The sequence below is a fragment of the Falco peregrinus genome, chromosome 6 (genome assembly GCF_023634155.1).
Source record: "Falco peregrinus isolate bFalPer1 chromosome 6, bFalPer1.pri, whole genome shotgun sequence".
Lineage (NCBI taxonomy): Eukaryota > Metazoa > Chordata > Aves > Falconiformes > Falconidae > Falco > Falco peregrinus.
The window spans coordinates 83,660,443-83,732,531 of NC_073726.1; the positions used below are offsets into that span (position 1 = coordinate 83,660,443).

Here is a 72,089-nt window from a genome sequence, read left to right on the forward strand (position 1 = left end):
TTTGCTCTGCCTGTCCTCATCATTGCAATGCCTACTCCCTCCACCCCAAGCTTCACGGCTGCTGAGATGCAGTATGCCTTTTTTGTCTTGGTCTTCACCAACAAGGTCTTCTAGGCCTCTGTGCCCGGAGAGACAGGTCAGTGAGATACAAATCATGGATCTCCTGAGAAATCTCAACCCATGCAAGTCCATGGGACCAGACTGGGTGCATTTGAAGGAGCTGAGAAAGCTGAATGATGTCATGGTGGGGTCAGTCTTATCATGTCTGAAAGGCAGATTGGGGTTTTTTTCTGGTGACAGGAGGAAGGCAAATAGTGGACTTAACTTCAGAAACGATGAGAAGAACTATACAGTGCACTACAGGTCAGTCAGTCTCATTCTAGTCCCCAGGAAAATCAAGGAGCAGGAACCCACTTCTGGGCTTACAAAGGAGAAGGTGGTAACTAGAAACAGCATGGATTTACCAAGGAGAAATCAAACTTGAATGATCTGAATATGTTCTGTTACAAAAAGACTAAATATACAGCAAGGGGAAGGCCATGGATGTCATTTATCTTGACTTTAGCAAAGCTTTCAAGGTATTCTTCCACAACATCCTTGTATCCAAGTTGGGAAGTTACAGTCTACGTGGGCAAACAATTAGCTAGGTGAAAAACTGGCTCTATTGTTGGGATCAAAAGGGATCTACCTGGAGGTGGTTACAAGTGGGGCGTTGCAGGAACCTATTCCAGTCCTGTCCTGCTGTGTTCAATGGTATCTTCATCAAATATGCACAAGGGAAGACTGCACTCTCATATAGTTTACAAATTACAACAAACCAGGGTACACTTGCGACACTCAAGGGCACAGCCACTGCTCAAAGGGGCTGAGACAGGCTGGGAGAAGGACCTACAGGAGTCTCAAAAAAATTAACTTAAATGAAAAAAGTCTTGCACCTGCTGCAGTTTGACTGGCTTTGAAAATGAACTGGAGGTCCTAGTGAGCAATGGACTAAGCAGGAGTCAGCAGGGCAGCACAACACGGTGAAGGCTAACTGCATACTGTGCTATATTAACAGGAGCACAGCCAGTAGATAAAAGGAGTATCATTATTTCCTTTACTAAGTGCTCAGGAGACCTCATCTGGAATACTGTTTCCAAGTTGGGATCCTTCAGTGCAAGAAAGATATTGACAAACTGAGTTCAGAGGTGGGGCACCAAGATTGTCCAGGGGCTAGATAATTTGCCCTGTGAGGACAGGCTGAGGAAATGGAGCTTGATTAGACTGAAGAAAAAGCTTAAGATACCTTAAAGCCACCTTCCAGTTCCTGACAGGCTGTTACTGAGTATAAGGAGCCAGGGTCTTAGGTGCCCAGCTACAGAGCAATAGATAATGGTCATAAATTGAAGCAAGAGAGGTTCTTACTAGACGTAAAGGTGGGAAAAAATGCACAGCAATATAACAAAGAGCAGGAACAGCCTGCCCAGATCTGTTGTACAGTCTATGTTCTTAAAGTTTTTCAAGACCCAACTTGACAGAGTTCTGTGCCACCAGGTCTGCCTTTAGAGACGATTCTGCTTTAAGCAGCAGGTCAGACTGCTGACATCCAGAAATCCCTCCCAAACTGACTGATTCTGTGATTCTAAGCTATGGCCCTGGGTCATGCCATAACATGGTAGCTGCTTAGAGGCCTGTGCAGCACTGAACTGTTTTGTGCAAATGTATGGAAACTGATCAAGAACAGTATTTGGCTCCCTGGCTTCTGAGGCTTCCCAAAACCATCACCTGGAAATACAGAGGGCACAATGGCAGACCAAGGCTATGAGGCTTTTTCTTGAAACAGTGGATCCATAGCAGGACATTCACATTTTCAGGCAAAACAATTAGGTTTTAAAGCTTTCAAAAGACAGGAAAAAATCTGAGCCACTCAGTTGCTAAACAATAATTAACTCCGCTGACCCATTCCACGTGTCCTGATCTCCGATTTGAGGCCTGTTTATCCTAAGCATCTGTGGAACAAAAGCCTTTTAATCTTTTCTGGAAGTATAGGTGCCACATATACATCTGGTTCAAACTATTAAAGTATAATAAGACAATTAATTTTAAAAGCAACAAACCAATTAATCTTAATTTTTGGCAGTTGTAGACACATTCTCTTTAGTCATGGATTCCTGCAAAACTACTTCATGCTACCTATTATGGGATGATGACAGGGTATAATTTTCAAGGGCTCCTGTGTCACAGAAACTCCATCTTCAGAGGTCCTCAAGATTCCGAGAGGCAAAGCCATGACTGATGTGACCTGCTGTTGGATGGCAGTTTGCCCTTGCAGGAGGATGGACTGGAGATTTCCAGAAGCACCCTCCAGCCAGCACTTCTATGATTTTTCAAAATCTCTTCAACATAACTCTGATAAATCACTGCTCATATAGAAATGTATATAGTAGCCATATAGAATGGACCTTTTAAATTCTGCAGCCACTCCACTTACCATCCTAATAAAAAAAATTCTTTTCAGCACATGCATTTTCCAACAGTAAGGTGAGGAATCAAATCTGCATGGACAAGAGTAAATTCTGGAATCAAGGGACTGGTATTTCCTCTTTGTTAAAGAGTCAGATAGAAAAACTGCTGTGCATGTCAGCTTGAAAAAAAAGGTCTTTTTTTGCTAAGTTTCCTTGCCTTCAATGAAAAAAAAATACAAGTTAAAAAAAAAAAAAAAAGAGTTATATTTCAAAATTCTCCTGGGTACATCTGTATAAAATAGATTATGCTTCTTTTTCATTAATTTCAGATCAAAGCTCTTCATCTTTAAAGTAAGGAACCAAAGGGATCGAGTAGAGTAAATATACTCTTCTCTTCAATTTCATGTGCAAACAACTGAGTTTTCAGGCTGGGAAGACATGATTTAGTAGTTTTACTGCAAAAGAAAAATCTGCATTTCTATTCTATTCTTCACATGGATGACTTTGCTCTTTCTCAATTTTTTTTAGTGTGATGACTATATCTAACTAGAGATGGCCTGGCTGACATTGTCACGGTCCTGGAGACCACTGCCAGAGACAGACTGAATAGGAGAAGGGAACAGGCTCGTACCATTGGAGCAGGTCTCATGCGATGTGTTGTACTGGTCACTGCTAACAAGGGCATAAAGTCCCACCCTTACATGTAGGACATACCTACACCTCCCCCTCCACGTAGTCACATGAATAATGCCTCATTAATTACAAAAGCATTCCTGGTTCTACTTTTCTATCTATATTTCAATATCTTTTTTTCTATTTTCTGTTCTGTCTGCTCCATCAGTCCATCCTGTAGAAGGCCGCCTGCCTGCACATAAGACTTCATGTGGTTGATCAAATCAAGTAATGTTAGAGAGGTTAGGAAATGCACAGCCATTTTGTGCTGATAAGGTGTTATGGCCAGCTCAAATGGGAATATATTGTGCTGTGTGGCAGTGTTGTTAACAACTATCTCCTCACGTCCTAGGAGACCGAGTCATAGCCTCTGCCAGAGCTCGGCTGGGACATTGTGATTCCACATCTGTTAAAACTCCGAGCTGTTTCTGTAAGACACCATCCTCTTGCAATCTCTTAGTAACTTGCTAAGTACTCAGATATCCTAGAAAGATTCAGGTTGGGAAGGACCTCTAGAGGTGTCTGTTCCACCCCACTGCTAACAGCAGGATCGATTTCAAAGCTAGAGCAGGATGCTCAGGGCTGCATCCAGCTGGATGTTGAGTGTTGCCCAGCACAGAGATCCCACAGCACCTCTGAGTACCTGTTCCAGTGCTGCACCACTCCTGGGGTAGGGGGACAGGTGGAAAGAGGCTCCTTCTATCTGTTGAGAATTTCCTTTATTGCAACTAGTGCTCGTTGCTTCTTCCCCTTTCACTGTGCGCCTCTGCAGAACCTGGCTCTGTCTTCTCCGTAACTCCCTTCCCTTTCTGTTTAGTAGAGGAGAACTGCAATTAGATCTCCCACAAACCTTCTGGAATTCATGCTGAACAAGCCCAGCACCCTCAGCCTCTCCTGGTACATCATGTGCTCCAGCCTCATTTTAATTGCTCTCCAATTGGACTCACTCCAGTCAGTTGATACCTCTCTTGCACAGGGATGCCCAGTACTGGGCACAGCTCTCCAGAGGTGACTGAGGGCTGAGTAGAGGGGAATGATGATATCCTCTGAGGTGCTGGACATGCTTTTGAGAACATATTTCAATGTTCACCTGGCCTTTCTCACTGCAACTGCTGACCCACGTTCAATTTGTTGTCCAGCAGGAATCCCAGGCTTTTCCCTGTAGAGCTGCTTGCTAGCCAGTCAGCGCCCAGCCTGTACAGGCACACGGGGTCATTCCATCCTAGAGCTTCCCATTTGTCTTTGTCGAACTTAATGCAGTTGTGGCTGACCCAATCCATCAGTTCGTGAAAGTCTAAATGATGTTCATGGTTCAGTAGGTTCCTAGGCTTAATACAGGAAGAATTAGATGAAGTGTCATACCCACCGTCATTAAACATGTTAGACTAGATGTACTATTCTATGACATCTAGGAAAATAGAGTGAGTAGGTACTTCAAAACCATATCAAAACATTGCCCAAATGTCCCAGGCCACATACAGGCTGCATTATGCTCCAAACACTGACAGAGAGTGTCCCTGTCCAAACCACTCCTTCAGATTTAAATTCCATGCAGCTGAGGTCTGTCATACCCCTGTTTTGAAATTTGTCTGCTGATGAGAAGTGCACAACCGGTCAAGTTTTGCTCCTATCAATTGTATCAAAAATTAAAGTTTGATTATGAGGTCAGACCAACATTTTTGTACCAGCTGCCAACCTTGAATGAGATTTCCTAACCAAGGCAGAAAACATTAAGACCAAAGATTTATAATAAGAACGCTGTTATGAAATTTTACTCCATAAAAGCCTGGAGCTCTTCCCACCTAGAAGAAAGAAACTATACAGGTGCATGATGTTTGCAGTCTCATAGCTTCAATCTGAGCACTGTCATTATGGACCTGGATTTGTTATCAGGGGCGGGACAGAAATCCATTTCAGACATGTTATCTGTTATCCAAGTGTCTATTCCTCAGCTGTTTACGATTTTGATAATAATCTGCTAATGCTACAATTTTTTATGTTGGCTTCCAAAGCTGTCAAAAACTATCATTTAATGCACAGATAAGATCATGGCCTTGTACACAAAGTAACATACTCCTCTGAGAGGCCCTCTGATTTATTTGGCAGCTGAAATGCGGTAAACCTGGAAGTTATGCAGCAAGATTAAAGTGAAGGTGATCCAAGAAGCCACAGGTTTTTCAGTTCATTCTAAACAGCATAGTTTTAGGAGAAGATACGTCCAGCTTTCAGTCTGGCATACTTTATGTTAGTATAAACTGTATTTTACAATAATTGAGCCTGTCTATGTTGACATTTATAGACCAGTTTCCCAAACTCAACAGGAGTATATGCAAAATTACCATTTGACCAAGAATCTCAAGGCACCAACCACTTAAACCCAAGCTCCAACAACTCTTCATATCTGTGAGATGAGAATGACTCCCCAGAAGCACTTATGCTCCCTCACGGGACACAAGGGGCTTCTGTAAGAGGTTGAACAGCATCTGAACAAAATCAGCCATAGGAACCCTCACTGGCTCAGTTCCTGGCAGCTCTCATGCCAGCATGTCTACAAACAGGTCATAAAACACGGCCTCAGAGCAGGACCTGTGCTAAAAATGTCCAAGAACTGCGTTACTCAAGTGCCACCTGACTCCTTTCTGACCAAATGGCAGCCCTTGTCTCTCTAGCAGCCATCACTGCCACCACAACAAAATCTAACAGAAAGGCATACATCTCTGATACAGCAAGTTTCCACTTTTTCCACAGAGGAGAGAAAACCTAGAAATTTCTCTTCTGAAGGAAAAAAACACACCACTTACTAACATACAGAATCCTTACACAATTCATCCTTGAATGCATGCATAGGAAATAAGATTTGGTTGATTCCAGTGCTCAGATTGCTCCTGATGTGTGTAACGTAGTGGGGTGTTTGTATACGTGTTCCTTAGAAAAACTTAAGGTTTGTAGTGGTTGGGTAAGTGGTTAGTGAGCATGGCAAGCAACACACAGAGCTTACGTTTTGATCTGTATTTAAGAAATTCAGCAAGGGGTTTTCCTGCTAGATGGCCACATTTTAAGTCTGCTGTGAGCTTGTATAAGTGCTTTGTTAACATTTTCCAAAGCCAGGGAGATGCATTTGGGGCTAAATTCCTCCCTGCCTATTTCACTGCATGTTCCTGGCTTTAGTCCGTGGGTGAATACAGACAGAACTGAGGGGGGAGGGGGGGGGAGTTACAACTCAGCTGTTTGGAAACCAGAACTCTTTTCGGATGAATTATGTAGCTTTCCTGTATCGTTTTCAAAAAGTACTTACAAGGAAGGAGTGGGAGTTGCATTTCTCAACCTGAAAAGACGTAAGGCTTTGGGAAGACCTTGTCCCAGAGGGGAAGGACAAGGTGAGATCCCCTCCAACGCACAGACAGACAGGCGTTGATTTCAAAGCTGTAGGAATGATTCCTGCAGCACAGGGCTATCACTTGGGTAATTTAATTTTTATGTGGTAGTAGGCTTATTTTCTCATCTAAAGGTTTGTTTCAGAGGGTGGGGTGCTGGTGGTGGTGGGTGTACAATGGGGATCAAACCACTTCATTTTAAAATTGTCTAAGTGGCATTTGGAAAAGTTTAAGAACAGCAAAACCCAACAAAACAAAAACCAGCAAAACTTCATGGAAAATGGAAAAAAGATTTCCGCACGGAAAAAGAAAACAACAAAAGCAACCCTCCCATCAATAAATTCTGAAGTTTGTCTAGATTTTGTGGAGCAAGCATGTCTCTTCAGTACCTACAGTAAGCCACAGTGCTGGAACTTAAGAAGTTTGCCAGCAAGTTCAGCCAGGTGCACTAAACCACAGGGATAAAAAAAAGCACTTCAACACCGAGCCCTTCTAATACTCAGCTGATCCCTCAGAAATCTGAAGATAAGCAGCAGCCGAGGCAGAGCAGTCCCAGGGTGGTTTAAAGTGATTAAACAGGAGCACAAACAGCAAGGGAGAAAAGAACATCTCTTAAATGAAAAGGATGGCTAGCAAGCTCCTGCTCTTCAGCAGGTCTGTGTTTTCCTGGAGGATGCTGGCGAGCCTGGGCAGTGTGGTGCCTGTCCCCACCTCGGGGTGGCACGGCAGGTTCGGCAACCCCATCCCCTGGGTGAAGTCCAGCTTCCAGAACTCAAAAGCCAGGCTGCTGGCACTGCGATTTCTATGAGTGGTTTGGTTTAGACTGTAAAACTTAAGTGGATAGTTGGCCTTATTACCTCTGCCCCACCAGAGGAAGCCTGGAGCTGGCTGTGACAGTGCCCTGCAGCCTGGGGGGGTGTGGGGGTGGGTGGGGGGGTTGGTGGGAGGTGGGCTGCTTCTGCCTGGTCTGGAGGGTGAAGAGCACCTCTAGTGCAAGCATGAACCTAGCCAGGTGCACAAGCAGGCTTCGTGAAAGCTTGCACAGCGAGAACTCACACCTGGCTGAGGAAGAGGAATTCACTGGGATGGGGGTGGTGGCTTTTACCTTTTTCCGTTTCAGTTCTTTAGGATGCTTCAGGTTTAACTCCATTGTGCTGCCTCTCATAAAGGAGGGTGTTGCATGTGGCAGAGGTTCTTTGTCATCCAGTACCAACCTCCACCTGGAGAGTCTAAGACCAAAAATGGGTTCAAGGAACCATTTCTTCTCTCAGGCAGCACCAGTGAAAGATTGTATTAGATCATCCTGCAATTTAAAGCTTGCAGAAGCTCCTGCCCTCACTTTTCAACTATCAAGCTGCTTTGTAACTGTACACTGAAAATATGCAAAATCTGCCTAAATTGTGGTCTAGAAATATCTTCAGGCTGTGTTTAGAGTGCCGAGAGCTCTGGGTGACTACTCTCCACTGCAAACACAGATGTAGATACTATCGTCTGGTACCTAACTCCTTGGTTTCCCATCAAGCACAGTAACCACATCATCACTCAATATATCACAGTGGTTTGATTCAAATTAAGCTTTTTCAAATGAAGAAAACAACTGAGGTGGTACCTTTCCTTCCTGTAAGAACATACCCCGTGGGGCAGATCAGTGTTGTCAAGGGAGAGGCCTGAGCAAAAGGCAGTGGCTATGCAATATCACTGAGTACTTCTGTGGGAATTCAGATGAGCAGGGGCTTCTGGAGGTCATCTAGGCCAATTCCCTAGGCCATAACTTCAAACTTGGATCAGGTTGCTCAAAACTTACCTAGTTTTGAAACTCCAAGGATAAAGATTTCACTGCCTCTTGGACCTTTGCCAACACTGAACCACTCTCATAGTGAAAATGTTTTCCATTACATCACATCAGAGAAGATGCAGGAGTTGTCATTACAAACCTGAAATTGCAGGCTCAGAACTTTTTACTTTCAACACAAGAAGATTGAGACTAGAGCTTTGCACAGCTGCATACCTGGACAGAAATCTAAAATAAGTAATATCTTCTCTAGTTTCACATCTATATTAAGACCCTCTCCTGCTGCAAATAAATACACTGGTTTCAGCCTGAAGACAGTATGCTAGGGTTTGCAGATAAAAAATTGTAAAAAACAAAGTAATCAAAACTTCCTGATCAAAACCCATAAGAAAGAAAGTGAACATCGACATGTAGTTTCCTTTGCTGCCTACCTCCTAGCATCCAATTCAGACCAAATAAAATCCCATCAGCTGTTCTTGGCCCTTAAGATAAACATGCTGTATTACTTCTACAGTTCCCTGTAACTTTAAAGTCCCCAGTGAGAAATATTATCAGAACTGATATGTTTTTGTTTAAACTCTGTATAATGTTAACAATACCCTCAGGAGAAAAGGCTTTGCCCATTTATAAGCAGGGAATGCAAGTATCCACACTGTAAAGCTAGACTACAAGAAACCAGCAGTTTCCTTGTTGAGCCTTCACTACCAGAAGGATAGATGTTCCTCTAGCAGAAAGAAGCAAATGGATATCTAATTTCAGCTGAGCATTAAGACAGCAACAAAGTTCCCCCAGTCACCTCTGCCTGGCGATGCATTAAATAACACTGGGGTGTGTGGTCAGTCACCAAGGCAAGTGGCTCCAGGCCCAGCAGGACCTGCAAGGGCACGTCGTGGTGGTTTGCATGGTGGGCACGCAGGAAGGGTGCAGCCAGCTCACCTGTGGAGCAATGGTACCCACCTGGCAGAAAGCCATGGCCTCTGCAGGCTCTGCACCCACCGCGATGGACACAGCTGCCTGGACAGAGCTCCAGTGGGAGCACAAAGCCACCCGTGTGCCAGGCTGCAGGCTGTGCCCTGCTCTTACGCCCGCACGGGACAGCAGCAGGGAGTGCAGTGGTGGGAGTGCACCCAGGGACAGCGACTCCTCCGCTTTGTGACAGAGCGCCGGGAGGAGGAGAGTAGGCTGAGCAGTATCAGGGAGCGTGAGAGAGAGACAGACTGCTGGAATCACACCCTACCTTCCCTGAGACAGGCCCGACGGGCAGACGGGACGCGTCATACGGAGGTTCCCTGTCCTCTCTCCACATGGCTGAACGTGGTGCCGTAGGGAACAGGGGGCAACGGCGACAAGTCACTGCCCGGCGCAGCAGGGTGCTCTACACCTGGCTCTCATACAGGTCTCTCCCTTGCACTGACTGCTTGACCCTCTTTAATCAGGGGGCAGCTACAGCAGAACTTCACCCAGCCTTGGGTCAAGGGCAGCTACCCAAGCTTGTTAGAAGCTGCTAGAACTTCTAACAAAACCAGTTTTCCTTATGTGCCTGCAGAATAGTCTGATGCAAAGAAATTTGTATTTTCTGCTGGAAAACTGTTCTGCTAACACACATCATCAGCCAAAGATACTGTGGGTCATTGATAAAACGTGTAACCTGAGAACTGCCTTTTGAGGTTTTTTTGTTTCATATGGCTGATAATACTAACTTCAAAGCTGTCAATAACATAGGGAACCATCCAGGGAAATAAAAGACAAACTCCCAGGTTACCCAATAATTTAGGCAATGTAAAACTGCCATAGATGCAAAGCAGCAGTGCCCCTGTTTCCTTAACTCTTGCAAATATTTAAGTGTTTTTCTTTGTGTTTACTAGAACCACACCGGGCCAACCTGTTTGAACTGTTGCTTTGCATTCACCTAAACTTACAGTGACCTTCAAACATTATGTCCCCTTTGGGACTCTACCAGTTAGCTGACGAGACTCCCCACTCTGACAATTCACCCTATACGTACTTGTGGCACCTGTTAATGCTAAGGAATGGAATTGCCTTCTTTTCCCATGGGATCTTTCACCACTGAGAGCTGGCTTGAGGGTGTTCATTCAGCCGTGCAGCACCCATTTGAGAGCACACAGCTTTTCACCGTCTCCCTCCAGTGGCAGTGGCAGCTGACAGAGCAAGGCAGAGTGGGTGGCAGCGGTACGGTACAGGGGACGGTTGTGTTAATAACAGAAATAAGGGAGAGCTTTTTAAAGGATAAGCTAAGTGAAGTCTCTAGGGAGCGGATTTCTTCATGGCAGTTTGTCACAACCCAAAATCCCCCAGCTGGAAAATGTTGCTCTTCTGTGCGGCATTTTTCATTTCAAAATTAAACATTTCAGTGACACAGGCGGAATCCTGAGCCTTACCCAGCTCTGAAGTGCCTCACATGCTCAAGCGTAGCACAGAGTTTCTGTACCATGAAGAACTGATCCAAAACCTCCTAGGGCTGCAGCTGTGGAGAGTTGCCAGTAAGAAATTAAGGAACCTTCTGCCTTTCCTCTTGAGACAGACCTCAAAGTTTGCCCTAGAGCCATGGGCTGCTGGAACCAGAGGGCTCCAAGCCTTGCGGCTGTGCGGAAGTGAAGCCAACTTCTGCTTATGTTTTTGCAGAAGTTTTCTGAAAGCAACATGCCATTGGACGCTGTATTTTTAAAGCCAATTTTTTTCTGTGAAAGCATGGTTCCTTGGAAAATACTAAGGCAGCTTTCTTCCTGCTATTTCTTCTACAGAGAAAGGTCAGCCTTCCACCCCTCAAGAAACTCTAGCCACCTGGCACAGGACTGACTGACAAGAATGCTGCAGGCTCAAGTGTTTACACGGGTACAAACTAATTTTGCAAAAATCAATAATTCCTTCTAAGGTTTCTCAACCCTATTGACAATCAATTGTAATGTCCTTGCTTGTGGACTCCATAGGCATTTCATTCAACCTAGCAGAAACAAGCTCTCCTTAGACTCCAAAACTGGCTCAGGTAGATGCAAATTTGTACATTCCCCAGCCTCCCTGCTCCTGTAATATTACTTTCAAAGCCGATGGCTACCCAAAATTCCCACTTTAAATGAAGCCAAACCTTTTCCTGCCCTTTTTCTTCTTAAGGACTTATGTACCTTTTCAGCTTTCTTACAGACAGTGTCTTGCGTAAAACTGTTTCTTCAGGTGAAGAGGGTAAGGCGATCCCATTTGGTTTTTTCTCATTGTCAGAAATATCTGGAGTTGAAACCAGAAACTGTCACTCCCAGAAGGACTGCTTATTTGGCTGTGATATAGAAGAGCGATATCAGTAGTTTGTTAAACAGGCTTTTTCAGAAAGACTGGGAAATCAATCTAAAAATTGGGTGAAGAACTAGAATTATAGAAATGAGATTAAATAAATAAAGTATAAGACTGTATATGTAGAGACCAACAAGAATATTTCCTCTCTACTTGTGTTCATGGACTGGAAAACAATGAAGTTGAGGACTCCATGTACTGCTTGAATACAGAATGATTACGAGATGTTAATAGGACAAGACTATGAAAGCAGTTAAGAAAAACTTAGAATGCATCAAGTATTTCCAGCAAACAATAAAATACAAGTTGCTTTGTACTAAGTACCGGTAAGTCTTCCTTTGCAATACTCTGTATATGAATCTAATTGCAGTGTTTGAAGGGGATGAATTATAACTCTAACATGAAGAGAGAGCACAAGTAGGATGATCCAGGAAGGACATCACATGAAAGAAAACAAAGCAACAACAAAAAAATATTGCTTTATTTAGCCTAACAAAATGCAGTGGAAAAGGGGTTATGATTGTTCCTTTATTTTTCCAGGAGGGAAAATACAAAGGAGGAGGAGTTTCTAAGCTAAAAGACAATGTTGGCAGAAGAACATATGGTCTGTTTATTTATACACCCCAAGGAAGGATGTGGGCTGAAAATTTGGGAGACTTTTCTAATGATCAGAAGTATGAAGTTCTGGAACAGCCTTCCAAGAGTAAGGGGCAAAGGAGCTATTTTTGATATAGCGCTTGACCAGTTCTTCGATTGCAGTATCTAAGAGATCTCTTGCAACAGTGGGAATGCAGATATGATGATTAGAGAAGTCATAGGAGGCCTTGTGTCCCTGCTCAGACTCCTGGTCCTCGACACTGCATTGGAGTTTTAAAAAGCGGGTGGATGGGGACAGGAGAGAAGAAAGAGGGGGAGAAAGAATAGTAAACGCTTTACCTTTCCAAAAATGATGCTCTGACCACCAACAGTGTTTCTTAGTGGCAAGTCCTTTGGTAAATAACTTTGTTCATTAAGGTAAAAGGAGTCAGAAAGCATAGATCAAGCTTTTTTATTACTGTTTATAATATGGGCCACATGTATATTTTTATAAGACTGCAGTTGGGAAAAAAATCAGGCTGGTAAAGAGCAAATAAAGCAACCCACTAAAACACTTGAGAAAAATTTGGGACAACCTACAAGAAAAAATCTCAAGTATAATCTGATGTGCCTTTTCTGCATACTTATGAGACTGCAGACACCACTCCACAATCTAGCAGTGGACAGAGAACAGCAAGAGTGGTGGACAGCCTTCAGTCAGGCCCTAGTACAGCTGCTGCCATCTTTCTCTTTCCACTTGGTCTCTCAGACTTTTCCATCTGCTTCTTTTTATCTCTTTCTTATGCATTTTTTCTTTATGGAGTTGGATATTTGGAGTTTTCCTCTTTCGGTCTTCTCTTGCTGCACAGTAATTTGGAACAGGGAAAGATGTCAAAACTCATATGGAGGAAAAGATGATCACAAGACTAGAGCAGATGATCATACGCCTGTAGGCTGGGTGGACTGTGTGTGCATGAGAAATTACTGTAAACGGCATTATTAGAAACTACGGTAAAGCAGAGCTGCCAAAGACTCACACAGGTTTTTCCACATTATATTTACCAGTCAAAGTTCACTGAACCTTCCCTGTTACTACTAATATTCTTAAAGTGATGAAATCACCACAACTAAAGAAAGGTAAACCATGCCTTTTGCCAGAATTGCTACATTTGATTAAAAACATAGTAGGAAGCAAGTGAAGTCTTTATTCAGTCTACAGTGTAGATTAACATGGTCCTCTCTAATGTGCAAATAGGTATTATGTGTGTGACATTTAGATAGCATTCTACGCAGTACAGCACTTTGAACATGAAAAGCAAGAAATTTTGTGAGCGCTGCCCCCCGTCTCAGCTGACCAACAATGCATACACATTGTGTAGACACATAGTAGTACCTGCAGACAGACACATCCTAGATCAGCATAATGCTGATATTATATTACTTGTACAAGTGTATTGTGGAATATCAGAGAGGAAGCACAAATATAATAGGACGTTGTTTCCAGAAGCAGGTTTTCTGTGAACTTGAACAATTATTTTTTTGACTAGAAAACACAAAGGCTAATTTTCACAGGAACATAAAGAACCCAAAGGACTGAGAAGAACATTCAAGAATCAATGGGGGTTCCCCAGGAGGAACTAAAACCCCACTTATTGTAGAGAGGCTGCCAAGGCTTGTCCAGTTCTCAGAACATTGCCTGCCCTGCTCTTCCCTGTGAGCACCAACAATAGTGCCGAGGGAGACCTGAAGCATATCAAGCGTGACCACATGGTCCAGGTGGTGTTCCCCTTGATCCTGCCAGTGAGATGGAAGGGCTTGAGGTGGAGTAGATGGATCCTGCAGGTCAGCAGTTTGTGCAGCTGGTGTTGGCAACAAGGTTTTGGTTTCCGTGACCATGGGACCATCTCTGAAGATCAACAATACCTTGTAAGGGACAAAACCCATGTGACCAGGTGGGGCAAAATGATCTTTGCCAACAGACCATTCAACTTGATAAGAGCAGCTGTAAAGAATGATGAAGGAGGTAGAAAGTGACAGCAATCAAGTAGCAGAAGGGGTTAGAAAAGAAAGAGTCTGGGATGATGAGAACAGAAGGGACCTTGTAACATCTCCATTAATGACCTGGATGGTGAGAAAGAGTGCACCCTCACCAAGTTTGTAGATAATACAGAACTGGGAGAGGATGATATATCAGATGGTTGCACTGCCATTCAAAGGGACATGTGAAGGCAGGAAAACTAGACAGAGAGGAACTTCATGAAGCTGAACAAAGGGAAATGCAAAATGCTGCTCCTGGGGAGGGTAACTCCATGCACCAACACACACTGTGGGTGGACTGGCTGGACAGTAGATTTGCAGAGGAGCATTCTGGAGTTCATGATGGACAGCGGGTTGACCATGAAGCCAGCAATGTGCCCTTGCAGCAGAGAAAGCCAACAACAACTTGTGCTACATTAGGAAGAATATTGCAGGCAATTTGAGGTAGGTCACATCCTTCCTCTCTGCTCACCACTGGTGTAAGGATCCTGACCAGAAGAACACTGTACATGAAGGAGTTAGTGATCCATGTACCAGTTAACCTGAGCAGATGAGTGTCTGTGCTGTGCCGCACGTGCAGTGTGGCCTTCAGGCCATGTCATGCTGCACAAACCCCTTGGCCTCAGGATGAGCTCAGCCAGCTCATGGTAACAGAGAAGCCTGAAGGCAGTTTCCACTTCGTACTGGTGATTGCCCACCTGCCTGGCCATGCCTTTATCTAAATGTATGGCAAGAAGTTCTTGAGCAAATGTCTCTTTTGTCTGGCAGTGGAAATGCGGAATAGAGTTGTCTTCTTTCAAGAAAATCCTACAGTGACTCAAAAGACCAAAACGGGCTAACCCTTTCCGTGGATGGGGTTTCCATGCCATACTGATTGGAAGCCCATTTGATGCTGTGTAACTGGTTCCCTGCATCTGAAGGGACCTAAGGTTGCCTATACTTTCTTTACAGCATTAGCTCTAACAAATAGTATTGTAAATGATACTTTTATGTAGAGTCTGACTGCCTTTCTTACTGGGATCACAAAAAAGCAGCACCTCCTGCTGCAGAACAACTGGTGAAGACATAGCTGCAGTGCTGTGCTCTGTGCTCCCCTGTACAAGAGAGGAATAGACATAGTAGAGCAAGTCGAGCACAGCGCCAGAAAGGTGGTTAAGGGACAGCCTGGAGAAATGAAGACTTGGGCTGTGTTGTCTCATTGCTGTGCACAAATACATGATGGGAGGGTGTAAAGAAGAAGGAGCCAGACTCTTCTGAGTAGTGGCATGTGACTGGACAAGAGGCAATGGGATCAAATTGAAATATGATTATATCAGAAGATAAGAAAAAACTTTTTTACTATGAGGGTGGAGAAACACTGGAATAGGTTGCCTAGAGAGTTTGTGGAGTCTCCATCCCCAGAAATATTCAAAACCCAACTGGACACAGTCCTGGCCAAACTGCTGTAGATGAAGCTGCTTTGAGAAAGAGACTTGGACTGGGCAATCTCCAAAGGTCACTTGCAACCGCAACCATTCTGTGATCCTGTGAACTCCCTGCTGGTGATGTGGCAGCATAAAGCAAGGCAAGAAAAAAAAGGGTGGGATCCTATCAAGGTCACAGAGCTTCTGGTGAAGTACAGAGCTCACCTCAACCACACTGTCCATGAAATATCTGCCAGTGAACTCAGGTCGTTCTGGGGATACAACCTGGAAACGGATGGAAAGGCCAAGCAGTCTCAATGTTTCCTTTCTGGAAAGGACTGTCACGGTTTAACCTTGGCCAGCAACCAAGCATCACGGGCACTTGCTCACTCCCCCTCGCCTAGGGGGATGGTGAGGAGAATCAGAAAGGAATGTAAAACTCCAGGGTTGAGATAAGAACAGTTTAACAGGTAAAGCAAAAGCCGTGCACGCAAGCAAAGCAAAGCAGGGAATTCACTCACCAATTCCCATGGGCAGGCAGGTTCAGCCATCCCCAGGAAAGCCGGGCTCTGTCATGCGTAACGGTTACTCGGGAAGATAAACACCATAATGCCAGATGTCCCCCCTCCCTTCCTTCTTCTTCCCCCAGTTTATATACTCAGCATGATGTCATGTGTATGGAATATCCCTTTGGCTAGTTTGGGTCACCTGTCCTGGCTGTGTCCCCTCCCAATTTCTCATGCCCCTCCAGCCTCTCACTGGCAGGACCCGAGAAACTGAATAGTCCTTGATTTAGTGTAAACATCACCCAGCAACAACTACAACCAACATTGTCCTGTCCACATTGTTCTCACACCAAATCCAAAACACAGCACTGCACCAGCTACTGAGAAGAAAATTAACTCTATCCCAGCCGAAACCAGGACAATAGGCCACACTTCAGATGCCCCTTAGTGCATCACAAGACCAGGATGGTTTGAACATTCAGGGAACGGAGGTCTTTAGAAAGCTGCTGGGGATACTGTCAGGGAACGATGCAGGAACAAGCCATGGCCCATTGCATGATGAGAGCAACATCAAAGCGCTTACAGAGATCAAGAACAGCAAAAGAAACCAGGTGCTTTTCTGTATCAGCAGGCACCCTAGAGCAGCATAGAGCATAACTTGGGACAGTGTCTGGGTAGACAAGTCAAAGACTGAAAGATGAAAGGAGCAGTTGCTGAAACAAACCTATAAAATAAATATCTACAAGGAGGTATTTAAAGCTCTGAAAGGATTTAAGGATTAAGTGGCTGCGCTTTTAATGAAAGCAGGTAAATCTCATTAAAACTAGTGGCACTGAAATAGAACAGGGAATATTAAACACTGTACTTAACCTCTTGGCAAGGTGAACCATGCCCTGGAATCCAGTGATTAAGAGCTACATTTTAACTAGCAACTACAGTGTAAAGTTTTACCTTGGTTTTCCTGGAATAATTTTAAAAGATCTCATTAAATAGTCCTATTTCTTCAGCTGTCTGAACTGAACGGTTTAACTACATCAGGAATAATTAATTGTATGAATCATGACAGCAGCTGCCCAAAGGTCCAACAAATGTCTAGCAAGTATTACAAACCAAAGGTGTGTAAAGTCATGGAAATACCTCCCACTTCTTCCTCTACAGAGCTACACAGAGCTACACTCATACTTCATACATAGTGAAGAGGTGTCACTGCCTCTTTCCCACGCCAGACAGGCACAATCAGCAGCTTTTGTGACCTGCAAACTAGCCGTGGTTGGCATACTGGCAGGAGGTGAAGGGTTGTGGCATTACACCACTGCCAGCTATAGCTTGAGTTCCCTGCATTGGTCAAAGCCCTGGCTCAAGCTTTCTTCCCATCCACCAAAAAACCAGCCCCTCACCCCATCAGAGGTCTCGACTTGCATGTTGGAGTCTCATGAGTCACGCCAGAAGAAAGAAGACCCACCAAAGGCAGACCATGGAAAGGGGATTTGTTACAGTATCCCAGTGCCTATCCAGTGCCTACAGTAACAGAACTACTGGCAGGGGGCAAAGTGTTGAGCAGCTGAAGGTTAAGCCCTGAGTTTCAAAAATTCAGGCCCCAAAGAGAGGCAAGCCTTGAGTCTAGCTTTGGCAAGTCAAGACTCTCTGAAGGTTATACGTATCTGAACTCATTTTCCTTCTGGTTTCTGAATGTTTAGTTCACAGTAGCATAATCCTTTCCAGCATTTCACCTCACTTCTTTACTTGAACAAAAGTTTGTAATTCTATTGCAAGGTCTGGTATTAGCCACAGAGCTGGGAAGAACAGCAACTATCGCAGGATTCCTAATACGATCAAGAGAGCTGGTCCAACACGCATTGACTTCCCTAAGTGTCTGCCCCCGTCTGTGGGCAGACTGAACTGAAAAGTCTGTTCAGAAAAATTTTAACTTTTTGTTCGGTTAAATCCACATGGCTGAAATATAAATGTAAGTTTGAAAAAAGCTGTCTAAAAGTGGAAGTGCTGGACACAAATTTGCATCAGAAATCAAATAAATATTGTGCAACAAAAGAAAGAAAATGCATCAAAGACGCAGCAAATGTTTCGGAGTAAATTCTTCAGGAAAGAAGACTTACAGATACATAGTCCACATGCAGGTTCGTGCAGGCATCTACATGCCCCATCACTCTTTTCAATTGCTTCTGGATCCATAGACAGCCCCAGCGTAGTCTGATACAAGTTTAAAGGTTTCCAGAATAATTAAGTTCATGCATCCTTCCTGAAAATATTCAAGAAGAAAAGGGCTTTGTCAGGATACTCAGTAAGAAAACAGATTCCATAATCTGTAAACATTAAAAAGAGAAAAGGACAGTTTCTGTTTCTTTCCTTAAGTTTATACCTCTAAACACGGTGGTTACTAATAGGCAGTGTGCTTACGTTGTCCTGACCCAGAGTCATAACTATAAATAACATTAGAAGTCAATGTCAAAATGCATAAAACCCCATATAAATATGTTCTTTAACGCACAAAATCCTAACTTGGAAGAAACAAGCAACGATTGATCAAATTGTCAGCTTGTGGAATCAACTTTCAATTTGAATACCCCCTTTATTAACATGTCATTTAATTGTCCTACCCCTCAACAAACTGTGTAGACTACATGTCGAGTATCTCCAGCTTGCGTTATATTCTTTTAATAATTCTGTTCATTCTGTATAACTTTGTACTTACATCACAATTATCATTTATGCTTACGCTTACTGTATTGCTCTAGCAAGTCAAAAGAATTTTCTTTCACAAAAGATGAGATGATGTCAAAAAATGTTAATAGTGTAATGTCATCCTGGTTAGAGTGAATAAGCATGTCAGAACCTTCACTACCTTGTTACTTGAGTAGCTATAAAAACACATGCTTTGTATGTCACTGGAATTTCATGCCATCTCATCCTAGTCTAATAAAAATTGTCAAAGTTTTCAAACTAAATAAATATCATCACATCCCTCTAAGCCCTATTTTCCCATTTTTATATAGCTAAATTTGTGTATATATTTTTCCCATTTATATATAAATTTTCCCATTTTTATTTAATAAACACAGAAAATTAAACCTCATGTCATCTTCAGCAACTAGAAAGAGCTGATTACGTTTCTCACAGAACAACTGCTTTTCCTTTTTAAAGCATCTAAGAGGTCTAGGAATAATTATGTGGAAAAAAGAATGGGGTAAAGGATGAAAGGATTAAGAGATAGATAACCAGTCCACTTGATAAAATTAATCTTAAAAGTATTTTTGTAGACATTGGTTGCTGAAGCCAGTAGCTAAAATATTTAGCAATTAGCTCAGTGCTACTATGGAATTTGATGTGAATAATGGTTTTAAAACCTCCTTAGGAAACATTTTTGTTAAAAACTCAAACATTATATACTTTTGTCTGTATAGCAAGATAAAATGCAATCATAGAGAGTATTGAACCAACTAGTAACTTATCACAGAAGATAATATTGTTTGTTGGATGAACCTTACCCAAGGCACCAGAAGTGGAATTCTAGCATGAGTTCAGGAGGGATGAATGATAATAAATACCTAGGAAATAGAGGCGTCATTGAAATTATAGTCTGCCATTTATTGTACCACACTTAAGCAAACTTCAATTATATTCCGCAAGGTAATACCGTATTTTGCACTTGGGCTGGTTGGAAAATCTTTGTCAAAGGTGTTGGTTTTCTTGGGGTTTTTTGTTGTTGTTTGTTGTTCTTTTTTAAAAAAAAAACACCTGCTGATCTGAATTTATACTGAAATAAGTAGACTTCTTGCAGTCAGCCATTTTTGTCTTGGTTTTTGGAATAAAAACAGAAGAAAATTCCAGCAAATTGAAAATGCCTGACTTGATATATTAGCACAAAATGTTTCAGTTTTATTTTGAACTTGTTTTAATAGTTTAATTTTGATTTATGTTAAATTTAGAGTGAACTATTTTGAATGAATGACACAATCTTTTTCAAAACTCTTTTGCAGAAAATCTTTAAATGCCAAGCTTGTAACAATTCTTTTTGTCATTTTTACCTTCCAGTTCTCCTCTCAAGTTGAAAAAATACCTAAAGTTTCTAAGTGAAGAATAACCGTTTTCTGCCCACTACCAATTGTGTCTAAGGCAGCTATAACTAATTAGAAGCAGCCTAGGTATGGCAGAAAGGACAGCCAATCTTCTCTAGTTTGTCCACTACTTCTGTCTGGCAGTATTTCTTGTTTTCACTCTTGCTGCATATTATTTTCTATTTTTTTTTCCTCCCTCAATATTCTTAATGGTTTCTAAAAAAAAAATGGTGTTATCCCAGATTTAATTAAAGCATAAAAACAGAGAGGACCCTCAAGTGAAAGTAGACCATTATTGAGTAATGAAGTACCACAATTAAAGCACAAAAAGCCTGAGAAAGCTTAGCACAGATATGCATTTCTATGTATTCCAGCATACTGATGTATAAATAAATAAAAAACAGGCAGCTCTACCCTGGAACTCACACAATGAAATTTCCTCTTTGCTTATAGCACAGCAGTATGTGTGTGCCACCATCACCTTGTTCTCAAGGCTTTTTCCTTGAAAGCCCAAAGGCATGCTTTTAATTGGGGGTGTTAACCACAGATATTTAATAAACAGTGATTACTTGAGCTTTGATCTGTTCTACAGGTTTTTCTAAAAGTAACTTACACCTTCAGGGAGAAAATCAACCCTCATGTTGATTTTCTAAGTTATAACTAGAAGAATTTTTTTCCCTCCTCAAGAGCCACAAGCCCTGTCACAGTGTGACATAGGTAACAAACTGTGAATCTAATTAAGTGTGTAATTATACAGCGGATTGCAGCACAGTATGCTATTACTTATATCAACTGACTCGCATGCCAGAAGCATAGCAGTCCCAGAAATATGGCACTTGATGCAGACTGAGCTGAACACATTAAGGACCATTTCCAGTGGGGGTGAAGAATGAGCCAGGCTCACTTCATCCAGGCAATGGCACGTGCACACATCCCACAAAAAAGACAGCAGACACACAGAAATTCGAAGGCTAAAGGAGATGCAGAAGCAGACTTGGGCAACCCTGTGATGTGGAAGCTACCACGCAGTTTTCTTGCGTCATAGGTTTGTATATATTTGTCTCAGTGGTTTTTGGATGTGGCTGTCAGTGTAGAGCCTTCTATGTTCTATGCATGCTGCATCTCTTTTCCCTGAAATATGGCGAATTGACTAATACCTTTCCAAAGTTGTCTAAGACAGGTATTTCCCCTTTATCAAACTCCTTTTTCTCAAAAAAGTAGTGTTTTTGTGATGTGTGCTATTTATTACACCATGCTGTTCCTAGATTTGAATACTAACGCTTGCATAAATAACAACTACAGTGAGAATTTCTGTTAAATAATCCACAAAAAACTGACCTACATTTGCCAATCTCCTTTGAACCACTGTAACAGAAGTACACGTGGTATTAAAAGCAAACGGCTGTCATGATACTGAAATCAGAGCCGTGTGTTTCTACCACAGTAGGGCTCAAGTAATCGTGGTTTTGCTTCAAAGCTGCTGCCGTTGTCATTGTTGCTTGGGGCACTTAGCAGCAGATGGCACATTTCTGGGGAATTCTGCAGGCAAACAGACACGCTGTAAGGTACCAATTTGCCTTGTCTGGGAGGAGAGTTTGGGAGTACTAGGGACTGCAAGTAAATTCACAGGGAACAGATGGAAAACCATGCTTGGAAGTACCAGCGAGTCTCCCAAAAATCAGAAAAGACTAGCTTGAAATCTAATCTGAGATTACAAACATGACTGATAGCTACCATAGCTGAGTAGACAGAATTTACCAGTATTGGGGAGTTACAAACCAGTTGCTGAAATCCCATTTGCTTCAGGGAGTTAAGCTGAAGGCTGAAGCACTGTCAGTACATGGTTCCAAGCTTGAAGCTCCATGCAAAGCCCCAGTGCCACGCTTCCCAGGCGTGAGGGGCAGGACACGGCCCTGATCGACCCTGTGTGATTGATGGACCCTCTACTGGCTGGGAGTCTTCAGGCTTGCGTAGTTCACTAGGTGGCTGACTGAGCAGCTCTGCCTTCTAGTCCTCAGTGCTGGCAATTAACTGTCAAACTGGTGAGTGTCCTCACCTCTCCTGGATCTCTCAGCAGAAGGGAAAAAGGCTCCCAGTCTGCTGAATATTTCAAATAACATGCATTTATAGGTTATGTAGCAGAAAAAAAAAAAAAACCAAACCCAAAACCCACACTGTGCTGGAAGATGTGTGCAGGAAAACAGGTACATTGTTGCTTAAATAAGATTAATAAAGCTCACGAATATCAAATCAAACCAGAGAACAAAGTGAGTTACTTGTGTCTGGTGTGGGAATGGAAAAATTGTGCTGTTACGGGGACAGACGTAATGGCAAACAGGTGAAACCAGTAGTAAATCATCTAACTTCATGAAAATAATTATTTTTCTGCCAAATTTTCCTGTCCCTAATAAGCTGCTCTTGCTTTCAACACAGGACAGATAAATTTTAAATGATCATTTGGTTAAAGGTTCCCACTGGTCCTGACTGGATTGCTCTCAATGCAAGTGGAGTGCGATACCCCACTTGAATACATATGGTTAAAGCTTCAGAAGGGTTAGTTTCACAAAGAGGGAGGAGAATGAGGCAGTAAATTTACATTTAGAGAAGTCAGGCAAGAAAATGTGAATGAAAGCAGATGGGGAGGATATTATCTTAATAATTATCACGGTTCAATCAGACATGATTTTATCGGAACTAAACAAATCCCCCTCTGACAGATTAAATGATTCTGTCTCTTCTCAGATTTAGTTTCCCCTTAAAGAGATTGACAATTAATAGTGCCTTAAATAGTTTTTCTCTCCGAACTGGCTATTTTACCCCATTTCAATAGACACCAAAGAAAAAAAAAATCTTTTTTCCTCTCCTAATTCTTCCTCTCAAGGTGGATTCCTGTTGCACACGCAGCAAAGCCAAGCTTGCTTGAGCACAGAACCAAGGAGTTAGGGCAAAAGCCCTAACTTTTCTGCAGAGGCCCCTAGGGCCTTTCTACACCATAGCATGTACCTTGGTCCTTTGGTTTTGTATTAGCTCCAAATTAAGGTCCCATTCCTTTGCAGTTTTTTATGCAGCTCCATTAAAACTCCTGCCCATTATGTTGTTCACTACCTGTCTTCAGCGCATGATGTTGTGGTACTCTCATCATTTTGCAGAAGCTGAGGTGATTTTCTGCATTTCTGAAAGTTTGGCTAGTTATTAGTTTTCACGTCAAGAAGAGATCCCTTTTTATGCTGTGCTGCAGCCACAGCTGCCTTCTCATGACACACCATGGCAGCAGAGTCCTACCTCTACTGCTGACTTGCTGAGGAATCACCCATCAGTGGCTTCATCATGCAGTGAATTTCCAAGTCCAAAAGGATTACTAGTGAGAGCAATATATTACTACTGTAGCACCAAAAACATTGAGTTGTTATTTATATCTCATCAAGCATCACCAAAAAGCGCTAGCTTGAAAATTGAGTTTTTCTGTTACGGCTACTATCTTTCCTCATTACAGAATTAGCCCAAAAGTCATATTTGTGGAGGGGTTTCAGGAAATTTTAAAAATTCATACTTGAGATGAATCAAAACATTTTTTTGACCCCTGTCTATAACTAGAGGTCACTCTGGAATATTTTGATGTTTTTCAAACTCTAAATTCAAAACAAAATTGTTCAAATGTCCATTATGTTCTATTGAAGTGGCATATTAAGATGGAAAAATTATTACATAAACACTTTTTATTCATCGTCACCAGTAGGCCAGATTATAATTTCATTTGTACTGGCAAAATTCTCACTGTCTTCATTGTGCTTGCCAAAATGTTAGTCCTTTGACTGTTGTAAGACATACTGTTGAAGACAGAAAAAAACCAGAGCACATATTCCCCTTTCTTCAATGTTTTTGGCTTTGACCCAGGAGATGGGAATAAAAATCAACTTTAGAAATTTAAATCCAACCTGCTTAAAATGTGGCATTTATAAGATACAGTTTCCAGAAAAGAAAAATTCAGACCCCAAGGACTGTCTTTAGTCAGTCCAATTCGAATAGTCCAATTCAGCCTGAGATAAACTCTGTGTACAAGAGAAAGTCTGACCCCCTTTCATTTCTTGTGAATTTTCATATCTAACAAGGACTGTCTTTCAGAAGAGCTTGTCCAATTCCAGTCCTGAATATCAGGGCCAGATTGTTCACATCAAGTTTACAGAGAAATTACAAAGGAAACCACAAATCACATTGGATTATGTTCAAACAAATATTCAGACAAACCCTGAATACACTTTCTATTCAGATAAAATGCTTGGCACCCTTTTGATAACAAAATGACTTTGGGCTGGAAGTCTATATAGTTTCAATGAGTTTATTTTAAAGGAGTTCTCTTTAACAAATAAGCATATATCCTAGGAGTGGTTTCTCTAAGTAGGACAGCCAGTTCCACCTAACCATAATTCTGCAATAATTCGTATTGCATCTGCCTGGAAGTTGCCTCCCATTAACAACTCATGCTGTATTTTACCGTTTCTTTGACAGACATATGCTACTGCATTGGCCTCGTATTGGTTTGTGGAAACTGTTGAGTTGAATCCCTTTGTTTCCAAGGGCTTGACTGCATCCTATCCATGCTGGCAGCTGGCTGGCACAAATGAACTTCACATAGGTAAACATAAAATAGCCTTAGTGTGGCACACTGCTGAATCTAATAAACTTTACTGAGAAACTGAATCATGTCCAGGCAAATTATAGGGGCAGAAGAACAAGGATGTATTTCATTTCACCCACTAGCATAAGTGCATCTTGGCAAGAAGTTTTGCATTATCCATATGACACAAGGCAAATAGTCAAATTCAGCCTGAGATAAAGTCTGTGTACAAGAGAAAGTCAGACCCACTTTCATTTGTTGTGAATTTCCATATCTAACCAACATGCCAAAGTTAGAAAGTTAGAGACCTTACACCGGTCTTTCATTAATGAGCAGAGAAAGGCACTTCAAAAGGAAGTTCATAAGGAACTCCGGTGGGCTGAGACACTCTTAGATGTAACTGCTTCTCTCTGGTGATACTAAAAGACAGCAAAGACAATTCCTCTCCTAACTGAGGAAACTCAGTGGGGGTGATGCCCCTAAGAATGCAAGTTTGTGTGAGTTGGTCATAACTCTTGCAATAACTACTACATTGTAAAATCCCATGTAAACAAACTCCTGAGATAACCGCTTTCAGGGCTGCATTATGAATGTAGCAATTTTCAAGGAAAAATCTCCTCTAGTCAATGCTTTGAGTGCTATGTCTTCTGTTCCCAGTCTTCCGTCCTTCCCCAGTCCTTAACTGTGTGTTGGATATTCCACCTTTGTCCTGTGCAGGTCCGCATTACGAGTCTGTATGAAACTGGATTGTCTGCTGTGATTTCAAGGCATCTTTTAGTGCCCCTGTTGATTACAGCTGATCCCTACAAAAGGAAAAGCAATATGAGAGAAGCTGAGGGCTTATAAACTTAGTGCTCAGTCAGGAAGAAATCTTCTTGGCCTCTATGGATGTGTCTGAGAAACACTAGTAGGTCAATGACCTGAAAGAAAAACCTTGCATTTTCCTCAGGCTAATGACACACGACAGCTTATGGAACTCTCCAAGGCATATAAAATATATTTCGGGGTTTAGTTTGTGTCTGTTTTTTGGAGTTTGGGGCATGAGGGGTGGATGCTTTTTGTGGGTTTGAGTTTTCTTGAAGTTCAAAAAATCATTTTAGTAAATTTTAATACCGTATCCTGTTTTGAAAGAAGAGAGCTAATAACAGGTAGGAGTATTCATGTCTTATCTCCAAGTCAATATTTCAGTACCAGCTATTGTGAATGAGGTGGGGTGTGTTTAAGTCAATTTATCATGCTGGAAATGAGGATTTTCCTAAAGGGTTGGGCTCCAGAACAAACAGAATCTTACTCAGCTGCTTCAGACAGCTAGTTGTTTCACTATGATAATGCTTGATGTGAATAAGGAACTGAAGGTTTACTTTTAAGGTGGGTCTAAACCTTCCAGAAACATACCTGCACCTTTTTCTAAGGTTTGTGGTTACAGACCAGACTAAAGATAAAGGAAAGCCTGTGTCAGCAGGATTTCTGGAGGCCATGCATGTTTATACTATTTGGTGCTTGTCACAGAAGCCCTTTTACTAGTTCAACTCCTCTATTCTCTGCCACTCTCTCACAAGGTTTGTCTCCTGCTTCGTTTTTCACTGAGAGAAGGATACAGTAAACAGGCCCATACGTTACATGTAAAAATAATTAGTTATTAATTACAGAAAGCTAATAAGGTTTGAACTGCTGTACAGAGAGGAGAGAAGCTGCACGGCTTCCTTTCCCACCTCTCCCTCCATCATTATCACTGCTGCCTGTTTAATCTGCCCCAGCAACATGGCAGTTATCTGTCTTAGACTATCCGACTAAGCTAGCATTACCATATTCTGTATTCAGAGGTGCTGAACAGAGAATAGGAAAGTATCACTTGAGATCTTAAGCATGTCAGCATCAGCTGGCATAAATTCTGCACAAATGGAGATGAGTGAACATGGCACAAAGCTCTAATCGCCAGCTGTGACCTGAGCTTTGAAAGGATGGACCTAACCTGATCTCCAACAAGGTTTTCCGTGCTCAGATGCTTTACCAAACAGTGAGCAGCATGAGGCATCAACCAGCTTTCTCCCTAAGAACAACAAGTCCCATGAGAAGGCTGGGGAGACAGGTAGTAGAGAGAGTTCACAATATATAGTCAGATCCTCAAAAGTAACAGAGGCACCTAGGCTTGCACATTCCCTGCCTGTGAGCTAAACCGTGGTAACTGAGTGTTTTCAGTCAGCCCAGGTGAAAATTAAAAGGCTTAAGCCTTTAAGTAAAAGGCTTAAACCAGCTGATTCCACCCAGACAGACAGTGAGAACTGGTTAAATTCTGGTAACTCAGCTTCAGTTGTGTGGCCATCCCCTCATTCTTAACATCACACATCCCTGAAGACTCAATCACCTTCACTATCACTCTTGCAGTGGCACCTGCAAGTCTTGAAATTGAGGCAACATTATTCAGAAGCACACTGCTTTGCAAGGGAAGTGTCTAAGGATTCATTATAATGGGAAAGCTTATTGAAACGTGGGGGTACAGAAATCTACCTACCTGCGTAAAATCCCAGTGCAAGTTCAGACTTTTATTCACAGCTGTGTCACATTGCTCTAAAACTGGCAGGTCCCCATTCCCAGGGTCTATTAGGCATCTATCAGCTGTATTCCGTCTGGCACGTAAACCTCCTACATACATTTCTCCAGTGCTGTGATAAAAGATGTGCTAAAAGAGAAGGTGACACCACTGTCAGTGAATTGAGATATCAGGGAAATATCATCGGCAGATGATGGCATACAGTTCCAAAACTGTTACAGAGAGATATCAGCATCCACTGACCTCTCAGTAATTAAACCAGGATGAATTTGACCCTATACAACATCTTTCTGCTTTCAAATGATAAAAAGCAAGATTGAATGATAACCCTTAGCTTCCCTCCTACTGGAAGAACAGGCAGTGAGGTGTGAGGAAGAGCTCCACCTCTCTCCCGTTCATCCCAGTGATCTTCTGTTAATCATCAAGATTAGTCAGTATCAACATGAGGTCTCACAATTTTTTGCAAGGCTAAACCAAAAGCCTTAGTTTAATGCACTTAGATCTCCATGGGAACCTGCTCATTGGGGAGTAGAATTTAATTAAATAAAGATTAATATTCCCCTTTAGATAGTACGGAGATAATAGTTTTGAAGTGCCTAATTCGTGGCCCTGTGGAGGCTTGAAAGGAACAGTTAGAAACAGCTCACATGTGAAGATCCGATCACTTTTCATTACCTGTGATGAGTATGCATGACAAGGATACATAATTGGCGTGTTTCCAGGGACGGGGCCTTGATCAATACAGATGTCTTCTTTCAATGTGTTTTTCATCTGCAGAATAAACCAGGAAATTTACCGTGAGGAACAGCAATCCTGTTTTCAGCTTCTCACCACTAATTTTAGAAACTGTCCTGAGAGCAAGGCTACTTTACTCTGAGCTCTGCATTAAATCATGAAGTGGAAGATACAATGTAGGTTTAGAAAATAAATCTCTAGCTTACTTTTGTAGAAATGATTCAACACTGCAAAAGTCAAAAGCAAATCTAAGGTCCTTCAAAGACTCATCAACATCGTGCCATGTAGCAACCATGTCAGACATCACCACACAACTCCAAACAGGTGAGTACTACTGTCCAGCTCCAGCAAGGTACACAAGCTTAGGTCTAGAAAATGTCTACCTATATTAAGAAGCCACTGCAGCCTGATGATTTCTCTCTTTTGCAAATAGTGGCCTGACTTCCAATGTATTACATGCTATCTTGATTCTTGTCTGCATGCTTTCCAAATTATCCTGATAATCTCTACAGAAAAAAAATCCATGCTATTCCATTGAAAAATTCAGGCCCTTACAAGAAGATATCGATCCATTCTTGTTGGTCAATAGATGAGTTTTGCATGCAGTAAAGAAATGCGTGTTAAGCACAAACTACTATTGTGCTCCTATCAATACACACACACACTAAACACAGTTTAGAAGTTCTAGGCTGACAATGAAATATGGAAAAGATTTTAGAAAACTTTACTCTCTAGAAAGACATGTAAAAGTCTTCTTTAATTTTCTAGGAAAATATATCATAATCAGCAAAACAGTGTTCACCATTCTGCGTAGCAGTAGAGCTAATGAATTGTTCCATATTTAAAAAAATAGACTCAATACTTACTGTTCCATAGCCAACAATGTTGGGAAGAAATACTAAATTAGGGTAAATGTTTTTTATGTACCAGTCAAAGCCTTTACAGTTCAGTTTTTTCCTTAGCTGTTTTCTGGAAGAAACATCTCCAAAGTCTATTCCAGGATTCTGCAAGAATACCATATTTAATTCCAGAACATTAAGGTGACCTGAGATTTCTCCGTATTACCTATTTGTAACCTTAAAAATATATTTTAAAGTTAATTTAAAAAAAACCCAACTGTATATTTTCTAAACTTCAGAATTTGAGAACATTTTGCCTAGAAGTGTCAATAAATTACTGAAAAACTAACATAACTTGGTAAATATAAAGAATATCAAAGTTAGATATGGCTGAGAAGTAATTTTCCTATTTCATACTGACAAAAAGAATCCAGCTCAAAGTGAAAAATAAGACACAGCTTGTTACCAACCTTCGTTGGACCAATAGTCTGTTGGCTGTGACACACATCTCATATGGGAGCAATCAAGATTCAAACTATTCTTTCCAAGACTGTGTAACTTGTCATACAAAATGTAACGGCTCCAGCAGGAATGTTTGACAGAGGTCAGTCAAACAGGAACTTACACCCTGTCTTTAAGCAGTTCACTAAAAGCAGTCTGTGACCTGAAGAAGTTAGGTCAGGAATTTCAAATAGGCAAACCAGTTTTGGATGACTAGCATTTTCCAATGAAAAATTCCAAATATTTACTGTAAAAGTTAATTAATGGGGAAGTGTATTGTTCTGATTTTACACTACATCACTGTATATTTTAGTTTCTTTAATACCTATGCAAGAAAACACAAGAAGGTGGGAGGCTATTCTTCCTTTGTTAAAGAAAGATTCATAAATCCACTGAAATACAGGCTGGGAAAATTCATACTTTTTTTTTTTTTTTTATTAACTGAAGTTACCAATACTCAAAAGACCTGGTCCTGACACTTCCAGTGTCTTCAATAGTTTGTGCAGGAGAAAAATTAAAACCATATTCAGAAGTACTGAAGTTAATCGAAAGGAGAAAAAACCCTGTCATTTAAAGAACTTAGATTACTGTTACTAAAAGAAAGTTCTTAATTCCCTGGTATTACCATTTTTCAGCCTTCCAAGGATGCTATAAGACTTTCCCCTTTTTCTTCCAGAAAAAAAAAAAAAAAAAAAAAAAAAAAAAAAAGCAGAACTTTGGGCTGCAGGGAGGACAGCTCACTTAATAAAAGTCGTAGAGTATGTGATGAAAAGTAATTGAATTCTCTGTTTAAAGTTCGATTTTGCTTATTGAAAAGGGACACCCAGATCACTAAGGACATGTTTTTTCATGCAAATTTAAGAATATTCTAGATAAAATACTCCCTACTTTCCCTAAAAAAGTTAAAATACATGTTAAACAATTTAATTTTATATTCTTTAAGCTAGGCATCAGCTCTTGGTCTAAGCTGAAGAGGAACATATCTATGATCATGGCTCTTGGGTGCCATATATATAAATAACTATTAATATATCAATATTAATATTTTTTTTCACAATGAGTTTTATAACCACACTGTGCCTTTTTTGCGTGTGACCATATGCTCTTATTCTAGACTCTGGATTCCAATTTGAAACAACAGAGAAACCCTGTCACCTCAATTGGAAGATTCCATGCAAAGTAGACCATGTACTTGTAGTCATCCATCCACACTTCAGCGACACGCAAGGCATTGCGCTTCATTGCGACGTTCAGATTCAGCAAGTAAGGCTTGTGAGCTCTTTCCACATGACCGACTCTTGAACAGGGCAGTACCTCTACTCTACCTCCACACTGCCAGGCCTAGGTCAAGAAAACACTTTGTAGTAAAGCCTATTTATTCAAATTATTTGTACTTTCTGTTGAAGTGCTCCCATTTCTGTTCCCCCCACACCTTCACCAGATGAACCGGCATGCCCTCAACATTCAAAGCTTTATTTCCTGGCCTGAGTGAATGAATATAATTTTTCAATACCTTTCATTTTTACTGTGTGTAGCCCTATAACATAGGTCCAGGAAACTAAAGGCATGTTCTTTCTTCTTTTTTTTTTACCATTAACAAAACTGCTCACCAGTTTCCTATGCCAAGGCACTCAGATCAGTTACATAGATGCACCAAGACAAACTGGTACATACCTCCAACCAATCTCACTAGGAGATAGACTACTAGATAATGTGGTGGTTATGGGCCTAAATCCTTAAGAAGCAGTGACATTGCCCAGGACACAGCAAGAGCAAAACTGGTCCTGCAAAATCTTACACATTAGGGAAAACTCAAGAGAAAGAAAAAATCCAGCGGATTCCTGGAAAATGTCTACATGGAATTCAGAAAGATACCTAAGTAGCCCACAACCAATGCTTCAAAAGTACAGAAGGTCCAGAACAAACACACCCAACTTGACTGTACATGAACCAGTGTAAGCGTGGAAGCTCTACAAAAGGCAAGCAGGCTACGCAGAACTGAATTCAAGCTGGCAAGTCCACAGGGCACTGCACAACGTAGATTTATTGTCCTAGTTTAGGGATCACCACACAGTGCTCCATTATGTCTTTCACATGCTCACATTAAATTTTCCAGGACTGGCAGCTGGCTAAATAAAAAGATGAGAGGATGCTTGCTTGCTAACCAAGCATGTTTGACACAAGGAACCCTCAAGATGGATAAAAACAGATTTTTAATACTATTTTTACAATAAATTTTCAGAGCAGTTTTGTGTTTTAACTGAACCGATTCTCCATTATTTTCACCTCCAGCATTTATGTAAATAAGAATAGAATAGACATACATTGCCACCACTGTGAACAGTGCAGAGCAATAAGGAATAAAATTTAAATGTTTTTTCAAGCAACAGAACTGAAATATTAATTCACAACCTGCCTCACAAGACATGAGGTGATGATGTGACATTTCTGTCTCATAAACTGAATATGAAGACGGGGTCTTTGGCCATGTCTACCGTGAGTAAGTAATGGAGAAATGTCTCAACATCTCCAGTAAAGTATCACCCAAGTTAGTACATCCGCGTGACTCGGTGTGGTGCCTCACAAGCAGTGGCTTTGTTTAACATAGCATTTAGCATGTTTGGAAGACAGTTGTTATATTTCCTCTTGATTGTCTTTTCTACAAATCAAACCCCCTTGTTTAGGCCTATTTTTACTATAATGTCACATATTGCCAGAACTCTATTTGTTCTCTTTCCTTTCCTTCAGATTATTCAATCACTTCATATATTTCCTGATGTATGGTCCCAGAACTCAAAACGCAACTCCAGAAGAGAACTTGGTGGTAGAAGAGAAGGATCATCAATGCCATCATTTCCCATCCAGCTGCATGGCCATGTTGACTCATACAAAGTTTGTTACTCCCAGTTCTTTTCCAGCTGAATGTGTCCCCCAGCCTACACCTCCATAGCTGTTTATTCCTCATGTTTCTCCTAAATAACGTTGGTTTTCTTTTTTGCATAAAGCATGCTACCCTGTTACAGAAAAAAACCCTAGACTTATTTGACATTTGTTCAGAAAAAATTACATTGTCTGTGTTATCTTTTATGTGCTTAGTACTAGATATCAGAACCAAAAATAAAAAGTTGTGTGAGATGAGAAATGCCCATACTGGACCAACAATATATCTAGCCCAGTATTCTGTATCCCACTGTGACTGCAAACTTATTCCTGGGGAGGGTTAAGAACAAGCCAAGTACGTATGTTATCTCTAACAACCCCCAATTATTTTGAGGTCAGAGGATTTTCTGCATATTCTTGTGATTCACTTTTTTTTTAACTCTGAGTAGGTTTTTCTTCCATAACTGTTCAGTCTCCCCAAAAATGACTGCAAGCTTTTAAGACCCACAATACATTTGGAAGGAGCTCTGCTCCTGGCCTGTTGGGCTGGTCTGCTGTTGGAAGAATGAAGTAACTCCTGCTCATGTTTGTTTTGAAACTAGTTCTTGACTTCTTTCAAAGCCCCTCTTTTTCATATTTACAGAGAAAAATCAAACCCTTTTCTCCTAGACATTTAAGTCCTCCTAACATGTTTATATTTCTCACATCTCTATAAAGAAGAAAAAGTATGGTAGGACAACAATTTTATTTTTTTTTACATTTTTTTTCTTCTCAGGTCTTCCAGAATATCTCCAACAACCATTACTTTTAAAAAAATAGTTATCAATAGAATTTTTAGTGCTCCCAAATGTTCCTTAATGACTAAAGACACTCCAGATAAAACTATTCTAGAAGAAAAACAAAAAGGGGGAAAAAAAGCCTCCATTCTTGATTTGAAGACATCCAAAACTGAAGAACACATACTTTTTAGGGCAGAAAGACCTCTTTCTGCTTTTGGTTTGTTTGGGTTTTTTCCCCCCAACACATAACTTCATTTAGCTTGAGTTTATGTTTTTTCATCCGCTGAGCCAAGATGCGTATAGCTTAAATTTCTGCAGAGAACCACATCTTGCAAGATTCCGTATTTCCTCACTGAATTAGGTTTTTGTGTCAGAAGTCAAGATCCTTAAGAAGTATCAACAAAAGCCTGCTGATGAGCTTTAAACACTTCTGGAAATCTATCGCTCCTCTTTGGTACCCAAAATAAACCCGAGTTGTTCTAAAATATTAACCCATGCTTTGGACAATAAGCAGCAGCCTGAGTGCTTTCAAAAAAAAATCACATACTAATTTTCACTGTCTTTCAGAAAAAAATGAAAAAATAGGCTTACCCTCAGGCCAAGTTCCACATTTTCTCCTCCATATATGTACATTCCACTGTCCAGTACACCAATCTCACCCAGAAATTTCCTATCTGCAGCAAGAATCCCCATTATAGATGGGCTTCTGGAGAACCAAACAAGTAAAATTATAAAGAAGCGACAATGATTGAAATAAAGTCAATTAGCCATCAATCACATCTTGAACTTCCAGAAGGATTCCAATTGTATCCAAGAAAAACAGATTTAATTCAGGACATGTGGAACAACATTAAAGACTCAAGATGACAGCAAATAAACTTGATCAATGGCCAAAAGAGCATTATTTGGTGCTTTTTAAATAATTAGATCTATTTTGACAGACGATGTAATGACAATTTTCACATGTTTAAAACAAGAAGAAAGAAATCAGATTAAACTGTAGCAAGGAAGAATTAAGTTGGACATTATGAAATCTTACCTAACATTACGGAAACTTAAACACTAAAGCCCTTTGCCAATGGAAATTTTGGAATCACTGTCAACTGAGGTTTTGAAAAAGATGAGATGACTGTCTGTCAGGACCAGTTCCATTGTAGATTAATCCATCCTAGGGGCGGGGGAAAGGGGACTGAAAAGGAATTTGGTGCTTTTCTGATGTACCCATTCTCTGACCAAACCCACTTCTATTTTCCCTGGTCTGAGAATTGTGGACACCCCACCATGAAACATTCTTTAACCTGCATTTGGCTTGTTTTCATTCCATTCTCCTGCCCAAACCATTAACACACACTATATAATGCTTTAAACACATACAGGTGCCAATCTCACCCATAGTTCTTTATCTAGGGGTCTGTGCAGCCTTATCTCCAACGCTTGTCTACCACGTGTAGTGGTATACAAATGAAGAAAACTGCCATCTCATCTGACAAGCACAGGACATTATTTTCAAATGTTTTCACAGCACTTTTCATCCTCAGGATCTACACAGTAAATTTTAAAGCCCTTTATATAAATAAGGATGGTGGGTTAACCTTGGCTGGCTGCCACCAGGTGCCCAGGAAGCCACTCTCTCGTTCCCTCTTCTCAGCAAGAAAGGGGAAAATAAGATGAAAAACCTCATCAATTAAGATAAGGATCAGGAGGTTGGTGAGCAGTTACCATCACGAGCCAAGTAGACTCAATTAGGGGAATACTACTTTATTGCCAATTAAAACTGAAGGACGGTAGCGAGAGAGACAAAACCAAATTTAAACCACCTTCCCTCCATTCCCCCTTCTTTCCAGGTTCGACTTCATTCCTGACTCTTCTACCTCCTCCCCCTGCCCTAAGCAGGGCATGGGGATGGAAAATGGGGGTTCTAGTCAGTTCATAACACTTCATCTCTGCCACTCTTTCCTCCTCACACTTCTTCCTGCTGTAGTGTGGGGTCCTACGGGATGCAGTTCTTCAAGAACTGCTCCAGAATGGGTCCTTTTCTACTGGGTACCGTTACTCAGGAGAAGACTGTTCCAGCATGGGTCCCACACAGGCTGCAGTTCTCACCAGAAAACCTGCTCCTGTCTGAGCTTTTCTCCACAGGCTGCAGCTCCTGCCCGGAGCCTGCTCCAACATGGGCTTTCCACAGATTGCATCTTCCTTCAGGGCATATCCACCTGCTCTGATGCGGGGTCCTCTGTGGGCTGCAGTGTGGATATCCACACCACTCTGGGGTCCTCCATCGGCTGTCATGTCAATATCTGCTCTGGCATGGTCCTCCACAGGCTGCCATGTGGATATCTGGCTGGCATGGTCCTCCACATGCTGCAGGGGGGCAATATGCTTCATCATGGTCTTCTCCACAGGCTGCAGGGAAATCTCTGCTCCATCACCTGGACCACCTTCTCCACCTCCTTCTTCAGGGCCGTTTCTCTCATATTTCTTCCTCATTCCTCTCACCCACAGCTACTGCGCAGCATTTTTTACCCTATTTCAAATATGTTGTTGCAGAAGCAACACCAGCGTTGCTGGTTGGCTCAGCTTTGGCCAGCACCGTGTACATTTAGGAGCCAGCTGGAACAGGCTGCATTCAACATGCGGGCAACCCCTCAGGTCTTCTTACAGAAGCCACTCCTGCAGCCTCCCCCACTACCAAAACCCTGCCACATAAACCCAATAAAATAAGATAGGACTAGAAAAGAATGATTACTATATCACATCTCTTTTAAGGGTTTCTTTTTCATATTGGTTGATGGCTAAGGGATAGTCAACAACATCTGGCATCCTTGTAGAACAAGGAAACAAATAAGTCTATATATTCAGCACAAGATAGTTGCTGGTATCATAGTACCAGCAACCATCTTGTGTTGAATACATCAACTAATCTGAGCAACTAAGGAAGGTCTCAGGAACAGAAGCAGATATATTGGATCCTAAGCCTAGCAGTAAGGGGTCGCTTTAGGTATAATGCCTGTGTGCATTGTGTTCATGTCTTTTTCTCGCTTTTGTGAGATACAAAGTGATAAGGGTTGAAAAAGGCTGCCCAAGATCACTGTAATCATATGTCACTGCAGCATCTCCAAAGAAAGAACTGTACAACTTGAATCTGTTTGAGTCCTCACAGCTCAGGCATGCAACTGTCCAGCAAAGTTGTGAGATTCACTCCATATTGTTGGACAAGCATGGAGAAGGGCCACAATTCATCTTGTACAGTCAATAAATATTGCTACCACACTACTAGCTAAGGAACATAAGACAGAAAAATCAATGACTTGGGGATTGCCTGAAAATCCAACAGCAGGATCAGCACGGGGCAGATTCTGGAATACAACCTTGCAACTGCTGTACTGAGATTTTCAGAGCTGTTAAAGAACTCACACTTCCAAAACAACTATCTAGATATAGTGTGCTTTGAAGGTATCTATCCCACCACCTATGAAACATCTTCCCTCTGCTAGCTCTATGTTGGATATCACGTATCTTGGCTCACTCTCAGACACTATTCATACTTACTGGATTGGAGCCGTTTCATCTTTCAGAGCATACCACTCAGCTGGTAAATCTTCATAGAGGCACCAGAGTGCCCAGTCAAATCCATCGGCAGCCACTCCATACTGAAGGAGCTCAAAGTCAGCAAAACGAATGTTGTCAAATACCGGTGATACTATCACAGTACGATCTTCTTTCAGTCGAGACAGAATAGGTTCAGCCCTACCAAAGTTAACAAACAGAGTCTATTTGGCTTGAAAAAGTGGGAATTTAATGAACAGCACTAAACTTTACCACTGCTTCTAAAACTGGATTAGCTACTTTAAGCCATTGACTTTGGCCCCTACAAAAAGCTCTATGCCAGCTTTGGAGTGATAGTAACCCAAATTGCTAATGCCATGGCACAATTCTCCCTTCCATTAGGCTGCTTCTGCATTTTGACTGTCACTAATCAAAACAACCTTAAGTTCCACGCTTAACTTGCTGGGTTAATTGTTACCTGGGTCTGTTTCCTAAGTGCTCCACAGTCTTCACTATCTGCATGAATAGACAAGAAGGGAAAAGGAAGGAGATCCTGAGGCATGCCGTAAACCATGAGGTTTATCATTCACCATCTTTCCCCTGTGCCTTGATGGCACAGCTGCTCTATGAGGGAAGGGGTGTGACTCATCAATGAACCCCTACGATAGAGGAAGGCTCAGGGAAGACAGGCAAGGATGATGTGCTCATGAAGCTGGAGAAGAACTAGGGAATGACCACAGCTATTGTAAAAGAAGCTGAAATTATCCCAACACCAATGGGACCAAAGAGTGGCCTTTGTTGCAGAAAAATGGCAGTATCAATTGAGTGGGTCCACTGGTTATCTGCATGGCCTTCCTAAAATGATTAATAGAAAGTATTACCTTTCTGAGCCAGCCAGACCAACACAGGGGAAGTGTGTATGTGGCTCAGCCCAACTTAGAGGGTAAAAACTGAATACTCAGAAAAATTAACTTTGAAGAGAACACTTGAGTTGGCTTTAACCCATGTATTCTTTCCCGGCAACTTTCCCAGTATTTGGACAGTGAGCATAGAGAAAGTGGTAATGTGAATCCTGTTGTATTACGATTCAACTGTATATGCAACCTCTATATTGTGCTTGTGTTGTGATTTCAGTAGATTGGTGTATCACTCTTCTAAACCAAAATCCCATGTATCTTCAAATAAGTAAATTTAGTATTAAAACATTAAACCCTCCTCATGTGAAACATCCAAAGGAACCTGGTCAGAGGGTATTGGAATCTGTCAGAGAGAGTCTTTTTGCTGGACCCCAACTGCCGTTATGCCTAAAAAACCTGACCTTATCTTTCCCCAGTTTCCCCCCCCCCAGTCTTCATAGTCTTACCATGCCATGTTCACTTCAATATGGGCATCCAAAATTGCAACAACATCTGCAGTTGATGCCTCCCAGCCAGAAATCCGGGCTTGTGTTAGACCTTTTGTTTCCTGATGTCTGATGATCTTCAGCAGTCCAGGATGCTTTGCATTGTAATTTTTGATGTGTGTTTCCAAAGTTCCTTTCAGATCATCTAAAACCAGCCCCCATATTTTAATGATCAAAAAAACTATTTTAATCAATATTAAGAAATGGAAAAGATTATGCAGGTGATGGCTTCCTAGCTTGTCCCAGTTCCAGACTGAAAACCGGTTTGTTCTTTGCAATAGAACGGGTAGAGTTATTCAGGTAATCATGAATTCAAGAGGCTTATTTTTAAAACCAGCTTTCATTCCAGGAGTTCAATTAAGTACCTAAATTTCATTTACATATAGTGCTATTGTATGGCTTCTAAACTGTACACAAATATGTCAATATGTAGAAACTTCAGACATTTTGTGCCATAACAGCAACCAATTAGCTGTCTTAATGCAGTAATTTCTGAGTGTATTTTCTACCGCATGGAAAGGAAAAGAGAAAATGTGAAATGCTCTCATAAGAGCTGTAGGCATGCCAACTCCCTCAACAAAGGAAAAACTAGTGTCAAGGAGAAGGAATAGAAAGTTGGGACCTCTTAGCCTCGTTTGGGAAATTCATTTAAACTCTTGCTCCACCCAAATGGACATGTTTTTCTAGCAACCTCAAAGCCTTAGCAAAATGAGAAATCGAACATCTCATCAGGCAGTGCAAAAAACCAAGGGCACCCTTAAGATCAGGGGCATGACTGTTTCTTACAGATGATTTTACAGTGCTTTGCTCAGCTCAATTTTAAGAGCAATAATGCACCCACTGCTTCCCCTGGGAGTATTTTCCACAACCCAAGACACCACTCTTCAATGAGTTATTTCAGATACCTACAGAGATAGTTTTCATAGCACACCCTTACTTCGGTACTGTGCATAATGAGCCAGTAATGATACTCTCCCACTTCAAATTTTAACTTTTTCACATATTTGAAAAACATAACCCTGTTCCTTATTAGATGACATTTTTTCAGACGATTGAAGTGTTTGGTTTTTTTCTGTACTCAATTTACTTCTTAATTTTGAGCTGTCTACTCTGTGGTCACCCAAAAGGCCACCAACATTCATTAAACGCAATAATGGCATAAATTAGCAAGACTCCTGCCTTGTCTGGGTCACTTACCATTTGAACTGTAATCATCTACCAAGATGATTTCTTTCAATAAATGAGAAGGTGTTCGGTTAATGATACTAGTAATTGCACGTAAGATAACTGACAATGCTTCATTCATGAATATAAGCACAACGCTGAGTGTTGGAAGGTCTTTTGGATATGTTTTCATTTTACAGCTGTAATAGAACACAAACAACTTTAGCACAGTTTCTAAAGAAAGTCAGAGAGCAAGGCAGCTGCAAGAAGGCAGAATGGGGATGCTGGACTTAAAACATATAGTGAAAATCAGCATAAGAGTGGAAGAAAAGGAATTCCCAAATCCAAGTTTCATTATTCATTTGAGTTGCATTATGTATGTATATAAACCATTGGGGCATAGTTAAAATTTCTGTTTAAACAAGAAGAACAATTACTGTTTCTCAATCCAAAACAGTTATAAAATATTGAAACTAAAGAATACAGTTAACTCAGCCAGTGATGAGGCTGTGGATATATGTGGATCTTACGAGGCAGTGGATATATGAGTGAATTTTAGCTTTTTGCGTTTACAGGAGATGACATTGAACAAACTTGACATCAGGCAAAAGCAAATTAGATAATAATCCCTTTGTATATGCAATGAAGAAGAACAAAGTAGGTCTAGCTATACTTAGAAACCGATATGTGAGAAGGATTCCCTTGGACAAGGGATCTCTTTAGAAATTCTTAAGTGTTTAAGAAATCCTTCTTACAGAGTAAACCAGACCTGTGGAACTCCATGCTACCCCAGAATAAATTGTTCCCAGTACTGTAAGAAGCTTGTTTTGTGCTGTTTGAACACTTCTGGAACTCTTGCTTACAGTCAAAAGATTATTTTTTTTTTAACTCTCTATTTGGGATACTTGTCAGCTCTGCTAATTAATATCTTGGCAACTGGGCAGATGTTGAGGACTGGGTCTTCTATATAGTGCTAAGCACTAACTCTCTCTAGAGCAGAAAACAGAGCATAGCTGGATTCTCAGGCATGATCATTCTCTCCCCTTAGAAAAGCATGAAAGCAATACTCAGATCGCAGGAGTTGGGTAGCTACATAATGCAGCTCTCCACAAGACAGGCTCATGCTCCAGGTAGACCTCTACAGCGGCAGCTGTGCACAAATGGAATGCATTTTTATTGGAATTTCTCCATTAGCTTCATTAGCCTTTAGCACAAGAGCCTGAGTGTATATCTGCAAAAAGTGGTCCGTGCAAATATATCTTTATGATGTATTTGTATTTCTTTATGATGCCAAGTAGAAGGGTGCCAGGCACCACACCCATTCTTTGGGACCATGCAGACTCATCACGCACTTCCTCCAGCCACCTCTGTGGTGGCTGCTCCAGATAGTTCTCCAAAACTATCCCCCAGCAGAGGGGGGGATCGTTCAGCTTGGGGCTGCCTCAGGAAGACTGTCTCACCACTGCACAAGGTCCACCTCCCTTGACCTTCTCCTTCTCTGCCACACTGCCCCTCAGACACCCACAGTCAAGGGCAAATTATTGCTCCCTTGGAACCAGCAATGGTTCCAGCTGGAACCAGCTCCACCCAAGTGGACCACCACCAATTAGGACCCAGGTGCAAAACCTGCTCTTTACATCTTCCAGAGGGCTGCCAGTAAGACAACTCCCCTTTCCCCAAGTGTGACATTGTCAACTCACGCCCAGTTTGCAATCCTCTCTGACCTCCACATCCTTTTCTGAAATGCGCCATCAAATTTAGTACGAGTGATCATAAGTACAAAGGTGTAGGCTTGCAGTATATCTGTGACGTTCTTCCATGTTTATACCAGTTCGTTCCTGTAAAGCTTACTCATCTTTTGCAAGAGATCATATACCTCATCATACTATATAGTCAAAAAAAGCACTTGCTTTTTTAACAGATACTTGTTCCTAATGAGGTTTTTTAATGGTTACTTATATCAGCTCCCATAGTACCACCAGTCTGCTTAAAAAATACTATTTATTGGCTTCAAGAACCAGCTAAATTCTGGAAAAATCCCTTAAGCTTCCTCTTATGAAGTGGACTGCTTACCTACATCTTAATCCTTTAGTTGTTTGCCCCACTATATTTTCCATGTAGTTAATCCTCAGACTCTTTGATAACTTCAGAGGGAAACAGAGCAAATAAGGCTGTAAGGAAGCTCACAAGGTCACCAGTCCATGGAGGTTGCGCCTATAATACTAAAGATAAAGCGCCAGGGATTCAGCTCAGGTGCTGAATCTTGCCTCACCCTTCATGGGACTCATTGGCCCATAATTAGTTCCAGCCAACTCTCCTGTTTTATATCTAATCATCTTTTACTAAGCAGTATAGGTATCCCCCACTTACGATCTGCAGCATAGCTAAGAAAACCAGGCATTTTGTAAACCTCTGTACTTTTTAACAATATAGGCATTTACTTATTCATTGATTGCATTTCCAGAGTTTTCCAAAGGGGTGCGTGTGTGTTTAAAACCACTTTGGATATCTCAGCATATAAGAGGCTTACATAAGACGATGTAAAAATAAGAGAAAGCATGCTTCAGATGTCCTCCCTTGGGGCTTCAACAGAATGCAAACAGACCAGAAGGTATCATATCTTCTGAATATTATGGTTTGTTTTCCTGCTTTTTACTGACAGTTAGAAGTCCTGTATCACTTATAATGTTAAGTTTATATTCTTTTTCTTAAGTGACTTTTCTGCACTGTGACTTCTTTTCACAGTCTTTGGAGTATTGCAAGTCTGAAAAAGATCTGGAAGAGAATTACAGAAAAAAAACCACCCAACTAAACAAACAGCACAAATTGATATCTATTAATAGATCATTTTAACTCAGCCCAAAGCAATGTGGATCCCTTTCCTTTTTATTTCATGTCTCCTTGTGAATATAGAGGGCTTATACTGCACCTGGGAGATCTGGTGTCTCTGATAGGTCGATCCAGAGGTAGATGGTCACTGAGATAAACATTATATCCATAACTTAAGAAGAGATTCTGTGCAACAGTTTGCTCCTCTTCCCTTAAATCTGCACCCCACTGTTTGAACAAAGGTGAGTCTGGGTACAGTAAACGGTGTACAATCGTGTTTTTCTCCTTTGCATTATCAGCTTTGCGAACTTCAGCTTTGTGTGACTTGGAGTTCACTTGCAGTTTCAGATGATGTTCTATTTGGTTTATATTTTCATGGAATGCTTCCACTGATTTTGCTGATTGAAAATAGAAGAGTGTTGATTATAGCAGCAATTGAGAACACTCTCCTTCATTTTAACTGAGCCAAATTCTACTTATGACACTGCAGGTCAAGAGACCCATGAAGTTACAGCTATATTGATACTCACATAAGAGTAGCATCAGACCCTCCCTCCTACAAAAGAAGAGTTTTTAAACATCATTTCACAATACCCTGCATCAGATTCTGCTCTTAATTGCGCAAGTGCAGAACAAGGGACACTACACTGGCGTCAATGGAGAAATCTGGGAGTAGAGGCAACACACAAATTGTTAACTCAGGCCCAAATCATCTTTATGATGTTATGCTTGTGTTACATTAATGTATTAATGATCCATAATGGGGTTCTCATCCATGTCAGGTTGTTGATACCATATTTATCTTGAAGGTAAATACAGTAAATGAGCTCTTTGCCATCTCCTTTGATAAGCTTACAGGAATCTTTTGATTTCTTCTCAGAAAGATTTGAACAGTGTGAACCCTAATCTCTCACAATATTGTGTCAGATAGCCTTTGTGAGATTGTTTAGGACATGTTGCTCTTATCATACAATAAATGAGTCCTTCGTAGCACCTTCTGAAAAGCTTGTTTTCAGTTTTGACTTCTGCTCTGCCAGAAAGCTTTGAACAGGGTGAATCCTAATTTCTCAAGCTCTTGTTAAGTTCACAGTATTGGACTGTGCCATATAAAAAAGGCACAGAAAACCTGTGTGAGTTAAAGCTTTCTACAATTAAATTACTGTGTTGGTGAATGAGGGGTGAGGACTGGATATTGTCTAAACTCAAGGAGGACTTCTGACACTGCCTCACAACATCCTCACGCACAAGATGAGGGAGTACACGACTTGCAAGTAGATAGCAAGCAGATAGCAAGGGGAACTGAACTTCCAAAATCAAAAGGTTGTGACCAGTGGCACAAAGTCAAGACAGAGACCAGTCACTAGTGGTGTACCCCAGGAGTCAATACTGGTTTCATTACTATTTTAATATGGTCATGATGACCTCTAAAATGGGGCAAAGTGCACCCACATTTAGTCTGTGTATGATACCAAACTGCAAGGAATGGCTGACACACCAGAAAGTCCTGCTGCCATTCAGAGGGATCTGAGGAGGCTGGAGAAAATAGGCCAACAGGAACCTCATGAAGTTCGAAATGGGCAGGACCCCATGGACCAGCACCAGATGAAAAGCAGCTTTGCTGAAAAGGACCTGGGGGTCCTGGTGGGTGGACACCAAGCTGAACATGAGCCAACAGTACCCTGGGCTGCATTAAGAGCATTTCCAGCAGGTCAAGGAAGGTGATCCTTCCCCTCTGCTCAGCACTGGTGAGGCCACACCTGGAGTACTGTGTCCACTTCTGGGCTCCCCAGTACAAGAGAGACATGGACGTACTAGAGCAAATCCTACAAAGAGCCACTAAGATGACCATGAGGCTAGAGCATCTATTTTACAAGGAGAAACTGAAAGAACCTGAGAAGACCTAGGAGGGATGTGTGTGTACTATTGATGCATATAAATATCTTACAAGGAGGGCTACCAAAGACAGAAGAATCTCTTCCTGGTGTCCAGTGAAAGGACAAGAGGCAGTGGGCACAAACTGAAATACAGGGAATACCGTTTAAACATAAGATTTTTTTAATTTTCTTTTTTAACTGCTGGAGTGACAAAAAACTGGAACAGGTAAACCAGATAGGTTGTTAACTCTCCATCCCTAGAGATATTCAGACCTCAACCGGATGATGTCCTGGACAACCTGCTCTAGCTAATCATGCTTCAAGCAGGGGAATTAGTAAGACGGACCATCTCCAGAGGTACCTTCCAACCTCAACTATTATGTGATTCTGTGACTAAGTATTGAAGTGAAGACTTCAGCTTTCTTTCAAATGGCTCTACAATAACTTTAAAAAGTGTCTCACTATTGATGTCCGTGAGAGCAGCTGCCACTGAAGACGTTGTCAGCAATAACAGTGACATTATGGGATATTGGTGCTTGGGATATGGGATATTAAACTTGACCAAGCTGCATAGGGAAGATTGATCACCACATTCAAGGGTGCCCTAAGTGCCATTTCAAACACCTAGTTTCAGGCTTCTTCCGTTCTACATAGCAGCTGTAATGTGAGATGTGGACAACGTGACAGTCAAATCAATGTCAGCCAGCAGAGTTCTGGCTGCTGTAGCCCTCCTACGACTGCTGTGAGGTGATGAGGTTCAAACAACATGAAAAAGAGAAATGAAGGGGTACAAAGGAAACAGAGAAGTGGATTCTTCAGCCCTTATTCAGATGGCTCTGTTGTGCCCACTTCCCAACAATCCAATCTACAACAGATACCTGAAAACAAGGTAAAAATCCACAAACCTCCCTGTGAGAAAGGAAAAGCTCTTTCTAAATTAATATGGCTCATATACAAGTACATCTGCTGGGATGCTGTTGGTCTTTCACTGTCAAGGGATGAGAGAAACAGCCCTGCTAACAGATTTCAGCTAATACTGCTTAGGAACACACTCCAGTTGAGCAGGTGGTGCAGAGTTCATTGTCTTTTCCCCACAGCAACTCTGTTGTGTTTGTGATCAAGGCACACAGAGGAAAAAGACAGAGTGAGATACAGTTCCCCTTGTTGCTCACCCACACAGCAGCGGCTGAGGAAATGGGACATTTCCCGTTCCTCTCAAAAATAGCTTTTCATGTCAAACAAAATAATGATATGGCAAACAAAATAATAATAGCTGCCTGATATTAGTACACTGGTACAATCACCTTAAAATTGCTTAACGCTTCTAGAAGTTCAGGGTCAGAAGCTGTCCAGGCTTGTTTTGCATGTTATGCAAAAAACCCACCATGATGACTCTGAAAGGCATTATTGTTTTATGTGTAAGTAGAGAAACTATTAAATCTTTTTCGAGATTACAAGAAAAAAGGGTGGGGGGAAGTCCAACAAAAAAACCCTACTCACAGGTGTTCAGGGAAACTCAAACAAACATTATCACTGCTATCTATTTATTTTATCCTTCAGGATATCTAGATATCTAACCCTCAAAAAGTTAAGCAGCATGGCATTTTACTTACAGAGGTTATGAACGCTCCAGTCCAAATGGTCCAGTCTCTGAAGGATGTTTTTTTCTTGATTCAGAAATCGAGGATTAACTTCCAAAGAATTAAGTGTTACCTTTCTTTGATTTTGCAGTAAGTGCACAAGATAACACACAAAACCTGTGTTCACGATTAGCAGCGCAAATTTACGTAGTCTGTTCCAGGGTGCCATCATAAGCTTGAAGAAACCCAGCGTTCTGCTGCTGGTTGCAGTTTGCCTGTGGTTCTGGGTCCGCACTGAGTCGTTTTTCCAAATGCACTGTTTTGCCTCTACTTGACTAAGAGGTAAGACTGCTCAGATGAAGCAACAGAGTCCAACGAGTCATAGAAGCGATGATGATAAGGTACGGCTTGCAGGTGTTTTCACTGGCATGCTTACTTGTGTCTGTACAAGTTATCAGTGTCAGGGAAAACACACAACTGTCACTGGCTTGTGCAGTGAGTCACATGAAGTGACTAAGCACCTGGGGTGATGCTGTAGGAAGTGTGAGGCTGTTGGGCAGATGTCAGAAAGCCTGTCATGCAACACAGCACATGAATACAGTTGAAATAAACAGCAAGCCAGTTCTGTGTTTCCTGGGCATTAGCAGCTGGGGAACTGTGAATCTAATAAAAAAATGTGAAAATACGTTAAAATGGATTTGACATCAGTTTTTGAGCTGGCTGAAGGCAATTAGGGGCACTTTGTGGTCCTCTCCCACACAGGCTACTCCTGCAGCTCACCTCTACCAAAACTCTGCCTGTTATGCCTAGTACACTTGTGTAAATTTGAGTAGTGCTCACAACAATAACTAGCATATGGAGCTTCCCTTTCCATAAAAACATCCAGCTTCTACACACTTCCCAGCATTTCTGTCCCAGTGTGGGTCTTCTGCTGGCCATAGTCCCTCAGGGCTGTCCCTGCCCCAGCATGTGTCCTTCATAGGCCACAGTCCCTTCTGAAGTGTCTGCTTCCAAGAGTGCATTGGCAGCCCCATGCCTCCTCCTCGGCAGCCCCCTCTGGGGGGGCTCCTGCCTTAAGGGCTGATGCTTTTTCTTATGTATATCGGTAGCCCCATGGCTCCTGCTACAGAAACCTTAAGAGTTATGCCAGGTAAACAGTGCTGTAAACATCACTTCAAATTCACATCACCAGTGTATAATCCTTATTCCCCAACGCCCGTTTAAAAAAATAAATAATTAAAAAAAAAAAAAAATCAAACTTTGGCCTGCTTCATATGAAAAGAGAAGAACCAAGACTACTGAAAAACAAATCAGTCATGTATGCTGAGACCCCTGTACTATGTTAATTGCTGACAGAAGCAAAAAAAAATGGGGGTAGGGAGAATTTAGGGGCAGTGGGAGAGCCTTCCTTTCCTTCCTCAAGCAATAAAGGGCAGGATAGATGGGTCTGTGGCTCTCCTTGCTATTCACCCGCATTTCTTTCTCCTTCCACATCCTCCCAAGACCTGGCTATTGCAAATGCTCCTAGGCAGTGCCACTATTCACGTGGCAAGCCCACCTGCCAAGAGTCATAGAAAGGCTGAAGTCAAAAGGCACCTCTGGAGGTCATCATGTCCAGTGCCCCTGCCCAAGCAGGGCCACTTAGAGCTGGTTGCCCAACAGCACGTCCAGGTGGCTTTTGGACATCTCCAAGGATGGAGACTATACCGCATCACTGGGCAACTTGGGCCAGTGAAGAGTCACCCTCACAGCAAGTGTTTCCTGAAGTCTGAGTCGCAGGTTGGTTACTTCCTAGTGGTATGGGACATATTATACAATACTAGGAAGCACATTTGGGGATTGTACAAGACATACTATGGGATGCTTAGGATAGGAACTAAAGGCAGGAAAAAGAGGGTAACAACATGGCTTGGGGATGAACAAACATGGAAGAATGAGTGGCTGGTCAGTATGCTTGTCCAGTCATGCTCTGCACTTGAGCTCTTCTGTCTACTTATTAAACTCCATTTCTAAGCATGTTGCTGGGTGAGGGACTTTCTATTCTGTGTGCATTTGTGTGCTTGGAGATCCAAGTGCCAGCAACTGGAGATTACACGTCAGAGGGACTGTGTGCCTCTGGTGCCAGCAACTGGAGTGACCAGAGTGAGTGAAATAAAAAGTCTTGACAATGAAACCAGTGACCTGGAGTTTATCACACGCTGATAGCTAAATCTCTTTTCTATCCAAAACCAAATTAAGGCTATAAAGCATAGGAGTGCACATATGAGAAACAGGTAAGGATCATGCCAGCAAAACTGGAAACAGGCAAACACCTTTTGTTTTCATTTTCATTGTTCTGTCACACCAGGCCACTGCTGTGTTTACCACTTTCCTGGAACACAACCCTGTACTTTGCCCAGGATGGTCTCAACCTCCAGAACCTCACCAAATGCAGTGGCAGCCTCAGCTTTACTTTAAGTGGCAGCAATATCAGTTTGAGGTGGAGCTCCGAAGAAAGTTGTATCTATGGAATGTGTACGTGTTCCTGTTTATCTGTCCTTCCCCTAACAAGTCCCAATCCTGTTGGCCAAAGGCAGTAGGCAACTTCACAGAGAAGAGATCCTGCCATTTACCCACTTGCAGAAAGACTGCAGCATAAGTTTAAGCCTTACACACTAGTTCATTCAAAGGTGGAGAGACATCACAAACACAATAACTAGGATGAAATGAAGTGTTGATGCCCTGTTAGACACTTGAGAAACCAAACACAAGACACAAGTCCAGAAGCAACTAGACTTCTTTAGGTGAGCATCCTTCAGCTGCTTACTGAAGCTCCTGTTAACAAAACACTCCAGGCCAAGGAAGCTTGGACAACCTTCATGATTCTGTAAGATCCACGGTACATGACCTTTTTTATATAGCAAAAAATCAGAGGACTGACTTACTATGTGCAGTTGGCTGGAGGGATGCAGGAGCTCCAGGAATAGTTTGCAAACACAGGGTGATAGTAGTTTTACAGAGCCCCCAACACTGTATTCCCAGAGAGCCAAACTGACTCTCCTCCACACATCTGACTCCCTCACCACCAAGTAGGGTTTCTCTAAGTAGCTTGTAGTCACTTTTGCCTCAACTTCCCTGACAGCCACATCTGACCACACTTGAAAGGCTCCTCAGCTGCAGGCAGTTGGACAAATCAAGCCAATCACAGCACTGGGTTTCTGCTCTGACAGGTCTGGATTCTCTATTTGATGGTACAAACTGCTTTGACCAGGGACCAGAAGCTGAGGGGCATCTTCCCCAAGCAGGGTCAGTTTGCAATAGCCAGGTTCAGGAATAATCTTCAGACAAGTGAACTTAACAGTTTTAAAGCAAGGAACACACCCCCTCTATTGCCAAAACCATAGAAACACAGAATGGTTTGAGTTGGAAAAGACCTTAAAGATCATCTAGTTCCAGCTCCCCTGCCACGGGCAGGGACACCTTCCACTAGACCAGGTTGCTCAAAGCCACATCCAACCTGGCCTTGAACACTTCCAGGGATGGGGCATTCGCAGCTTCTCTGTTCCAGTCCCTCACCACTTTTGTAGTCAAGAATTTCTTCCTTATATCTGAACTAAATCTACCTTCTTTCAGCCTAAACCCATTACTTTTCCCTATCACTACATGCCCTTGCAAAAAAGTCCCTCTCCAGCTTTCTTGTAGGCCCCTTTAGGCACTGGCAGGCTGCTAGAAGGTCTTCCCAGAGCCTTCTCTTCTCCAGGCTGACCAACCCCAACTCTCTCAACCTGCCTTCATCAGAGAGGTGCTCCAGCCCTCTGATCATCTCATAGCCCTCCTCTGTACTCACTCCAACAGGTCCATGTCCTGCTCCAGCTTGGGTTCCTCTCTTCACATGTTCACAGGTCCTGCCAGGAGCCCGCTCCAGCACGGGCTCTCCATGGGGTCACAGCCTCCTTCAGGCATCCACCTGCTCCAGCACGGAGTTGTCCAAGGTGGGGATCTGCTCCAAACCACCATGGGCTGCAGGGGCACAGCCTGCCTTGCCATGGGCTTCACCACAGGCTGCCGGGGAATGAATCTCTGGTGGAATGAATCTCTGTTCTGGTACCTGGAGCACCCCCTCCTCCTCCTGCCTCACTGACCGGGGTGCCTGCAGGGCTGTTGCTCTCACATATTCCCACTCCTCTCTCCCAGCTGCTGTTGCACAGCAGGTTTTTTCTCCTTCTTAAATACGTTCTCCCAGAGGTGCAGCCACCGTTGCTGATGGGCTCGGCCTTGGCCAGTGGCGGGCCCAGCCTGGAGCCAACAGGCATCGGCTCTGTTGGACATGGGGGCAGCTGGCAGAGTGTTAAGGAAAATTGGACTGAAACCGTCTGGAGTTAACCACTTAGCATTAGCAGGTAAATTTGCTGAAGGCTTAGGGCACAAGCTGTGAACTTCCACCCAGACGTGTTGAACTTCTACCCAATTCCATGAAAGAGGGCATCAAGTGCCGGTTCGAGCTGGAGGACCAGGAAGCAAGGAAGGCTGCTACACTCGTCAGCAGAAGCTGCAACTTTGAGATAAGGAATGGCCTGCCTAGAGGCAACAAAGGGACCCAATGAGGAACGGGAAGACCCCAGACCCTAAAGTTACTACTGGTTGGAATTGTCACGAGAAGGGTGGGGAGCTGAGATTGTAAGGGTGTGATTGCCCAGGGATTTCTTTGTTCAGGCTCCCTCCCCGGAGGCACCCAGCTTGAGCGGTTTCTGCCACTGTACCACTCAAATAAATTACCTTACTGGACTTAAAGCCTGGGAGTCTGCTACAGGATACCCAGGGTGGAGAAACTTCTTTAACAATTGGTGACCCAGATGAGACCCCAGGCCACCACCATCGGATCATCTCATCTCCAAACATCCAACTGCCATCAGTGGGTGAGTTCACCTGGGATCTTTGGAGCAGGAGGCATCGAAGGGTGAGTGTTAAAATTCCCTGAGCAGATGTGGTGAAAATACTGTGGTGGGTCCATTCCCTCTCAGCATCAGGGTGGGCTTGAGTCCCTCCCCTGCTGCAGCTTGCTTACGGGGGTGCAGCCTGATCAGCTAAGCACACATAGAAGGGGGTTCAAGCCCCTCTTAGTAGATGAAAACACAAAAGGGAACACACCTGGCATAGAGGACACAGCTGGCATAGAGAAAGGGATTCCTTTAGCCACAGTACTGGGTAATTGGAAAAAGATTGGTGGTACAGTCAATTTGTCAAAAAATCACGCAGTTACACTGTCAGGAAGATTGGCCATTCATTACAAAAGCTGGTAGTCCAGCACAATGGTGGCCACCGTGGGGGACTTCTGACCAGCAGAAATTAACCTTTTTGTGGTATCATCTGGAAGACAGGTTTCCACCACAAACAGATTATTGGTATGTGTGGGATAACTGGGTTTAGGAGCAGAAACATCCAGCCTGATGGCATGGGAGGAGGGAAACGCTGCTGAAGGTAACGTTTGCTTTAGCAAATGTCAGTGCCTCAAACAATGCCCCAAAAGAGTCTGCCCCACTCTATATGCCAACTGAGACATCTGTCATTTGGTCTCTTTCTTCACCACCTGCCTCTACTTTACCGGCTGCTGGACTCTATCCTATGATTTCTAATGTTTTGCCTAATCCCGCCACACCACAGCAAGGAGGGGTGGGTGGAGGCAACACTCCTCCCCTGGTGTTACATGTGTTTGCTAACCAGCCCTGGAACCCCAGTGATTTAGCTTTATGGGGAAGTAAAATGCTGAGACTAAGGGAAGATGCTGAGAGACGTGCTCAACTTTTTTCTAATATAGGCACTGGATATAACCCAAAGTGGAGTCGACACCCAGATACTTGAGGGAATTGTTCTGGCCAGATGAGCCAGATAGAACAATGAGGATGTAGAACTAGCACAAGAAGCTGGAGGACAAAGAAATCCCTGGCTGGCAAACAATCCATATCAGGATTATAATAATACAGGAGATGGAGCCACATGCCAAGCAGCACTCCAGAACTTAGTAGAAGCCATGAGGGCACGTGGTGAGTTAGGAGTAAATTGAACAAAAGTGCAAGAATGCGGACAGTGCCTAGATGAAACCCCAGTGAATTTTTGGGGATGGCTTTGATAAGCTTTGTTAAAATATGGGGGAATGACCCCACATAATTTTAATGACATGCTAACAATTAGTGGGTTTGTGGATTAAGCAGCCCCAGAGGTATGGAAATATTTCAAAGAACATATGCCAGGCTGGCAAGGGGCAACTTTACAGAAAATTTTAAGTGTAGCAGTATTTGTGTATGATGGGCAAGAGGAGAAACACAAAGCTGAGCAAGTGAAAGAAAGAAAGAGAGCAAAAGAACAAGAAGCTAATTTACTGGCGGCGGCTTTAGCAAGAAACTTGCAAGTGAAAGGTAGAGGCCAAAGAAGAGGAAGGCCAAGCCCGGGATTCAGGCTGAGGCCAGGAAACACAGGGGAAGCAAAGGGAAAGAGTGTTATTGTGGTGGGAATTTAGGGCATGTACAGCAGGAATGTCCCCTTCGACCACAAAGTCTGGCTACAGAAGGGAACTACTGATGCAAAGAGTTATCCTGAGTAAATAACAGCTCACAATGACAGGAGGCAGGGGACCTTGAAACCCTTGGGGAACTATAAGGACTTGAGAATTTTGCTATGTGGGAAACTCAATTAGATCACCAAGGACATATAGTAGTGTCCTGGTTTCAGCTGGGATAGAGTTAATTTTCTTCTTAGTAGCTGGTGCAGTGCTGTGGTTTGGATTTGGTGTGAGAACAATGTTGACAGGACACTGATGTTTTTGGTTGTTGCTGGGTGATGTTTATACTCAGTCGAGGACTTCAGTTTCTCAGGTCCTGCCAGGAGAGGGCTGGAGGGGCACGGGGAATTGGGAGGGGACACAGCCAGGACAGCTGATCAGAACCAGCTAAAAGGATATTCCATAGCATGCAACACCATGCAGAGTACAAGATACTTCTTTTATCTTTTACGGATACTTCTTTAACAAGCAGCTTCTCGGGGAAGCCACTCCTGTACCCTCCACCCCGCTACCAAAACCTTACCACACAAAACCAGTACAGCGTGCCACCAACGGCTCTGCCCTTTCACTTACTTCTAAGGCCCAAGAACAATCCCTTCAGCTGGTCTTCCATGATAACATAGAGGTAACTCCATACATGAAACACTGCACCTCGTTCTCTTCAATGACACTGGCCAAGCCAGAAAATCAGATGCTCTGTATTTCATTAACAATTCAAAAGAACCATGGAAAGCATATGCAAAGGGATAGTTTGTTTTGGTTAGGTTTTTGACAGCTCCAAGAATATACAACTAGATGTGCTAGTAGGTTGTTTGATTCATAAATGTTACAAAGGTGACCATCAAATGGAAAGGAATAACGGTAACTGATTTGATTTTTTTTTTCCTGATGCACAAAAGAAAGTGTGCTTACCTGTGCTAAGATACTTCTGCTTCTTTTAGACTTTCAGAACCCTTTTTTGCTTTCTTTCAGGTGGGGGGAGAGGGTGGAGCAAGGGAACAGAATAAAAAGATAAATCCCAGTATCACATTAAGTTGGCTGTTTTGAAAAAAAAATATAATTTCACTTTTTTCATGAACATTTAGAATATACAAAAGTATTCTCACAAAATATACAGATTATGCTTTTGTTGAACTTTTATGGAAATCCAGGAAAGAGAAAAATAAAGGATCTCTGCGCAGAAACAAGGCTAGAAAAAAATGACAGAATGAGATTCATCATGGGAAAGAAAAAATAAGCTAGCAAGAACATAGCAGATTGCACTGTGAAACCCAGTAAACGGTGTAACAGGAAATGAACAACTGCCATCAAATTAACTACAGTGTGAAATGCTAAGAAGAAAAGGTAGGGCAGTTCAGGATTCACACGCCACCACACGCAGCAAGGTAAATCTGTTGGTGTAAACTCTGCACGGGCCATATTTGAAATATTACGATGAGATTATTGCACAACCTGGTTTAGAGCCAAAAAAAAAATACAGAAAGAGAGAACTGGAGGGAGCGAAGAGCACCTTGTACTGTGCATGTCCCGGTTAAACCACAAGATCTGCACTATACACTATAAATGCATAGGAACACCTTAATAGTACAAGTGTAGTACAATAGTATTTAAAAACTGTACATTTAAAAAATTTTTTTAAATACTCAATGTTTGGTTAGAAGTACCAACAAAATATTACTTTGGCAATAGGGACATTTTTGGCATGGTTTGGGTACACTGGGGTGAACAGGAGAGAGGAGAGAAGCCTGCCTACAAGAGCTGTGGCATTCCACTCACTTTCAGGACCAAAGAAAGTTCCTTCACTGGTCTCATGTCACAGCAAAGATACCACCAGAATTCACCAATACACCGAAGAAAGGAAGGAGGGGAACCAGTTTCAAAGATGCAGAATTCCTACAGTTGCTGGTAAGCACACTGAGCACCCTCCACAGCTAACAAGGGAACACTGAGCAGAAGTCCCATACTAGCTGAGGTTGGTGGCATTTTTGCCAAACCCAAGAATTCTTACCCTCTGTGGTAGAAACAGCACTGCCCAGAGCAGGCTCCTAGGGACACCAGTCACCTTCCAGTACAAGGAAGGACAGTGCATTGGAACTGGAGTAGAAAGAGATGGTCCACACCAAGGAAAACTCCTGCACTAGTCAAGAAGGGATGTTGTGAATCACTCTTTAAATTCCTATTGGTTTTGAAATTATTTGAACCCATAGGTTTCAGGAATGGGAACTGGAGGAAAGATCATGAACTGACATCAACGGTCACTGACATAAACAGAAATATGCCCTTCATCACTATCCCAAGATGTCTCCAATTTTTATTCTGTAAAAACAGTCCTGTGTGCACCACACACTACAACCTTCAGAGCTCTCCAGCATATTTCTTTTCAAAAAGCTCCCTTCTGATGACTTTCCTCCTGAAAATGCACTGGGCTGTATTTCTTCCTGCCTGACCTATTTTTATTCTTTCCTGCCCACGTTTATAGTATCTCCAATGTCCGTTCACATGCTTTTATCTTCACAGGTATTTGCCAAACTTTCCAATCTAGAAACATTTACCAGTGTCCTTAATGCATTACCTGACTCCTCTTGCAAATCATAGGGAAAAACTGCACTAAGGCAAATCCAGAACTCTGCCAGGGGTTCCTTCTCTTTAAATCACCACACTATGGATGTGCAGCCTGTTGCCATTGCTGTATTTGTTCCATAGTCCTTAAGGTTCTGCAGCTGCATTGAAATCCACATTAACATTTAACCCCCCATCAATCTGAATCACTTTTTCCTGTTGGAAGGAATACATACAGATGTCCTGGAGACAAGAAGATGGAACACCGCCAGGATCCACTCATTTTGTAACTAAATTTGAGGGCATTGACATATGTATTCCCCAAATGTTCTGCATTCATTGAGGTTCCTTTATCTTGCTTTTCATAATTATCTGTATTTATACACCCAGGTTTTAAAGTAATACAAACTGAAAATTGCTAAAATTTAATTGAGTTGGTCTCCATAGCTAAAGATTGAACAATGTAGTTTCCAGCTTATTTCCCAACCATACAGCTTTCACCAGAGCTGATTCAAAAAAACTTATTTAACTGCTTTTATGAAAGAAAACTTTTCAACTGGAATAAAAATATGTGGGTCCTGGGTTGCATAAAAAGCTGTACCATATATGAGTCTCAACATATCCTGGGCTGCATAAAAAGTGTAACCTCTACTCAGCTCTCGTGGGACCCTATCTGGAGTGCTGCATCCAGCTTTGGGGGCCCCGGTACAAAAATGACATGGACCTGTTAAAGCACACCCAGAGCAGGGCCACGAAAATGATCAGAGGGCTGGAACATCTCGCCTGTGAATGCTGAGAGAGTTGGGGTTCTTCAGTGTGGAGAACCGAAGGCTCCAGGGAGGCCTTATTGCACCCTTTCAAAACTTCAAAGGGGCTTGGGGGCTTGTAAGAAATACAGAGAGAGACATTTTAGCAGGCCCTCTACCGAGAGGACAAGAAGCAACGGTTTTAAACTGGAAAAGGGTAGGTTTAGATCAAACATAAGGAAAAAAAACATTTCAGTGAGGGTGGTAAGACACTGGAGCAGGTTGCCCAGAGAAGCTGTGGATGCCCCATCATTGGAAGTGTCCACGGTTAGGCTGGATGGGGCTCTGAGCAACCCAATCTAGTGGTAGATGTTCCTGCCCATGGCAGCAGGGCTGGACTACATGGTCTTTAAAGGTCCTTTCCATTTCAAACTGTTCTGTGATTCCTCAGAGTTGGGGTTTTTTTCCTCTCCATGTAGAGGAAAAAGTAGTGGCATAGGAAGATGAACAACAGAGCAGAAATACAGCCATGATAAACCTTATTTGAAAAAATTACTTTCCTATTTTTCTAACCATTCTGCCGAAGCCATCTCCTTCCTTCTTCCTTTTGAGTTATAATTTCTTGTACTGCACCAGGAAAGCGGAAGTATTAAAAAATCCTATCATATATACACACGAAGCAGAAAATTTTGAAGGAAAGTATTTAAGACCTTTTAAATCAGTTTTATCAGCCCAGGGGATAAAGTTTGGCCAAGAAAGTTACAGAAAAGCATTTTCTAAGCAGGAGCTCTGGGTACTGGCCAATGTAATTCTAATCCAGACTGTGGCAATGCAGAGTAAACCAATGCACACGCGTTGCAAGTTTCTCAAACTGGGCGCTCTATGCCCTGCTCCAAATCAGAATCCCAACAACAAAATCTCTGGGATCTGGATATGATTCCCTAGCGACAACGAGAAAGGAAATTTCCATTTTCTAGTTTTTACCCACCCCACGCCCTGGCCCCAAGAAAAAAAAAACCAAACAACAAACCACAAAACCCACAATCAAACAATCTTTGCCCATTAACATTAAAACCACTCTTCAAAATCTTGGAAGTAGATTAGTTGTGATTTATTGTTGCTGATTTACTTAAAAGCCAAAATGGAAACATGCATCAAAACAGACCTAAGAAAGCACAAAGGAAAGCAAAAGTAGAGATTCACAGGAACCCAGAACTAGCTTCATTCAGAATTTTCTCCAAAAGGTCTCAATTGTTTATTATAAAAATGTTGATGCTACCACCTTTGCCACTTTCTACAAGAAAGAATGCTGTTTAGGGTGAATTCCAGGCTGTAACTAGTCATCAAAAGGACAGAAAGAAGCCTTAGCAGCACATAGTCACTCTGTTCTCAGCTCTGCACCAGTTTTCCTTTGCCATTTTGTCAGTGTCCTTCACCTTCTGCCTCCATACCTCAAAGAGGCTACAGTAACACTATCAAAAATTACTCATGAGTTCTTACAACACTTTGAACAACTTTAAATATAGCAGTTCTCTGATCTCGTCATTTCATAGAACGCATATCCATGCATATCACTTAGGGCAGAGGGAAAGGAAGAAGAGAAAACAGCAGGGAGAGAGAGGCAACTACAGAATAATTACTGCCACTGTGAATGCTCTTCTCAGTCGCTAACCATCTGCCCTCTAAGTAAATGAAGAAAGCTTTAAGGCTTCCCAAGTAAGTAAAGAAAGAAAAATTGAGAGGTAATAATAAAGCAGCTGGCCGACAGAAAGGCTTCATTCTTTGTAAATCACCTGTTCCAACTTGGAATAATAAACTACGAACAAATTTGACAGATCTGGTGGCCTTCTATGGCAGGGTTACAGCACTGGTGGATAAGAAAAGAGCAACTGATATAATCTACCTGGGGTTGTGCAAAGCATTTGACACTCATGACAACCTTGTCTCTAAAATGGAGAGACATGGATATGACAGATGGACCCCTCTGTGGATAATGCCATCAGTGGCTCAATGTCCAAGTGAAGACCAGCACTGCCTGCCATTCCTGAGGGCTCGGTATTGGGACTGGCGCTGTTTAACATCTTTGTCAGCAACATGGACAGCGGGACTGAGTGCACCCTCAGCAAGTTTGCTGATGACACCGAGCTGTGTGGTGTGATGGACACAATGGAGGGAAAGGACAATATCCAGAGGGACCTTGACAGGCTTGCGAAGTGGGCCTGTGTGAACCTCATGAAGTGCAACAATGCCATGTGCAAGGTCTTCCATAGGGACTGGGGAATCCCAAGCACAAACACAGGCTGGGTAGAGAATGGATTGAGAGCAGCTGTAAGAAAAGACTTGGGGGTGTTGGCTGACAAGAAGCTCAACATGACCCAGCAATGTGCATTTGCAGCTCAGAAAGCCAGCTGTATCCTGGGATGCACCAAAAGAAGCATGGCAAGCAGGTTGAGGGACGTGGTCCTCCTCCTCTACTCTGTGAGGCCCCACCTGGAGTGCTGCATTCGGCTCTCGGGCCCCCAACATAAGGACATGGACCTGTTGAAATGAGTCCAGAGGAGGGTCACGAAGACGATCAGAGAGCTGGAGCACGTCTCCTATGAAGACAGGCTGAGAAAGCTGGGGTTGTTCAGCCTGGAGAAGGTTCCAAGGAGACATTGTAACAGCCTTCCAGTACCTAAAGTGGGCCTACAAAAAAGCTGAAGGACGACTGTGTCGTGGTTTCAGCTGGGATAGAATTAATTTTCTTCTTAGTAGCTGGTACAATGCTGCATTTTGGGTTTAGCGTGAGAATAACACACTGATGGTTTTAATTGTTGCTAAGTAATATTCACATTAAGGACTCTTCAATTTCTTAGGCCCTACCAGCAAGAAGGCTGCAGGGGCACAAAAAATTGGGAGAGGGCACAGCCAGGACAGCTGACCCGAACTAGCCAAAGGGGTGTTCCATACCACTCAGCGTCATGTGAGTATAAAAATCAGGGGGAGATGGCCAGGGCCTGCCCATTGCTGCTCTGGGACTGGCTGGGCGTCTCTCAGCAGGTAGGGAGCAGTTGTATTGCGCATCACTTGGGGTTTGTTTTTTTTTCCCTTTCAGATTTTATTCCTCTCTCCCTCTCTCTCTCCTCCTCATTACCATTGCTGTTATGATTTATTGTAATTATATTTTATTTTAATTATTAAATTGTTCTTATCTTAACCCATGAGTTTCATCTTTTTGACAAATCTCCTTCCCATCCCTTGGGGAGGGAAGGGGGCGGTAAGCGAGCAGCTGCATAGTACTTAGTTGCCAGCTGGGGTTGAACCACACAGACTTTTTACAAGGGTATGTAGCAACAGGACAGGGGGGTAACAGCTTTAAACCAAAAGAGGGTAGATTTATATTAGAAATAAGGAAGAAATTCTTCAATATGAAAGTGGTGAGGCACTGGAACAGTGCCCAGAGAAGCTGTGGGTGCCCCATCCCTGGAAGTGTTCAAGGCCAGGTTGGATGGGGCTTGGAGCAACCTGGTCTAGTGGAAGGTGTCCCTGCCCATCGCAGTGGGGTTGGAATGACAGAACCTTTAAGGTCCCTTCCAACCTAAACCATTCTGTGATTCTACGACATTTTCAGCATAAATATGCACATAATTAGCAGTAAGTCCAAACCAGAGTCCTAACTGTTTATGATACATAGTCTTTGAAGAAACATAAGGTCCAAATCCTTCTGTTCACCCTCAGATGCAGGCACTGCTCCCACCCACACAGGGTGCTCCTAAAACAAAAGTATCTTCCAGTCCTACTTGCAGGGGGATCTGGAAAAGCAAAGTTAGTTAAGATTTTGCTTTTGCTACCTCCTTCTCCTTCCTCCATACCTACCTCCTTTCATACTGAAAAATTACACTAGCAGTTACCTTCCCAACAATGGATAAAGGCTATCAGTATTTCCCACACAAACTCAAAATATAGAGAGGTGCCCTAAATTATATGAAGATGACCATTACCATTAGAACAATCTCTCACAATATTCTCCTGCTCCTTACAATTCTCTTCACATCAGCCAAGATACACTGGTGCCCCAAGGCAGCATATGAACCAAATTAACTACATTGAGCAGAAACGTCACTTTTTCCTTTCAGGCTACCTGAGCGCCAAAAGTGAGAAGTCATGTTTTAGTGACACCTACACACCGTTTCCTTTTTTCTTCTCAGTCCCAGGGAAATGCATATATTTTTCATTAGACTGTCCAAGGTTGGGTGAGGCGTGTATACATACATGTACATGCATTATACACATACACGCATATCTAACAATTGCCAGTGTGATTGCCTTCACCAACTCTTCAGCCCTTACTGGTCCTTAACAATCTGACTCCTAAGTGCACACACACACACATCCATGCAAATAATTAATCTAGTCCATAAACAGGTGCTGCCAAGTGTCTACTTTCTCACAAGACCCTCTACAGCAGGCTGAAGGTGGGCTACAGGTTAGATTATTAGACTATGTGCTGGGAAAGGACCAAAGCAGGTTCCCTTTCAGCCAGAGACGGTGCCGGTGCCGTGTATTATCACGCCACTGTACCTAAATCTGTCGATGCAGTTTTGGGCCTGACCTGAAAATCCCTTTCCGGACAGCTTCTGGCTGCGTGCAGGCAAAGAACTGAGATAAGAAATAGCAAAGCTTGAGCAGGAGACAGGCTGCAAAATGCAGACGCACCCAGAGCGCTCAAACACCATTGCCACGTTCTGCTCTGCCAGTGACCTCTTGTGGGGAGGGTGGAAAACAACAGCCCCCTCTTTCCAAACCGCTTGGAGCAACGCCCCAGGCAAAGGTGTTAAGCACCGGCCTCAAGTCCACACATTTCAAGGACCTTCAGTACTTTGCAAATTGCAGATCGGCTGAAAAACAATTTTAAGCTGAGAAAACAGGCGTAGGAAAAGAAGGAAGATCCTCTCATTGATAAATAAGTAGTGATAAAAATCACTGATGGAACTGAATTATAGTAATTTTGTACTACAAAGTAAGTGACTTTTTTACTTTTTTTTAATTTTTTATTTCTTTTACATTCAAAACCCCTAAAGAAATTGGTTTTGGAAGGATAAATATTAAGAAATCACACTGTAGTTTCTACAAGGTAGGAAGCCGAAGTGTTATGTAAGGCAAAGTATTGTGGAAAATGAAACTTGCACCAGCTGAGCACTAATGTGATATTCTGCTTTACCAGTATCCTTACCTGATGCGAAGCTGGCTGCTTAAAGCAAACTTTCATGGGTGCTCATCACCTACATGTTCTCTGTCTAACGGTTGTATGAATTAGTAAGATCTTGTAGGAGCAATCTGTGGTACAACTGAAGCCACTGGAAAAGCTGTGCTTTGAATGGGGAAAAAAAAAAAAACACCAAAAGTAAAAATCACTGCATTATGGTAAGCATTTCCAGAATTGGCATTACCTTTGACAGTTCTTTCTGTCTCAGTTTGCCATCTGAAAATGGAAATTGCTTTTTAGCCACGCAGGACTATCATGATAATTGTGTATCTCTTTGTGCACTCTATATGCACTTATGAAGCAGTTCAGAACTAATACTGTTTTCACAGCAGGATGTGAATAACACACAATAAATCGAGATTAGGGCCACACATATTAAATGAGCACTAATGAGGCTACTTATTTACAGTTAGGGTCTTATGGAAAAAAAGCTTGCAGTCAGAAAAATAATAAAAATTAAGGATCTAATTATTAACAATATGCACTTCACTTTCAGTTTATCCTAATTTTTCAATGTTTGAATTGGTAATTAGTTTAGAACAACTGAACTTACGTTACCAAAGAAAAATAAACAATCCCTGAGAGCCAAATTGAATACCTAGTAGGCAGAATAAAAAAAATCCGTATTACAAAAGCCCACCTCTTCTTCCTAACAGAGTAAACATTAGGAGCAGTAGGTTTTATTGGAAGTGGAAAATGTGGAAGATGTTGAAAATTAAGACTTTATAGAATCATAAAATGGTTTGGGTTGGAAGGGATCTTAAAGATCATCCAGTTCCAAACCCCCTGCCCAGGGCAGGGACATCATCTTCCACTAGACCAGGTTGCTTAAAGACCCATCCAACCTGGTCTTTGCCCAGGAGTTTCCCAGTAGTTTGGCAAGAATACAGAAATAGTGAGATTCTGATCTTTGGTTCCAGCAATCAGTGTGATTTAATCGTGTCTTCCATGTTTTCCCTAACCTTGACCTTGTTCTTTCGATCTGTCTATTCTCTCTTTCCTACTCTCCTTTTTTATCACCTATTCCATCCCATTCTCCACTTCAGATGTCCCCTCCATTAGGCTTCTACCATTGATACCCATTTGTCCAGTTCCAGTTCCTTCCCTCCAGTTTCACATCTAACAAAGACAAGCAGTAGGAAGCTTGGAGGTGAGAAAACAAGATGTTCTGTCACTTATTTTATCTCCTCTCAGCCCCAGTTTAAAACCAGTTTCCCCACCAATCTCAACTCATCCTTGTTAACGTGATTTGTCCTACTCCCAGAACTAGAAGCTCACTCCTTGATTCAATATCTTCTTTCACACCTTGAAGCCATCAAAACAGTGTACTGCATATAGGAGATCCCAATCTCAGCTCTCACTTCCGTGCACACTTACTCAGCTCCAACCTGCACCTTTAGCAATGCCCCTGCCAAAATTTAACCAAGAGCCTCCAGCAACTCTTTTTGGATATGGAAACAGAAAGCACAGTTCCTGATCAAATTCAGGCAGGGATCTTTCTTTGATCTTAGAACAACTAAAAATATGTAATCTTGAAGTAAAGCTTATCTCTCTTACAAAAAGAAAGACGATGCCCTAGCACATAAAAGATTTGAGCATCTAAAAGGCAGACTTTCTAATTCAAAAATGGTACAAATGACACATTTCCTCATGTCTAGGAGCCACAGCACACACAATTATCACAAGAGGTCAGACAACATGAAGCAACTTGTTTATGTGTCTAATTGACACTCCTTGACCTTACAAATAGCTTGTGCCATTCTGGTTGGCATATTTTGTAACAGCTGTGCTCAGGGCAGAAAACAAAGCTCAGAAGAGTCAAGAACTTAAAAACAGGTCTTTATGTGACCTTATAATCTGAATAGATGGCAGTACCAGCAGTCCCTATTGGAAAGGACACGTTCTAGGCAACATAGTCCTGAAATGCAACGTTCTTCAAATCACTTGACCACTTAGTAAAACTCGTCGCGATATGCTTGCTTTGAGAGCCAAGGGAGAAACTGATTAGTGTTAAGACACATTCCCTCTAGTCCCAAACTTACAAAATATTTTCATGCTTACCAACTAAGCAACAAACTGAATTTGCTTCCATGACCTTTTAAAGAGACAAATTGCTTTTCAATGACAGGCTTCCATAACTGAAAAGACAACACTGCGGAAATACAGTTTACACGATTAATGTATTTTACTCAGTATATACACAGTTCTTCAAACAAATTGGGTCATACAAAGGCAGTTTAAGAAGTGTTACGTAACCACCTTATCAACTGTTACATGGGATATGTCTTAGCTGGTTTTGCTTCCTCCAGCTCAGCATCCAGCCAGCGGTATCTGCGGTGACGGCGCAGAACTTCAATTGCTTTTTGTTCTAGAGGTGTTGGTTGAATACCCAGGTCTTCCAAACCAGGAAGGTCAGGAAACTTCATGTCTGTTGTGTGAAACTTTAAAAAGAAGGGGTGGGGGGAAGAAAACAAAAAAAAAAAACCAAACAAACAAAAAGAGGGAATTCACTTGATAGAATGAACAGCATTACGCCCATCATTCACATAGAAAAAAGGTGACCTCATATATAAGTACAGAGTACTTTTTTTAGTTTTATGGATGTATGCTAATTAGTTTCCATAGTACTAGAAACATTTTAATGTATCTCAAAATAATTTTTAACAAAATGGCAGCTCTCAGGACAGTCTACTACAATTTCAAGGCTGCTGATGTAAGACTGTTTCCCCTGATAAAGAACCCCACAATACAATACACTGCTGCACCTTGTAGATCTGAAGACCTATCCAAACATAAATGTGGACTCAGCCAACTGTGTGTCAGTCCCAGTTCCTTGGCTGATTTTGGCAGCGTTTTCCCCTGGGAGGAGAAAAACATTCGACTTGGCCCTACAGAACTATGGCGTCATTACACAAGGTATTGCGTACCCAGTGTACTTTGACAGGAGATTCAGACGGTTTGCATCTGGCAAAAAAGTCCTTCAGGCTTCAGATTTACATTCAGGAATAAACAGCAGTGAAACGTGCAGAAAAGTGTCTTCATTTTCTCTCCATCAGGTATACATTACAGGAAGATTACTGCATTGCAACCATAAAATTAAGCCAAACAAAGGGCATATTGAACTGCAATTACATACATTCTGCTTTGTCAAGAAAACTATGTTGAATTGTCACCTTTGGTAGGTTATTTGTCGCTGATCATGGTCTAGAACAGGGTCCTGTACAGGGCAAATATTTAATTCTACTACCATATTTGCAACACATATGACCTGTATCTTAGAAAACGGGGATTTCTCTTATGCTATTATTGCTTGAAAGGTTTTTAATTCAATTGGATCTAATTTTATGTAGATTACTTAAGGATGAAAAGCTGGGAAGAGGAACAATCAGACACACAAGTGACATGGAGAAACTGCCCTCTTGCACTACTCATGCTATAGCTGAATTGCAGTAGTTTTAGTGATTTGGTGCAGGCTTATTTTATGAAATGTTACTCTATAAACGACAAAGGTGGCTAGAAGTTAGGTTTTCAGGAGATGGGACCTGGGTCAATACAGCCAATACAACTACAATGCCAACCCTCTCCAGTATGGGGTACAAGTCAGTTGTTTGGGGAAAATAAAAAAAAAAAAAAAAAAAAAGTCTTGCACTGGACCATAAATAAGGTTACCTCCTTCATTACACATACCGTCCACAGTTTTTCACAATTATTTCCAAACAGAATAAGAAAAGTTTATTTCACAGATGGAGAAATGTAAACATAGAAATTAATTGCTTGCAGCTATTCAGTAAGCTGCTCTAAGTATACAACCCAGGTCTCCCAGATTCATGGTAGTACCCTAGCTCAAATTAATTCTGGAACAATCAGGTCAAAATAGGCTATAGATACAGCATCATAACAAAAGTCATTGGAACTCCAACTCTGCAAAATAGCTGGGAGAGTACCTACAACCCTCAGAGAACAGCAAGCTCAGAGACTGTCAGAGTACATGACTATCTTTGCTAACCTACACATACGCCAACAGTTTTGCTACTAATACTTGCTAAATCCTACTTTTTCCTCGCTTGCAGTTGGGGTTTTTTGCAAAGTATTTCTCCACTCCCACTTAGACATTCTGAGAAGTTAGGAATAAACATGAAGTTGCAACCTGTACATAAAAAATGCACTCTAATGTCAAGCGAGATTTTGGGCTGTAGCCAGTGCTGCCAGTTCAACTTGAGTTGTTAAAAACACCATTATCTGGGTGTTATAAGTGACTTTAATGCATCTAGAGGTACATAAAATTCACTAGTTACCTAAAAGAGGGGAGAACACACACACCCTCTCTTAGCTGCACACTGCACATCCAATCTCTACTTTGGCTGTCATTTTCAATAGCATGTTTTGGGGGTGGGGGGGAGGGACACAAGAGAAGCAAGCATGAGACTTGACCACTTTTAACACTTCACGAAGGCTGGGCCCTTTCCCCACCTCATCATGTTACTTCTTGTTATGTAACCCTCTCACCAATTGTTTCAACCACTTTCTTAAATGTATTCAGAGCAATATGTTAACTATTCTTCCTTCACCAAGGCTAGTGGAAAGACTACATCATTAAGATGCCTTTTAAAAAACCCACTTCTGTTAGCGTCTCTCTCTTACTAGTTTTTGTAAGACTACATCAGATGAATCTTGGAACTGCTTTGACAGTGTATCCCCTTGGCACCATAACAGGTCTGGACAAATCAGAGTGAGACTGCACAACAACAGCTGCAGCAATTGTATGGCAGGAACCATCACCATATTCGAGGAAGGTTATATACAAACACCTTAAAAAAATTAAAATTTTGTACTATGCAAATAGTCTGAAAGCGATTCTTTATAATCAAATTCTAGCCATTGAACTGACTGAAATACTACACCACATGATGTACACACATTTCGGTGCTCCTTTAATGCAAAACTACAAGTGCAAGTTACAAATAGACAATGAAACATTTCCCAAGAAGAATTTGTGGATTATCCTACACTTACCCGGTCCACTTTGTCTCGTGTTAACCATGGCTCAAATGGATTAATCTCAAAGAATCTTGCAACTAAACTGTAATCAGAAAGAGTATTGCAAAAATATAGTTGTTATTCAGATGCACAGAAGAACACAAGAACTGGTATAAATATTTCACACTGACAGTGTGAGAGAGCTGGTACTGTAGCCGTTCTTGCAAGCTATGAATTCATTAAAGCAGTGAACATGTCAGCCAGCAAGTTCTTAGCTGTGTTTCTGGTAACTTTAACTGTTGGCTACTGAATTATTCGATCTCCTATTCTTTTACTTTGGAAGGGAATGGAGGAGCAGATATCTAGGAGTAAAAATGAGCATTAGTGGGTGAGGAAAGTAAACCTCCACATCCAGTTCCCCACACACCAGAGGGTTCAGTCTTGCCCCTGCCTCTCCTCCAAGCTCTGTTCCCTAGTAGTGTAGGCAGTAGTCCAATTAGTCATGAAGTTTGATTCAGTGCCTCCATGAGAAAACACGCTTGCTGACAACTAAATGAGTTAACAGCCGTACAAACAAGACAATGGAATCTGGAGCAATCTGCATCTATAAAAAGGATGAGGATTAGTATATTTGCAGTTTTCAGAAATTAAGTTTCCCTTGAAGGAAAGAAAATCTGTCAAAGAAAAGAAAATAACACTACAGCTCTTGCTCAGTGTCTTGGAACCAACAGTATGCAAGGTAGAATCTCTTACTGAAGCGCTCACCTGCAGATTAGGGTGTTACTAAGTTGCTGCACATACACAGAACGAGGCTTAATCACCTTTTAGATGCATTCTTGTCTCAAAAATATGGAATATCACTTACTTTAGCCCATAAAAAAAGAAGCATAACATGGACTGCAGCAAATGCGAATAAAACTAATAAGCACCCACACAGCTACTTTTTCAAAAAGCTTCTCTGTGTCAGCTGAGCCATGTTAACCTCATGCCTCTACAGCCAATTAAGAAACACACACAACCGTTTAAAATGTTCTAGCATTATTCATCATCAGTTACACGAATCCAGTGTTCGAGTTCTATTACTAGCAGATTGGTAGGAGGATTCTAGTATCAGTGACTTTTTTCACTTATTAGTTTGCATTATACTAAAACTGAGGAGAACCAGCACCCCAAATATTAACACATCTCAACTATGCTAAGGGCAACTTCTGAAACAGCATTTACTGTTTGAGACAGTTCTTCAAAAGGATTTGATTATGCCTGAAGGACTGGGCCCAGGCTCAGATTTATACTGCACTTTTTCATGCACTATTCCTCAGTAGCTGCAATTCAGCAAGTCACCTTCTATCCCCAGTACACCTTGAGGCCAGAACACAGAGCTGCAGAAGCAGCTCAGGGCATGCAAACAGAGCCCTTGCAGTCCATCCACTGCAGTCAACTGGTGTGATGCTACACCTTTCCCTTCTTATCTCCCAATTTATTAGCATCTTCTAAAGACGTTACTGCCCTTATATCTCAGGCAAAGAAATGCTTGCTCATAACTGCACTGCTCAAATTCCCAGGTCAAGATCTCAACACAAACTTACCTCCAACACTGGCTGAGATCAATACAAAGGACTTAAATAGAAAGTCAATCAACACCCATACCCACCCTTACCCCAACTCTGCTTCCAGGGTGGCAGCGCTCACTAGACTGGAAGCACAGCTGACAGTAGCAATACCTTAAGCTGCTGCAGAAAAATCTGTCAGCACCTACAGTCCACAACATACACACAGATTTACCCTGTAGTACTGTATAAAAGTTCATTTAGTTTGCTACTGAATGTCTCTACTTAGGACCTTCTGCTACTTCTTGACTCAGCAAAGCCATTCAGTGACTCTAGTAAGTTTATTAGAAGTACACTTTTCATACACTAGCTCATCAAATGCTGGCCTGTGCCTGAGCAGAAGACTCAAAGCCATTTAACGACTACCTAGGGAAAGCTACTTTCTACAGTCCTAGCATGTTAAATAACAACTGATAATATTAAATAACCAGTGCCACAGTTATTTATGCTTCTGTGCCACCTGGTGGATCCCAAGATCCTACTGAAGGAAGGGTCCCACTTACTGGTAGAGAGGACGTGGAAGTGGATAGGGAAGAAAGGTTCGAAAGCAAACTGCATAGATGTATTCTACCATGTCATGCAGGAGGTATCGGTTAGGTCTGAAAGAAAAAACAATAAACATTCTAGGTAAGTTAGGTATACTTAAATATTTGCAGCAAGAACAAAAAATTTAAAACCCTCCACCCTGAAGCCTACCAAGGGCCTGTTTTGTTCACTCTAAATGATTTACCAGATTTGTCGTTTTCCTCACAAGAGGGGGAACTAATTTTGGCTCTCCAGATTCTGTACTGTTTAAAATAAAGAGGGATTAAGTTAGAAAAACATATCATCTGACATCAGCAATGGTAACAGTGTAAGTCACAAACTGCTGAATTGTTTTATCACTGCATTGGGTGCCAGTGCCCAGGTGCTGGCAGGGGTGGCTGCAGGCGCAGCCTGTGTGGAGAGGTCAGGACTGCCCTGTGCCAGGCACAGACAGCTCCAACAGACCCACCGCAAGGCACAGCTGAGCCCCTCAAACAAGGTGGTGGTGCCACTGGTAAAACACTCTTAAAGAGGGGCAAAAATGTCACACAGGCACAGAGGACTGAGGAAAAAAGCCCAGGCACTCGAGCAGAGATTCCTGTGGCTCATGGAGAGCCCATAGTGGAGCTGATTTATCCTGAAGGACTGCAGCCCACGGAAGGGCCCATGCCGGAGCTGGGCAAAAGCGTGAAGAGAAAGGAGAGGCAGAAATGAACTGTTATGGACTGCCTCCATAACCCACTGCTCCCCATCTCCCTGCGCTGCTCAGCTGAACCTGAAGGACTGAAACTGAGCTTGGGAAAACGGTAAAGGAGAGAGAGTGTTGCTTTATTCGTCTTTATTTCACACTATTCAAATCTATTTTAATTGACAGTAAATTAAATTAATTTTTCCCAAGTCAAGTCTTTTTGGCCTATGACAGTAACTGGTAGGCAATCTCCCTGCCTTTATCTCAACCCATAAGCATTTCATACTGTTTTCTTCTGCTGCCCTGTTGAGGAGGGAGAGTGAGCAGCTGGGTGAGTGTCTGGCTGCTGGCCAAGGCTAACCCACCACAACCACACTGAACGAAGCATGTTCCATGTACTTTTAAAGCACACCTTTAATGTGCTTCCTCCATGCCAACTCAAATTCTGAATACAAGGTTTCCATCACCAAGACAGGACTGAATTTGTACAAGCCCAATTGGCAGTGCGTAACAGAAGGAAGCCAGAAGGCAAATGGTAGAATTAAGAAAGGCTTGTTAACAAAAGTTATCCCATCTTTGGTAGCAAATAGATGCAAGGAAATTGATTCACTTGCCTTTGCTCAACTAAAAGCATACTGTTCTCTTCAAAAGCAAGTGAAAGAAACCGAGGTAAATTCCCCCAGAAGAACGCATTCCCCCTCTCAAGATGGAGGGAAGGAAGCAGTCCATCTCCTGCACACCTGCAATAGTTTAAGAGAAACCTACACCACTGGGAGTTCCCATTCCTTTCTTGTTCAGACTTTGCCTTCGCATTTTAATATTCTAACTTCATAGGAGACACTGAATTACTGTTGGAATCTAAATCCCCACAAAAATGAAACCATGCTAGAGTAAGACAGTTCTGCGTACTTAAACATCACACAGTCCAAAAATTCAGGTGTATGATACAAAGAACACGAATTTCAGTTTGATAAACCCAAGATCTCAAAGATGTCAAGGTCTGAGGTTGCACACATGAAAATCAAGCCTTCAACTGACGTGTTCTTCTGAAAGAACAGCAATGCTAACAACCACAAACAAAATTTGTTGACAAATGCTGGAAAAAAGACACAGCCCCACATTACTACTACTTTAGTTTGTAAAAGCGAATTGGGGCAAAACATTTTAATGGAATTCAACACCTGACACTCCATATCAACTTCATCCAGGTGGCTGGATTATAGAACCTGAGATCAATCTGCATTTATGAAGTTACACTAAAGAACTATCATCAAAAACAGAATAGTGAGTTTTCTTCTGTTGCTAGAATTTACAAGAGAAACACAGCAGAAAGTGGTAATGTCAAATTTACTTACTCAATGAGGGGAAAAAAAAACCCCCAAACAACCAAATCTTAGTTTTCATTACTTATTAATTATTAAAGGGGAGGGGACACACAACACACTATATTTTTTGCCCTTACACTTTAACATCCTCATGCCTATCTAAAGGTAGTATAAGTCAATTTCACTTTTATCCTGATCTGTAAGGATCATGTAAGGATAGGGTTAAGAACTTCAAAATGTGAAAACAAAAATAAATACTGTTTGTTCCTTTATAAATTACCAAACGTTAATACAATTTCACCAACAGAATCACACTGAAGTGTCACTACATTAGTCACAACGCTAGTAAACAGCAAGCTCTAGAGCATTAGCATTCAAGACAGATTTAACAAGTGGATGAAGCAAAACCAATGCCATGGGGGAAAGAGGGGCACAGGTAAAAAACCATACGAGATCTTCCATCATTCAGAAACAGCAATGACACTGTCATAGTTAAAACTCTATCCCACCATTTAGTTGGAAGGAGAAAAGAAGAAAGAAAGAAAAAAAACCACAACAACCCAAACCCACAGAAATAGAATGCTCTTTTACAGAATTACTATTTTAAACTTAAACTGGTAACTCTAAAAAAATAAAGAAGTGTCTCATACAGCTTCAGTCAAGGGTTATGCTGCAGAGTTCCTTTGGTCTTCCAACACTGATTTGGATCTTCAGTTTAAACCATCATTTATCCAAAGTCTTTTCAGTCATTGTTATGTGCCTGAAAGTGTGTTCCTTGCAGTGACAGCCTGGCATCCTTGCTTGAATTCCTGTCTCTGAAACCTGGGCACTGAACTCCTGACCTTCTGTAAATTGCCAAAAAATGAGACTTTCAAACTGTAAGAACACATTCAAAGTTTAGCCAATTGCCTTTCCATTTGGCTGCAAATAGTGTTCTGTTAAGTGTGTAATTCTCAGTTTCTCCTGCAGTTAGGGCAGTTGCTGCTGCTGAGACAGTGACAAACCTAAAACCAGGCACCTCTCCTTCCTTTTTCAGCAAGCAGCTTTGGATACATGTTGACCCATTTTCAAGTTTTGTCCCCATGAGATAAAATAGTCACTCAAATGGTTAATTTTGTCACATTTTGGTTTTTGCATTAGTTGTGTCCATCTGACACCTACATAACCTATTCTCTCATTAAAAAAAAAAAAACAACAACCTGGGTTTGAATGGCTGTCTAGCATTTGTTTACACTTGCTCTTTAGTGTGACACTTTGTATCATCCCAGTGATTTGAAAGCAACCTGAAGTTACTTAATAACCTTATTGTTGCTGTTAGCAGTCTTTTCAGACCATTGTTAGCTTCTTATTTTGATAGGTTTTGAGCAGAAATCCCTCAGTATGGTCGAAAAGCATTTGAAGACCTGCTTGCTGCCTTTTCCAGAACACCAGCATACAGCACAACCTAGCCTAGCTGCCTGGAGTAACATCCTCCTCAACAGTTACAGCACTGAAGAAAGTGGCATGACATGAGTAAAACCTCAACCAGCAACGACCGATCTCTGCACTATGGGAATAAAGAGCTGTCACCGCAGCAGCGTCACAAAATGTATGTGGGAAAATCAATGTAATCTCAGATAAGCTTTCTGCAAAATCCTGATAATTATAAACATTTTAATGTATATGGAGGGAAGATAGAAATATGCACATTATAGAAAAAAGGGACCTGTTCAGCATAATTTGTATCTTGACTTATTAGCCACTATTTTCTCTATCAATGAATCTCGTGTTCCTTTTACCGCATATACTGGGTGAAGACCAGTTCCAGTACTATGTTTCAGTACCAAACCATGGACCCGTTACCTTGGCATTTGCCACATTGTTTCTTCTTAATACTAACGACCTATTCTGACTTGGGGCTTTTGTACACAAATTATTCCAAAAGATCCACTGTCTCTATCCATTCTAATTCCAAGTGGTTTCCACACAGCTTTAGCAGAATTTTCTTCAAATCTGTGTTGTTTAGCATGATTCCCAAGACTGCCTATTTCTTTGTGTGCACAAACGTAACATTAAATGCAATGAGGCCCAAACTAGGATTTTCAGAGTACTCACAATAACAGCTTGAGTCATTTTTCCTCCCAAAAAGGAGGTGGAATTTATTGCAGCTCAAACTGTGTGCATGGATGAGAAATTAAATGTACTGTACAGCATGCCAAAAAATGACACCAAGAACAAGTACTTCAGTTAATTAGAATCAGAAAAGTAACCTACCCAGCCAAGGCGTATGTTTTTCCTTTAGCATCAGGATCCTTAATTACATTAATAATTGCTTTTGCTACATCAACCACCTGTGAGAAACAAATTCAGACAATTACTAATAGAAAACAGGAATGCATGCACACTCCCCTTTCAGAAGTGATTT

At 41.9% G+C, this 72,089-nt stretch overlaps 2 protein-coding genes across 2 annotated transcripts in view; both read right to left on the reverse strand.

Annotated features, from left to right (window-relative positions):
• Window positions 1–24,345: 24,345 nt before the first annotated feature.
• On the reverse strand, window positions 24,346–46,126 carry GALNT8 (polypeptide N-acetylgalactosaminyltransferase 8). The gene is made up of 11 exons (XM_055809353.1): window positions 45,509–46,126; window positions 42,122–42,419; window positions 39,226–39,392; window positions 37,990–38,173; window positions 36,630–36,827; window positions 33,672–33,786; window positions 30,577–30,762; window positions 28,948–29,085; window positions 28,022–28,117; window positions 27,308–27,475; window positions 24,346–25,598 (listed from the first exon to the last, which is right to left on the reverse strand). The coding sequence occupies exons 1-11, from the start codon at window positions 45,705–45,707 to the stop codon at window positions 25,434–25,436; spliced, it is 1,914 nt and encodes a 637-aa protein (XP_055665328.1). The 5' UTR covers window positions 45,708–46,126; the 3' UTR covers window positions 24,346–25,433.
• Window positions 46,127–62,724: 16,598 nt separating this feature from the next.
• NDUFA9 (NADH:ubiquinone oxidoreductase subunit A9) overlaps window positions 62,725–72,089 on the reverse strand; it is a 20,086-nt gene continuing 10,721 nt past the window's right edge. The window contains exons 8-11 of the mRNA XM_055808041.1: window positions 71,939–72,015; window positions 67,651–67,746; window positions 65,577–65,643; window positions 62,725–63,004 (exon numbers count right to left, since the gene is read on the reverse strand). Of these exons, the coding sequence (XP_055664016.1) occupies window positions 62,834–63,004; window positions 65,577–65,643; window positions 67,651–67,746; window positions 71,939–72,015 (411 nt within the window). The 3' untranslated portion in view covers window positions 62,725–62,833. The remainder of the gene's footprint in view (window positions 63,005–65,576; window positions 65,644–67,650; window positions 67,747–71,938; window positions 72,016–72,089) is intronic.

Excerpts from the sequence above, each read along its gene's own strand:
- GALNT8 (XM_055809353.1), bottom strand. The coding sequence starts at position 45,707 with ATGATGGCACCCTGGAACAGACTACGTAAATTTGCGCTGCTAATCGTG. Across the intron at positions 39,393-42,121 it reads AGAGACACCAGATCTCCCAG|CTGTAAAATGAAAACATATC; the intron begins GTGCAGTATAAG and ends GTTCTATTACAG. Across the intron at positions 27,476-28,021 it reads GTCATGCATACTCATCACAG|CACATCTTTTATCACAGCAC; the intron begins GTAATGAAAAGT and ends CTTCTCTTTTAG.